At 36.8% G+C, this 71,172-nt stretch overlaps 3 protein-coding genes, 2 long non-coding RNA genes and 1 pseudogene across 23 annotated transcripts; 5 read left to right on the top strand and 1 right to left on the bottom strand.

The window, feature by feature from the left end:
* Positions 1–236: 236 nt before the first annotated feature.
* On the bottom strand, positions 237–665 carry LOC145953074 (uncharacterized). Its single transcript, XM_083066671.1, has one exon. The coding sequence runs from the start codon at positions 663–665 to the stop codon at positions 237–239; it is 429 nt and encodes a 142-aa protein (XP_082922797.1).
* A 6,986-nt stretch (positions 666–7,651) lies between these two features.
* On the top strand, positions 7,652–19,931 carry LOC109790240 (uncharacterized; annotated as a pseudogene). The gene is made up of 7 exons (XR_014430627.1): positions 7,652–7,670; positions 15,311–15,369; positions 15,511–15,603; positions 16,480–16,537; positions 16,728–16,862; positions 16,958–17,014; positions 19,698–19,931. The product of XR_014430627.1 is annotated as an uncharacterized LOC109790240 (transcript).
* A 2,584-nt stretch (positions 19,932–22,515) lies between these two features.
* LOC145953190 (uncharacterized) lies at positions 22,516–27,456 on the top strand. Its single transcript, XR_014430737.1, has 5 exons — positions 22,516–24,305; positions 24,391–24,936; positions 25,022–25,565; positions 25,651–26,684; positions 26,747–27,456. It is a non-coding gene; the product is annotated as an uncharacterized LOC145953190 (long non-coding RNA).
* An 84-nt stretch (positions 27,457–27,540) lies between these two features.
* On the top strand, positions 27,541–29,977 carry LOC109794795 (uncharacterized). The gene is made up of 4 exons (XR_014430779.1): positions 27,541–28,081; positions 28,167–28,712; positions 28,798–29,342; positions 29,428–29,977. It is a non-coding gene; the product is annotated as an uncharacterized LOC109794795 (long non-coding RNA).
* Positions 29,978–35,692: 5,715 nt separating this feature from the next.
* Positions 35,693–56,170, top strand: LOC145953165 (uncharacterized). 17 transcript variants are annotated; one of them, XM_083066923.1, is made up of 10 exons: positions 35,693–36,257; positions 36,343–36,887; positions 36,973–37,516; positions 37,602–38,140; positions 38,226–38,621; positions 38,695–38,771; positions 38,890–39,401; positions 39,487–40,031; positions 40,117–40,651; positions 40,747–56,170. In XM_083066923.1, exon 10 carries the CDS (start codon positions 54,223–54,225, stop codon positions 55,606–55,608), a length of 1,386 nt encoding a protein of 461 aa, XP_082923049.1. In that variant the 5' UTR covers positions 35,693–36,257; positions 36,343–36,887; positions 36,973–37,516; positions 37,602–38,140; positions 38,226–38,621; positions 38,695–38,771; positions 38,890–39,401; positions 39,487–40,031; positions 40,117–40,651; positions 40,747–54,222; the 3' UTR covers positions 55,609–56,170. The 17 variants fall into 17 exon arrangements, with proteins under 17 accessions (XP_082923049.1, XP_082923044.1, XP_082923040.1 ...); XM_083066918.1 differs by having other exon boundaries at positions 38,226–38,632; XM_083066914.1 differs by having other exon boundaries at positions 35,693–36,118; positions 36,181–36,257; positions 38,226–39,401.
* Positions 56,171–67,340: 11,170 nt separating this feature from the next.
* Positions 67,341–68,887, top strand: LOC145953179 (uncharacterized). 2 transcript variants are annotated; one of them, XM_083066962.1, is made up of 3 exons: positions 67,341–67,743; positions 67,806–67,872; positions 67,968–68,887. In XM_083066962.1, the coding sequence occupies exons 1-3, from the start codon at positions 67,615–67,617 to the stop codon at positions 68,120–68,122; spliced, it is 351 nt and encodes a 116-aa protein (XP_082923088.1). In that variant the 5' UTR covers positions 67,341–67,614; the 3' UTR covers positions 68,123–68,887. The 2 variants fall into 2 exon arrangements, 1 of the variants encoding a protein (XP_082923088.1); XR_014430732.1 differs by lacking the exon at positions 67,968–68,887 and having other exon boundaries at positions 67,341–67,732; positions 67,806–67,957.
* Positions 68,888–71,172: the final 2,285 nt, after the last annotated feature.

Here is a 71,172-nt window from a genome sequence, read left to right as displayed (position 1 = left end):
GAGGGAAACCTGTTCGGTGCGGGTGCACATTTGAGTGATCGGCTGAGCGTGGTGCTCGGCTCGGACGAGTATTATCTAAGGTCGGACCTGAACATTTATGACGTACACGCACATAATTAACTTTAAAACAAAATATTCAAAAATGTATTAATCGAGTGCCTCGTTAAAAACCTTGCCGACCCAAAACCCTCCTTAGGGAAAAAAGAGTCGGCCAAGGAAAAGAGTGCACTATTACATCAACTGTAATACATCTTTAGGTGGGAGGAGTTCCAAGTTCTCGGAATTGGTTCTCCTGACAGGTACTCCAGCTTGTAAGCACCGTTGTTCAAGTTGTGTCGGACTCGGAAGGGTCCGTCCCAGTTTGGGGCGAGCTTCCCTTGCCTTGTATCCTTCCTCGCCTCGCCCGTGGTTCTCCAAACCAAATCTCCTCCTCGGAACTCTCTAGGCTTCACCTTGCTGTCGAACCTTCTTTTGTATCGTTGTTTGGTGGCCTCAGCAACTACCAGCGCTCGGTCGCGAATTTCCCCTACGATGTCTAAATTTGCGCGGAGCTCGGCCTCATTGTTCGACTCGTCATAATGGGCTCGGCAGAAAGAGATTTCTCCGATTTCTACCAGTATCATCGCGTCGGACCCATAGACTAGGCGGAACGGAGTTTCTTGCATAGTTGACTGGGGCGTGCATCGGTAGGCCCATAGCACTTCGGGTAACTGCTCGGCCCATGCTCCTTTTGCTTCTCCGAGGCGTTTCTTCAGTTCAGCCAGGATGACTTTATTCGCTGACTCGGCCTGACCGTTGGTTTGCGGGTGCTCGACCGATGTGACCTTGTGTTGTACTCCCAAACCACGAAGGAACTCATTGAGCTTTCGGTCGGTGAATTGGAGGCCGTTGTCGGTCACCAAGGTATGCGGGATACCGAATCGGGTAATGATGTTTTTCCATAAAAACTTCTGGACTTGATGAGCCGAAATGCACACCAAGGGCTCGGCCTCGATCCACTTGGTGAATAGATCCACGGCAACGATGAGAAACTTGCATTATCCCTTGGTCACTGGAAAGGGTCCGAGTATGTCGGTTCCCCAGGTGGCAAAAGGCCATGCCGGCGAAATACAGTGGAGTTGCTCGGCCGGTTGATGAATTAAGTTGTCGTGTTCCTGGCACGGTCGGCACTTTTTCATGAACGCTGCACAATCGGTGTTCATGGTCGGCCAATAGTATCCCGCCCATAGTAACCTCGACACAGTCGTCCTTGCCCCCGAGTGCATTCCACAAATTCCCTCATGCACTTCCCTTATGACGTAATTGGCTTCGGCGGAGTCTAGGCACTTGATAAGAGGTGTGGAGAAACCACGCTTGTATAACTGCCCTGCAACGACAACGTACCTACTAGCTTGAACCCTCAACCGCTTAGCCTCGGCAGGGTCGGCGGGAACGGTACCCTTGTCAATAAATGCCTTGATTTGGTCTCGCCAATCTTGTGGGCCTTTCTGCCCGGCGGGGGCGGTCTCAACATTTGTTATCTCCATTTCAGCACTTGGGTGGTCTATCTCTTGCTGAATGATCGTTCTCAGTTGGCCCGGTTTTTTGGTCGCAGCCAACCTGGCTAATTGGTCGGCCAAGGTGTTGTCTTCACGCGGTATGTGCTCGACCGACACCTCCTGAAAGTTCGCCTTCAACTTTTGGTAGGCGTGATAATACCTCATCATCATGTGATCTTTGACCTGAAAGTTACCACCCACTTGCTCGGCTACAACCTTGGAATCGGTTAAACACTTTATCTTCGAGGCTCCCATGTCCTCGGCCAACCTCAATGCTGCTAGTAGTGCTTCGTATTCCGCTTGATTATTTGAGGCCTTGAAGCGGAAACGCAAAGATTGTTCCAGCGTTATACCCTTCGGTCCCTCCAAGATGACCCCTGCTCCGCTCCCTCTGCCATTGGATGAGCCGTCTACGTGGAGGGTCCACCATTGCTCCTCAAAGTGGCCATGCGGGTGCAGCTCGTTTACGAAATCCGCTAGACACTAAGCCTTGATCGGTCCCCTAGGCTTGTATACGATGTCAAATTGTGAGAGCTCGACTGACCAGGCCATCATTCTCCCGGCGAGCTCGGGCTTGCCTAAGACCTTTGAGATCGGGCAGTCGGTGTGCACCACAACCTGGTGACTTTGAAAGTAGTGTCGTAGGCGTCGCGAGGAATGCACCAATCCGAGGGCGACCTTTTCTATCAGTTGGTACCGGGTTTCAGAGTCTTGCAGGAGTCGACTGACAAAATATACGGGGAGTTGTGTGCCCTCCTTCTCTTGCACCAGCACCGAGCTTATTGCCTCGTCCGACACGGATAGGTATACCAGTATTGGGCGTACGGGGTCAGGCTTCGTGAGGATCGGCGGTGTTGCCAAGGTCGTCTTTAACGTGGCGAAGGCGGCTTCACATTGCTCGTCCCAAGAGAAGGCAGAAGCCTTCCGCAAGAGCCTTGTCATCGGGCTGATTTTGTCGCCTAACCGTGGGAGGAATCGGGATAAGGCGGCCAACCTTCCTGAGAGGCGCTGCAACTCCTTTAGGTTGCTCGGGCTTCGCATGTCTAACACGGCTTGGCACTTGTCTCGGTTCGCTTCTATGCCTCTCGCCGATAGCATAAATCCCAGGAATTTGCCTCCCTTGACTCCGAAGGTACACTTCTCGGGGTTGAGCCTCATGTTGTGTCTGCGAAGTTGGGCAAATATTTCGGTTAGGTCGGCTAGGTGTTCGGCCAGGGAGCTGGACTTTACCACCATATCATCCATATATATTTCGATGTTCCGGCCGACCTGACCCTGAAACACCTTGTCCATCAACCTCTGATAGGTTGCTCCGGCATTCTTCAGTCCAAACGGCATCACTTTATAGCAGAAATTGGCGCTCTCGGTTATGAACGCGTTCTTCTCTTCGTCGGCCGGTTACATTTTGATTTGGTTGTAACCGGAGTAGGCGTCCAAGAAACTGAACACCGCATGCCCCGACGCGCCGTCGACGAGTCGGTCGACGCAAGGGAGTGGGTAGGCATCCTTCGGGCAGGCTTTATTGAGGTCTGTGTAGTCGGTACACATTCTCCACTTGCCGTTCGACTTTTTTACTAACACAACGTTCGCTAGCCAGGTGGTGTATGTGATTTCTCGGATGAAGTTTGCTTGCAACAGTTTTTGGACCTCGGCATTCGCCGCTTTTCTCTTCTCTTCTCCCATCTTTCTCTTCTTTTGGGCAACCGGTCGAGCGTCTCGGCATACGGCCAGTCGGTGGCATAAGAACTTGGGGTCAATCCCGGGCATGTCCGACGCTGTCCAAGCAAAAAGGTCTTTATTGTCGCGAACTGCTCGTTTAACCCGGTTCGCATCGATCTCACTCAATTGGGATCCAAGGCGCGTGACCTGCTTAGGTAACCGGCCGAGCTGAAATGAGACGAGGTCTTTGGCCGCCTCGATCCGCTCTTCCTCTCCTAACCGAGGATCGAGGTCAATACCCTCGGCTAGCCCTTGTGCGACCATGTTCACGCCTATCTTTGTGGTCGAGGGCTCGACAATAGGCTGCACTCTCAAACTAGAGAGATAACACTCCCTTGCGGTTTTTTGGTCGGCATGCACGGTGATAACTTGTCCATCCCTCGACGGAAACTTCATGCACAGATGAGGCGTCGAGACGATGGCCCCTAACGCATTGATCGACGGTCTCCCTAGGAGAATGTTGTATGACGTATTTGCATGCACCACTATGTATCGGATTTTGATCTCTCGGAAAGATCTTTGATCGAAACCAAAGCGGGTGTACAGGTCAATACATCCCCTTATCATCACTCGCTCACCCGAGAAGCCGACCAGGGGCTCATGATATGGCTCTAAGCTCTCCTCCGGGATCCCTAGTTGCACGAAAGTGTTCCAATACAAGATGTCGGCGGAGCTTCCTTGGTCGACCAGGGTCTTCTTCACAATGCAATTATGCATTTCGATGGAGATTACCATGGGGTCATCCTGGACCGGGTCGATACCCTGAAAATCTTTGTCTGAAAAAGTTATCGGCGGCATTTTCGGTGTCTTCGGCTGATCAACGCTATTCACCGACTGTACCGCCCGGAGGTGTCTTTTCCGCGCAGAGGACGTAGAGCCTCCCCCGGCGAAGCCTTCGGCAATTGTGTTTATTATCTTCCTCGGGCGATCATTATCTTCTCGCGAGCTCCGGGGGTGGTCTTTCCTTTCAGCAGATCGAGATCGACGGCGTCGTTCCCCGGGTGACGACATTCTTCGAGGGTATTGGTCTCTCCCTCTTGGTCGGTGGTCTTGGGATGAGACGAAGCTCCTAAGGTGACCTTGCTTGATAAGGTCTTCAAGTTTGTCTCTTAATGCCGAGCACTCCTCTGTTAAATGGCCTCGATTTCGGTGGAATCGGCAAGTTTTAGCCTTGTCGGCCCTCGGAGGAGTGTTTGCCCTCTTCGGTATCACCAAAATTTCCGACGCAAGAGCCTGCTCCAGCACCTTGGCCCTGCTCGCATTAAGGGGAGTATAAGCCGTGTAACGCGGTCCTCTCGGCGGTCGAGTGTTCGAGGGCTCGGTATTCGCCCTTTTCATCGGCTCCCGACCTTGCTCTTTCCGGCTGTAACCCTCTTCGGCCCTGGCTTGGTTTCTTGTCTCCGCCAATTCCTCCATCTACATATACTTCTCGGCACGTCTACGGAGGTCGTTCATGTCAACGGGTGGCTTTTTGCATAAACTATTCATAAACGGTCCCGGCCTAAGTGCCGTGCTCAACCGGTCCAGGGCCACGGCAGGGTTAAGATCACCAATCTCCATCGCAATCTTGTTGAATCGGTCCATGAAACTCCTCAAGCTTTCCTTCTTCTCTTGACGGACCCCCGCTAAAGCTAACGAGGTGGTCCTGTACGGCTTACTCGTAGCGAATTGCAAAGTAAATTGGGATGACAACTCGGCAAACGAGTCGATGGAGGAAGTTGGCAGTCTGGTGAACCATCTTAGAGCCCTCCCTTTCAGTGACGTGGGGAATATTCGACACAATGCCGAGTCGTCTTGAGTGGAGAGAGTTGCCTGAGTCAAGAAAACATTCAAGTGCTCCTCGGGGTCGGTCGAACCATCGTACTTCTCGATTGGCATGCTCTTCCAATGGTCCAATAAAGTTGCTTCCATTATTCGTCTGGAGAAAGGGTGCCTTAGGGAATGGCCGGATGTATCGGCCTTGTTGGCTATCAAAGATGTCACCGGAGTCCGAGTGACCTGGTCGGTTGGGGCGTGATAAGCGGACTCTTCCACTAATGTGGGAGTAGACGGCACATTCGTTTGATTCAGGCTCCGGAGCTCGGCATTTTGCCGACGTAATTCGGCCATCTCTCGGGCATCGGCCTCTCTTTGCCTTCGGATATTTGCCATTTCCTCACGCAGTGCGCGCAAGTCATCATGAAAGTGGGGCGGAGGTTGGTTAATGTTCGGCTGGACCTGTTGTATCACGGGTTCCGGTTGGGTTTGAGGCATTCCGTACGGGTAGCGTTCTTGGTTGGTCATGGGGGGATTATCTTCAGCGTTAGTATTGGGAATCGGTTGAGTCGTCGTCGATTGTCCCTTGCGGGTAACTACCATGTCTCGGTCTCAGTTGGTAGAGTTGAAAAGGGGCAGAAAAGTCTCTTCGGCCCCACGGTGGGCGCCAAATGTTCCTGAGTTAGGACACACACACTTCAATTATCTTGGTCGTCTTGGGTCAGGTGTAGGGTTACAGTCTTCTCATTCTTGTCCGGGTGGTCCGATGTGAGGGGGGGTGTGCCTGCAAAGACACTCCAACGCTCAAGTAAGTGCTCGGCGTAATAAATGCGGTAGTTGAAAAATTAATTACATACCTCGTTGGGGCTCTATTTATAGACGCTGGTGTTGGGCCGTGATTAAGGATTGGGCCCCGGAAAATTAGGGGGCTAATCCAATGTATTACGCTAATTAAACTCTATAATCGATCTGGCAAAGGCACAGAGATTGACCGACCAACCCGACACGTTTCACTCGCTTATAAGTGGTCGGTGGGCTAGGGTGATCGGCGTAATTATTAAGGGGTCGGGTCCTCGGCCTAATCACTCGCGGGCTCGGGTATTCGGCCTACTCGTTCGCGGGCTCGGGTATTCGGCCTAGTCGGCCACCATACGGTATAATAATGTTTCTTTGGAGGATAAAAATTGTCCTAGCATTTCATTGCAATTTGTGATAGATAGGGAAAACTTTGTCTTCTATTCAATGTTGTCTTAACAAGTTTAATTATCTTTTATGTTTCTTTTTTACTTATTTATTGTTTAAGAGGTCTTTAGTAGCTTTTATGGTTCAACATATTTTTCTTTTGCTTTAATTATCAGGCGTGTGGGTTAAAATCGAGTATCAGGTGATTTATTGTGTCTTTCGATTCATCTTACTTATTATCGAGATTAATTTGGATAAACATGTTGGTAAGGAAAAAAGGGGGTTTGGACTTGTGTTAGAGAGACCTGTTCTTCACAACCCATGATTCGGAAGCCAGATGCATCGACTATTAGGAAGATTTTGAACACTTTGCACCTTCTTGCTGTGTGATGTAATGCTACCATCAATTTTGAATGTCATGCATTTGGGTTATTCACTTATTTTCCATCAATTTTGGTTGAGTTAAACATAGAGAGTCAGAATAATGTATCTAGCAGAAATATATCTTTTGGTTAAAGTTATAGCTTACTAAAAATTATGTTTGTTTTGATTTTATTTTCCTTGTTATATGTGTCATGGGTATCCTGAAAGAGAAAGAAAAAGAATTTTTTTATATAGTTATGAAAGTTGTTAATTTTTGTTGTTACTTTATTTTTATTTTTAAATGTGTACAAGAATCTGGAAAAGACTTTTAAGAGAGAATAAAAAATCATATCAAGACACTTTTTATATATTGTTTAGTTATATTTTCTTTTAAAACTTAAAGAGTTTTGTTGAGAGATTTGTGAACCCTTTTACTATGAATTTATGTTTAGTAATTTTTATTTTATTTTATTTATTTATCATATATATATATATACCTTTTATTTCTAAATTACATTTTAATCAAAATCCTTATTATTTTTCAGGGTAGAAGGGTGTGAGAGATGACTTGTATGGGCCACGGATGGTTGTCAATTAAGGTTGAGAATATACAAAAAAAATATTTTTAAATCCAAAATAAAATGTGAAAAAATTGAATGATACAAAAATCACTATTAAATTTGCTAATAGTTCTTGACTAATCACATTAATAATGATAAACCAATCACGCCTTATTTAAAATTCTTGCATATACTAACTGTTTTTTTTACATGATTTAAGTTTTTTTTTTCTGTATACATACTTCATTATTTATGAATACTTTCAAATTTATCACTGTAGATATATTTTAGTTAAATAATATATTATTTTATATTTTAATAATAAAATAATAAATAAATATTTAATTAAATTTAATTCCAGTATAGTAAAATAATTAATGCTTAAATTCATTTTTGATTCTTATAGTTTCAGGAATATACAATTTTGATTCTCTGAATATTTTTATTCCAAATTTTACTCTCATAGATTTCAAAATTAAACAATATTAATTTATTTATTAACATGTCATCCAAAATTAAATTAAAAATATTAACATGCCTGTGAATGTTACTGGTAGTTACCTAGTCACATAAAAAAATAATGGTATTAAAAATTAAAAAAATATTTTAAGAGATTATAAATTTTAATTGAAATCAAAAGGAAACATAACATATTTGAAATTAAAAGCAATATTTTCTTTGCATAAAAGCTAACATAATTAAGTAACCGTAAGATAGTCATTCACAAGTATGTTAATATTTTTTGTTTATCTTTTATGGTTTGTTATTGAATGCTTAATTTTGAAAACTAAAAGGATCAAGTTTGCTTTAAAAAAAATTATAAAGACTAAAATCACACATTTATAAAACTATAGAAACTAAAAGTAGATTTAATACAATAATTAACTACAAAACATTCTACAGTTTGATGGAACTACTTGGAGAAGATTGATGAATCTTCAAGTGCTCCATTCCAAGATCTTTAAACTCTTGAGGTTGACCACGAATTTGGATGAGGAACTCCTTTGAAGAAGCTTCAATGGAGAAGAATCACCAAGGAGGTTCGGTTACTCCATGAAAGAGTGAAGCTAAAAGGTTGGAAACCTTTGAGAGAAACTTAGAGAGAAAGTTTCTCCACGAAATTTAGGACTTTAAGAGGAGAGAATTTGAGTCAAATTCTGATTTCATATCTCAAAAAGTGAACTACAATGAACAATTTAGAAATATATAGGGAGAGGTAGCTTGTAGAGGAAGCTAACCTTAACCATGGTTCACTAGGAACCATGGTAAGGTGTAGCTAACCATCCATGATTTCTAAAACTTGTAGGAGAAGCTAACCTTGACCATGGTTCACTTAAGAACCATGGTAAGGTCAACCAAACCTACTAAGGTTTTAGAAGCTTGGAAGGAACGCTTCAAAGCTTGTAAGAGAAGCTAGAAATTTCGGCTAAGAATAAAAGGAATGAGCTAGGCGGGCAAGGCTCAAAAATGCTCCATGATTTATTTCAAAAAATATTTGATTTGATTTAGTTAGGTTCATCATATGATGATGAGACCTACCTAAATCAAATCTATGAAAAATTAGGAGCAAAATGAGTCTAATATGCAAAATTTTGCCTAGGCCCAGTTCTGGCCCAATTACTAGTCACACCATCAAGCATTGCTAAATGCCACCCCTTTTTCCCTACTGAAAATATAAAATGAATGTATCAACAAAGGAGGTTAAATGGAGTTAAACTCTCCAAGTAACCCACCCTAAAATCAATATACAATTACTAGTTAAAAGCAAATAAAATGTCTCACAAATACAAAGACAAAAATAAACCTATACAAAGAGACTACTATATGTACAAACATATGAAAGGTCTTTAATATCATCCCATTTCTCTGGATTCTTTTAAGATATCACCTCTTGGATTCCTTGGCCTTGACTATAGTCTATCACAGTTTTAGTTATCCTAACAAATGAAAAATTAACTTTAGATTAGAAATATAAAAACAACAAATGAAAAATTTAAAATAAATTTAAAATTGTGACAATAAAATTAAAAGTTAAAAATATTATTTTAGTTTTTATAAAATTTAGTATTATATAATAAATTAATATGTATAAGAAAGTAACCAACACTTATTGACACACAAACTTATTAAAAACTAGAAAAATATATCATTCTTGCCAGTCGTCATTTTTTATATTATAAATTATCACAATATTTAAATATTTATTATTATTTACTCTGTCTCTGTATATTTTATTTAAGAATTTTATGATAATTATTCTTTTAAACCAATACATTTTTAAAAAAATATTTTTATAATATGGAGAGTGGAAATTGAAGATTAAATAAAAATAAAAATTAAAAAAATATGTAATTTTAGGAGAGAAAAATAAAAATAAATGAACCTAATTTTATTTGTTTGCAAAATGAATTGAACGACGTTGTATGAGACTGCATAAATGCCTCACCTCACCTGACCCTCACCCAACGTTTAAGCTTTTTGATAGAACCATGGGCAATCCTTGGTTATGTTTTCTCAAACTAAATCAGCTACTTAAAGCCACGTTTTGACCATGACCCAATGTCGTCAAACTCACAACCCAAAAACTCCTTAACCCTGCTTTTCCTCACCAAATCACTCTCTAATCGCTTTCTCTCTCACTTCTACTTTCTAAACAAACTCACTTTTGCCAACTCTTTCTCATGGGTTTTCTATTATTCATTCTCAGCTTATTTTCTTTTATTAACACCTGTTCTGCTAATCCCGTCTGCAATCATGGTTTTCATTCCCACCCATTAAAATTGCCCAAGAATGACAAGAGTGTTGGGTAAGCGTTTCTCATTCTCAATTTCACTTTCCGCTTTCACATTTTCGATTTCATGTTCCACTTTTGCATTCTCACTACACGTTCTGTTCTTTTCTTCTGAAGGCAATCGAAATTTTCTCCTCCGTTCAGTGAGTTCTCAAACCCCAAATAAAGGTTGGGTATGCATGATCTATGTCCTGTAAGAGAAAGAAAAAGAATTTTTTATATAGTTTTGAATGTTGCTAATTTTGCTGTTACTTTATCTTTATTTCTTAATGTGTACAAGAATCTGAAGGAGACTCTCAAGAGAGTAAAAAGAATTATATCAAGACACTTCTTTCAATCAACCGACTACGGATCTCAATATCTAATCTGATTGCTACAGGTTCAAATCGTAATTGTTATTATCATGTTCCTTGGGCTTGCTTCTCTATGTTTTTGGTCTTGTTATCTAGACAAAGTTGTGAATTGGCCGTGATGAGCAAACTCTCTTAGCTTCTTTAGGCCAAGCTGAGTAAATTAGTTTAAATGACCAAGTCTTGTGAGGCCAGAGTGAATATTAATATGTGAATCTGGTCTGTTGCTGAAATTGGTATCAGTAATTTCTGGTGAAGATATTTCCCCTAATTCTCATACCACTCACACACATGAGCACAGGCTGGGATTAATATATTTTCTCGTAGCCATAAGGATCATTTATAGTTCAGTCTTATTTTTGAAAACAGCCATCACCGATCTAATTGTCTATTAACTTTTTTATAATTTGTTGCATGTAATTTTTTTTCCTTTCAAACAGTTACCATATTTTAGAACGTCATTACAGGGCTCAAAAATACAATTAAACACAAATATGACACGAAACCTTTATGACACAACATATAAAATTAACATAAAATGAAATTTAAAATTACAAGATTTAGAAAGGAGAATGAGTTATTATAAATATAATAAAAATTTAGAATGAGATTGAGTTCTTTTTCTAGCATTGCATCTAAGGTGGCAGTCAGAATCATGGACACTATTGTTTTTGTTAGGATATAGTACATATATTGTTTTTGTTACACTACAGTTTGTGTAGCTCTATTGTAGACTACATATATTGGGGATCAATTATCCGATATTTTAAGAAAAGAAGAAATAACACATACTATAAATGCAATCCATCTTTCCTTTCGATGGCTGGGAATCAGATAGGTATAACTATGTATCAAATTCAAAAAGAATCATGAAAGAAAAGTTTAAAGAAGAAAATTGCCACATTTCATTCACTCGAATTTGTTGATTCTTAATCAGCTATGACCAGAAACATAACAACATAGACCAAAATCGTAACTTTCCTTTTTGCTATTTTTCATTTTCATTGTAGCTGCAACTCTTAGTGGTGGGGGTTCTATGTCTCTAGCATTGTAGTAAGTATTGCACAATTCATGATTCGTATCGTAGAATATGATATGATTCCGAGGTTCAGCTACTCACCGCTATCCAGATTTCAAACATTGTTTTGTATTATGTGATCTCCTGTATAATTTTGACTAAACATGGTGAACGAGAACTAAATGAAGTTTATTCAACGGAGCCACTAGGATATAGAAGTATTGAAATTCCAGGAGGCTTTACTCAATTATACTGGATAGGTGTTGAGGCTTTGAGATGTACATTATTTTTTGACTTTGGCTAAATCCTTGATCTCACATACTTGAATCTTGAGCATCTTCACCTTAAATACATGATAAACAAACTAAGGTAGGCTTGTACAATTGGTTATGCTCTTGGGAAACATCGGGCTATTATATTAGAGGATTTTTTCTCATCCTATTATAGACATACATGACCTTTTATTTGTCTAATATAAATTGATATATTATTTACCTTCTATCTAGACTTTCTGTATAATGGCTACTCAAATATCTACTATACTGTTGTTGTTTTTAGTGTTGGCCACTCCATGTGTGACCTGGGATCAATAAATTTCACTCTATGCTCTTCATTGTGCTTATGTTTGTCTTGACTTCTTTTTATGTTATTCCTTTACTTAAAGCCAAGGATCTACAGCTGCTATCTTTTTAATCTTCAAGGGATGATCATTTTGATCCCTATTATTTTATTTCTTTATAAGAATATAGCTAATTTCTTTCTTGCCTCTGTTTCAGTTGTGGTTTCCTATGTACTCTATTCTTCAGCTATTGTGATATATCAATTATCCAATGGCATGTTAAAGATTAAATTTAGTTTGTTTGCATTCCCAGCTTTTTATTTTGTGACCTGGTTTTGTAGAGTTAATTTTATTTTTGCTTTTGTATTTTGCAGCCTTGAAGACTTCATTTACATGTCTAGTGTTGGTGAATTCAGAAAACGTCTTCAGCTTCTCTTTGCTTTCCTTTGTCAAAACCATATCTGTGCATGCTCTAAAATTATTTCCTCGCATAATTTGATTTTATTGCAGTGAAGTTTTCTTGAAAACAAAAAAAGGAAAAAGTCATGAAAGCCCATGGAAATTTTTACTTCAATGCCTCCTAATTCCCCCAAAAACAAAGTTATTTTTTTGTTCTTTTGACACATCATATTTTAATGTTAATATTTTGAGTTTCTGATGAGGATCGGTTACATACCTTTAGTGATTCGTTGATATTGGGTATCAATCTAATCAAAAGTAATAATCAATACATTTTCTTTGAAGAAAGGAATTTCAACCGGTCATTTCTTGTAATTTAATGTCTCAAATGTAATTTAATGGATTTCTTGCAACTACTCTGGCTCAATATAAATCTATGGAAGTAATGATCTTCATAATGATCATAATGCTCTTGACTTTCCTATCAGGCATCCCTTTAGCAAAATCAAGATAGTAATAAATGACAGATTAAACTTATATTATCTCCTTAAGCATCTTTATTCATTTTTGTTTTTTGTTGTTGGTCATGGTACTCTACCAAAAGCCACATTGAAATTTCCACCCTTTATGAGTGCATACATCATCACACAGCACTACTCAATCTTATTTCCATCTCAATATTCTTTTGTTCTATTTGTTTATTTTTTGAGAGATATTCTTTGTTGTATTTGTTTATATTTTTGAAAGGGAGAGGGTTCATCTCCAACAAAACAAAACAAATTTAGTTTTACTATCCAGATAGTAAATAGTAGTGAAGGATTGCACATGTTAAACAGAATTTTAGAAGACACGAAGTCTTGTTTTGAAGGGTTTATTGCTTCCTTCATTATCAGTTCTGTGTATCTTGTTGTGGTATTATTCTTTATAGTAGTGAAATAGGTTACTTAAGTTGCATGGTTTCATGTAAAATGCCATTATCAATTTTATTTATATGTTATTAAAATTATTTATATAATAATGATCCTATGTTATTGTATGTATATTGTTTAATGCTAGGTGATAGATCGATGCAGTTGATCTAAAGAGCAAGCACAAGTGAAAGCTTAAGATAGCGAATTTATTCAACCAGGGTGTTTTTATCGCCTAATATAATGTCCCTTTTTTTTTAATTGCATTTCCTATGCTCATTTTAATCTTTAGCTAGTGTCATGCATAGGATTTATGTTGTATTATAAAATAGTTAATACTTTTTTATAATACAACATAAATCCTTGATATTGTGCTCATGCAGTGTTAGAGATCTGTTGAGGTCTTTGAAGATAATTGTGAGTGTGAAGCTAAAAGTCACTGTAGCATTGCAAACACGGATGATATCTATGAGGTAGTTTCATTTTAAGCTTTTGATTGCAATAAATTTTCTGTTTTTATTTCCTCTATAGCTTTTAGAATTTTAATCTTTTCATATTATTATTAACTAAATAATAATTACTAAAATTATTTTTATTCAAATATTTTTTTTAATTTAAATGTTAATGGATATAGCAAATCAAATTACATCACTAAATAAAAACATCTATCTTCAAACAACATAAAGGGAAGTTATGTTTCTAATTATAAAGTGAGAGATAAATTCTCTGCCAAAAAGAGAGAAACAAAGAATAAGTTTATGATTTTTTTTTTAATATTATTGTGCTATTCCCCTTTTTTTTGTTTGCAATAAAGTATAACATGTAGATAGTGTACATGTAACGATATTGGATGAGCTAGTTAATTGTTTGCTTAAACTTGTTCAATAAGATATAGATTTAAATTTTAAATTTTGAATTAAATTGACATTTTAACCCAATATGATCTTTGTAACTATAATTAATTATTTTTTAAATTGAAACTTATAGAAAAGATCATGCCTTACTTTCCGTTTGAAAATAATTAAAAGTTGACAACATATGTGAAGTTCATTATATTCTTTTAGCATGTATAAGAAACTGACCCAAAATAAATTATTTTTCTTTACATATATTAATGGTCCATTTATTTAATGTAAAAACATTTTTTAATATAATAAATATTTTTTTAAATGTTTGTCTAAACCGAGTATTTTATAAGTAAGAAACTGTTTATTTTTTAATAATTAAATAATTATTTTATAATCATTTTTTTAAAATTTTAAACAAATTGTTCCAATATCAATTATAGCATTCAAATTTATAGAGAATAATTAAATAAGAGAACTTTTGAATTACTAGGATTTGTATTATGACATAGAATTAAAGTAAAATATTCAACATCTTAAATTTAAACTTTAGAATCGTTAATTGTAATTTTTACTGGTAAAAACAATTACAAAGCTTCTATGAAAACTAAGTGCGTTAAAAATAATAATTTAATTAATATTTATATAAATTCTTTAAAAATTTATCTAATCAAAATATTATATCGTGGGATATTCATATATCACTATTCTTTACTATTAACCATGTATGTAGTGTTGTTATCGTCATTCAGAATATTTTGGTTTATGTTCAACAACTTCTCAAAATACACATAATAGAAAATATAAATTCTAATACAACCCGATTTGTTTATGTTAAAATATTAAAAAGAAGGGAAAGAGATATAAAATCAAAACAAATTGATTGTCTAAAGTAAAATTACAAATATAAACATTAACTAAAATTAACAAGTAAAATTGAAATTTTAGTAAATTTATAATACATATACAATTATGCTTCACCCATCTAGTTTATCTTTCACTTTAGGAAAAAGTATTGATTATTCAATAAACAACTTTATATTGATAATAAAGTGATTTTACTGCTGCTGATCATCGCTTATCATATAGAATATATATCAGGCTATTTATTCATGAAATAAGAAAAGGGAATTGAACAGCAAAGAAACATTATATAATCTAAAGCATTTTAACAAGAAAACATTATTAAGATGTGAAATCTTGGTTCACTTGATGAGATATACTTTTGTAACTTCTGAAATACTGACCTACTTCATTTGTTCATTCATTTTGGTATAGATGTTCAGAAAATGCTTCTTAATTACCTTTTATTTGTTTTTACAGAGATACGTTTAGATGGGGAAGAGTGGAATCATGGTCTACTAGCTACAATAAGAGAGCGGGTATTGGTTTTTTTATTGTTACTTTATTTCACTCGGTGTTCTGCTATTTGACCTTGGTGGTCTTTGTAAATATCAATTTGTTTCAGTTTCACTGATGTTGTAGATAATAATGATTGATACATTAAATTTTTCCCCTGTCAGGTGCATATGGAGGCAGACAGAAAAGCAATGCATGGGGATGCTGATATATTAGCATGTCCTCAGGAAAAAATTACATATAAAATTGGAAACAAGGTAAGTTATATGATGAAGCCTGCCCAAAACACTTCTTGTTGCAAATGACTTATTATTTTTCAGTAAAAACTAAACACATTATACTTGTAAAACTTGAGCATAGATTTACAAAATTCTTGACAAAGCCTGAGAAGATAAGATAGGCACATCGGACAAGGTAAAAGATTATAAGTTGGTGGTCATGTATATTTCAGTTGTGTTAGAGTGGAGAACTGGAAAATTTAGGAAGTGTTTTAAGAGGAGTTAGGGGTATATTTTATAAGGATTTTGATTCTTAATATTAGATGCTGTGATACTAAAATTATAAAATACCTGCTCAAGGGTTTACAGATGTATATTACGGACTAGCAAACAAACTTTTGAAATTTGGGGGCATTGTATTGTATGGATTGATTGGATTGTAGGTTCTGTATTTGACATTGATGTACAAATATTATTGTTATTAGTGCTAGGAATTGTTGGTGAGTTAGAAACTATTAGTTCTGATTTCTGCAATTGTGGTGATAGTGGATGGAACAGAGCACTTTCACTTTTATGTGTGTCTCTTTTAACTTGTTATGTGATTGGATTATGGCTCCTCTTTGGTATTATGCTCATGGCTTTTTCAAGGAAGCTGCCCTTCTGTGCAGAGTGATTGGCGGCCTTGCTGCATGCTATATGTTTTCACGTTTCTTGTCATGACTTGCTTTTTATCTTTCCACTAATTTACTTCCTCATTTTGTGTTTTTAACATTTTATTAACCAACCCTCCAAAAAATATTAAAAGACTTTGGTATGCCTAGTTGTTCGTAACTTTTCTCAAGATCATTTGGCATTTTGTGTGAAAACTTCATGACCAGATAGTCTTTTTAAATTTGATTGTGTATTTGTAAGCAGGTAATTTGCTGTTTGGAAGGGGCAAGAATTGGTGTACAATATGAGACATCTTTTGCTGGTAATTTGGAACCAAATTTCTGAACTTAAGTTATTCACGAAAACTATCATGTTAATTTAACTCATAAGATGGCATTATAAATTATCTGATAGAGGGTGGGACTTTTTCTATTTGCCTTTTCCTGTTTGTCTTTTCCTTTTCCATCTGACCAGACGATGATAAATGATAAAGCCTGTTTGTTAATTTCCAGGTGAACCTTGTGAGTTTTACCATTGTGTGCTGGAGAGCAAGTCATTTCTTGAAAAGATGACTGTCCGTGAACACAGTTCCATTTTTCCTGCCTATACGTGAAATAGAAAATGACCTCCTTTCATCCAATGCAATGGTAAAGTCTTCTATATATATATATTGCCTTTACAAGATGTTCATTTCAACTTTCTTTTCTTTCTAATAAGCATTGTTTTATTGGTTTGCTTTCAGAAATTCATAGATCATGTTGGAGATCTATTGCAGGCTTTTGTGGATCGACGGGAACAGGTAAAATGCCCATGAGAAAGTTTGATGTGTTTATTTTTTTTGGAGTAACATCTTGTCTTCACAATCCACATGTATTTGCTGTTACTTATGGGGCAAAGTTTTACACTTATACAATCATGCAAAACAAGTACTTTCTGACTATTTTATATCCATATTCCAGAAACCTTATATTAGCATTTGGCTTATCTGTTCTCTATAGAGAGTTTATGCGAGTTTACCCAAGTTTATCTAGAAAAAGAATTTGATGGAATGGTACCAAAGAAAAGAAACATACTTAAATATGATTTATTGACTTGGAAAAGCTTATGATTGAGTGTCAATAGAAGTGTTGTGGAGTGCTTTGGAAAAGAAAAGTTTTGTGTGACTTACATTTAGGCTATACAAGATATGTATGATGGGATAAGTACTTGTTTGAGAATCCCAAAAGGTGAGACTAAGGATTTCTTATAGAACAAGGATTACAGCAAGTTTAATATAGTCATGGATGTGCTGACCAGGGAGATACAAAACACTATCCTTTATTGCATATTTTTTTTGCAGATGATATATGGTTTTGAATTTTGATTGAGGAATTAAGGGAAGCAGTTAACTCTACTGGAACTTTGGAGAGACTTTGAAAACAATTGATGTTCACTTAAGTAGAAGTAAGATAGTATATGCTGTGCAATTTTAGCAAGAGACAAGAAGAGAAAATGTCATACCTTATGTTTCAAAAGTTTAAATATTTGGGACCAAAACCCCAAAATGATGGGGAAATTAATGAGGAGTCACACATATGATACAAGCGGTATTGCTAAAATGGAGAAAGGTATTGGGGGCTATTTGTGATCACAAAGATCCTATCAAACTCAAGTAAGTTTTATTGTACTACTATATGTTCGGCTATACATATGTAGTGAATGTTAGACTTAAAGGTGGTAGTGATAGGATTGAGAATGTGAAGATGAATGTATGACTATACAAGAAAATATACTATATGAAGAAAGATTGGTACAACTCCAATTGAAGAAAACATATCAGAAAATTGATTAAGGTAGTTTGGACTGTTCAAATGGGAGGCACTAGTTGAAGAGAAGGACATTGGAGAAAGTTGTCAAGAGAGATCTCACGATAAATACCATATATCTAAAACTTGGTCATTAATTGAGTCAAATAATGACCTTGTAGTTGACTTCACCTAGTGGGATAAAACTTAGTTATTATTGACCAACGATATTGAATAATTCACTAACTGAATTTATAAAAAAAGAAATATTTTATAAAAAGGTTAGTAAGAGAATATAATTTGTTTTGGGCTAAACCATCCCTATATGAAATATAATCCGTGAGCTTTGCAGACCAACACGGGTGAGTGAAAATCCGTATGACAAAACAGTAGTATATTGAATTTTTTTTAACGTAAAAAGGTATGCACAAATTAAAATTAAAATAAGAATTGATCAAATAAAAAAGGATGAACACATTAATTTTTAGTTTTTAACTTTGAAATATTACATAAATTTTGTTCATGAATAAAAAAAAATTGATCAACAATAATTAATATAAATAATTTGACATTTGTAATTATAATTAAGAATTAGAATTCAGTTTTTAATTTGGATGTAAAAGTTTTGATTAAAGATACTATTTTAAATCTATATGAACTCAAATGAGAAAAAAAAGTAAAATTAGAATTATGTTATATGTTTAATTATAGTGGAAATATTAAACTATTGATTAATTAAAAATAATTAAAAATAATTTAAAAATAATAATAATAATAATAAAAATAGCAACTGTACTATACATATTTATTTCTTGACATATTGGGAATTTATATATATTTAAATTAAATTGGTGTGATTATTGTCCGTGGCCACAGAGGAACATGCAAAGAAAGAAAGCGATCCCTACATATTCCCTATTAGAGAAGAGACTATAATAATAAATACTTTTATTATTTTTGTATTGATATTGTATACTTTTCTGTTTTTCTGTTTTCTGTTTAGTATTGCCAACTCATCAAGTTGGTTAGGTTTGTTAGATCTATATCTGTAAGTGATATCCTACAGATATCACTATCTTATTCTCTGATCATAATACAGTCTATTGAAATTCTCTCAATCTCTTTGTCAATTCTTTCTCTCATATGGTATCATCGTGAGCACGGTGAGATCCGGGCTTCTCTTTTTTTTTTCGTGAGCACGGTGATACAGTCTATTGAAATTCTTTCTCTTTGTCAATTCACGGTGATCATAAACAAAGTTGTTATTGCACGAAATATCATGTAAGGGGTGTTTTTGTATTGATTTGCTCGATGTTAAATGATGTAATACCTTTGTTGAATAATATGTCATTGCTTCTGTTGGCAGGTATGTTGTGGGACACTATCCTCGATTATGAAGAGCTCATTGGAAGTTTCTACAAACTGTTGTGAATTAGTTGTTTAAGTTTATGCATGAGACTCATCCTGGAGTTCAATTTATGTTTTCTTCCTATGTTTTCTGTCCTTCCTTTTCTTATATCATAATCTTTGTTTATATGTGTGCGTGTGCCACTGTTTGTGTGCTCTGCGTGCTCATTTCTTTGTGCTTTGTGTCTGTACTCTGTGCTGTGTGTCTTTGTTTGCCTTTGAGTCCTTGTGTGCATGTTGTGTTTTGTATGTGTTTCTATGTGCGTGTATCTATCTTTTTTGTGTTCACAGGTGACAGCCCTTCAGTTTGGAAACACTACTAATATTCTTGAGGCATATTCATATGGTTCAAGTGACGAACAAGTAAGTCTTTGTATGATGACAAAACTGAATCCTAACATACTCACATCATGTTTATGTGGCAGGAAATTTGCGATTTATTAAATCGCTGTGAAATCAAAACGGGAAAAGATAACAAAGTTGTTATTGCACGTAATATCATGTAAGGGGTGTTTTTGTATTGATTTGCTCGATGTTAAATGATGTAATACCTCTGTTGAATAATGTCATTGCTTCTGTTGGCAGGTATGTTGTGGGACACTATCCTCGGTTTTGAAGAGCTCATTGGAAGTTTCTACAAACTGTTGTGAATTAGTTGTTTGAGTTTATGCATGAGACTCATCCTGGAGTTCAGGTTATGTTTTCTTCCTGTGTTTTCTGTCCTTCCTTTTCTTATAACATAATCTTTGTTTATGTGTGTGTGCGTGTGCCTCTGTTTGTGTGCTCTGCGTGCTCATTTCTTTGTGCTTTGTGTCTGTACTCTTTGCTGTGTGTCTTTGTTTGCCTTTGATTCCTTGTGTGCATGTTGTGTTTTGTATGTGTTTCTATGTGCGTGTATCTGTCTTTTTTGTGTTCACAGGTGGCAGCCCTTCAGTTTGGGAACACTACTAATATTCTTGAGGCATATTCATATGGTTCAGGTGAGGAACAAGTAAGTCTTTGTTAGATGGCAAAACTAAATCCTAACATACTCACATCATGTTTATGTGGCAGGAAATTTGCGATTTATTAAATCGCTGTGAAATCACAACGGGAAAAGATAACAAAGTTGTTATTGCACGTAATATCATGTAAGGGGTGTTTTTGTATTGATTTGCTCGATGTTAAATGATGTAATACCTCTGTTGAATAATATGCCATTGCTTCTGTTGGCAGGTATGTTGTGGGACACTATCCTCGGTTTTGAAGAGCTCATTGGAAGTTTCTACAAACTGTTGTGAATTAGTTGTTTGAGTTTATGGATGAGACTCATCCTGGAGTTCAGGTTATGTTTTCTTCCTATGTTTTCTGTACTTTCTTTTCCTATATCATAATCTTTGTCTATGTGTGTGTGCGTGTGCCTCTGTTTGTGTGCTCTGCGTGCTCATTTCTTTGTGCTTTGTGTCTGAACTTTGTGTTGTGTGTCTTTGTTTGCCTTTGAGTCCTTGTGTGCATGTTGTGTTTTGTATGTGTTTCTATCTGCGTGTATCTGTCTTTTTTTATGTTCACAGGTGGCAGCCCTTCAGTTTGGGAACCCTACTAATATTCTTGAGGCATATTCATATGGTTCAAGTGAGGAACAAGTAAGTCTTTGTATGATGGCAAAACTGAATCCTAACATATTCACATCATGTTTATGTGGCAGGAAATTTGTGATTTATTAAATCGCTGTGAAATCACTACGGAAAAAGATAATAAAGTTGTTATTGCACGTAATATCATGTAAGGGGTGTTTTTGTATTGATTTGCTCGATGTTAAATGATGTAATATCTCTGTTGAATAATATGCCATTGCTTCTGTTGGCAGGTATGTTGTGGGACACTATCCTCGATTTTGAAGAGCTCATTGGAAGTTTCTACAAACTGTTGTGAATTAGTTGTTTGACTTTATGCATGAGACTCATCCTGTTGTTCAGGTTATGTTTTCTTCCTATGTTTTCTGTCCTTCCTTTTCTTATATCATAATCTTTGTTTATGTGTGTGTGCGTGTGCCTCTGTTTGTGTGCTCTGCGTGCTCATTTCTTTGTGCCTTGTGTCTGTACTCTGTGTTGTGTGTCTTTGTTTGCCTTTGAGTCCTTGTGTGCATGTTGTGTTTTGTATGTGTTTCTATGTGCGTGTATCTGTCTTTTTTGTGTTCACAGGTGACAACCCTTCAGTTTGGAAACACTACTAATATTCTTGAGGCATATTCATATGGTTCAAGTGAGGAACAAGTAAGTCTTTGTATGATGGCAAAACTGAATCCTAACATACTCACATCATGTTTATGTGGCAGGAAATTTGCGATTTATTAAATCGTTGTGAAATCAAAATGGGAAAAGATAACAAAGTTGTTATTGCACGTAATATCATGTAAGGGGTGTTTTTGTATTGATTTGCTCGATGTTAAATGATGTAATACCTCTGTTGAATAATGTCATTGCTTCTGTTGGCAGGTATGTTGTGGGACACTATCCTCGGTTTTGAAGAGCTCATTGGAAGTTTCTACAAACTGTTGTGAATTAGTTGTTTGAGTTTATGCATGAGACTCATCCTGGAGTTCAGGTTATGTTTTCTTCCTATGTTTTCTGTCCTTCCTTTTCTTATAACATAATCTTTGTTTATGTGTGTGTGCGTGTGCCTCTGTTTGTGTGCTCTGCGTGCTCATTTCTTTGTGGTTTATGTCTGTACTCTGTGCTGTGTGTCTTTGTTTGCCTTTGATTCCTTGTGTGCATGTTGTGTATTGTATATGTTTCTATGTGCGTGTATCTGTCTTTTTTGTTTTCACAGGTGGCAGCCCTTCAGTTTGGGAACACTACTAATATTCTTGAGGCATATTCATATGGTTCAAGTGAGGAACAAGTAAGTCTTTGTATGATGGCAAAACTGAATCCTAACATACTCACATCATGTTTATGTGGCAGGAAACTTGCGATTTATTAAATCGCTGTGAAATCACAACGGGAAAAGATAACAAAGTTGTTATTGCACGTAATATCATGTAAGGGGTGTTTTTTATTGATTTGCTCGATGTTAAATGATGTAAAACCTCTGTTGAATAATGTCATTGCTTCTGTTGGCAGGTATGTTGTGGGACACTATCCTCGGTTTTGAAGAGCTCATTGGAAGTTTTTACAAACTGTTGTGAATTAGTTGTTTGATTTTATGCATGAGACTCATCCTGGAGTTCAGGTTATGTTTTCTTCCTATGTTTTCTGTCCTTCCTTTTCTTATATCATAATCTTTGTTTATGTGTGTGTGCGTGTGCCTCTGTTTGTGTGCTCTGCGTGCTCATTTCTCTGTGCTTTGTGTCTGTACTCTGTGCTGTGTGTCTTTGTTTGCCTTTGATTCCTTGTGTGCATGTTGTGTTTTGTATGTGTTTCTATGTGCGTGTATCTGTCTTTTTTGTTTTCACAGGTGGCAGCCCTTCAGTTTGGGAACACTACTAATATTCTTGAGGCATATTCATATGGTTCAAGTGAGGAACAAGTAAGTCTTTGTATGATGGCAAAACTGAATCCTAACATACTCACATCATGTTTATGTGGCAGGAAACTTGCGATTTATTAAATCGCTGTGAAATGACAACGGGAAAAGATAACAAAGTTGTTATTGCACGTAATATCATGTAAAGGGTGTTTTTTATTGATTTGCTCGATGTTAAATGATGTAATACCTCTGTTGAATAATATGTCATTGCTTCTGTTGGCAGGTATGTTGTGGGACACTATCCTCGGTTTTTAAGAGCCCATTGGAAGTTTTTACAAACTGTTGTGAATTAGTTGTTTGATTTTATGCATGAGACTCATCCTAGAGTTGAGGTTATGTTTTCTTCCTATGTTTTCTGTCCTTCCTTTTCTTATATCATAATCTTTGTTTATGAGTGTGTGCGTGTGCCACTGTTTGTGTGCTCTGCGTGCTCATTTCTTTGTGGTTTATGTCTGTACTCTGTGCTGTGTGTCTTTGTTTGCCTTTGAGTCCTTGTGTGCATGTTGTGTATTGTATATGTTTCTATGTGCGTGTATCTATCTTTTTTGTGTTCACAGGTGACAGCCCTTCAGTTTGGAAACACTACTAATATTCTTGAGGCATATTCATATGGTTCAAGTGAGGAACAAGTAAGTCTTTGTATGATGGCAAAACTGAATCCTAACATACTCACATCATGTTTATGTGGCAGGAAATTTGCGATTTATTAAATCGTTGTGAAATCAAAATGGGAAAAGATAACAAAGTTGTTATTGCACGTAATATCATGTAAGGGGTGTTTTTGTATTGATTTGCTCGATGTTAAATGATGTAATACCTCTGTTGAATAATGTCATTGCTTCTGTTGGCAGGTATGTTGTGGGACACTATCCTCGGTTTTGAAGAGCTCATTGGAAGTTTCTACAAACTGTTGTGAATTAGTTGTTTGAGTTTATGCATGAGACTCATCCTGGAGTTCAGGTTATGTTTTCTTCCTATGTTTTCTGTCCTTCCTTTTCTTATAACATAATCTTTGTTTATGTGTGTGTGCGTGTGCCTCTGTTTGTGTGCTCTGCGTGCTCATTTCTTTGTGGTTTATGTCTGTACTCTGTGCTGTGTGTCTTTGTTTGCCTTTGATTCCTTGTGTGCATGTTGTGTATTGTATATGTTTCTATGTGCGTGTATCTGTCTTTTTTGTGTTCACAGGTGGCAGCCCTTCAATTTGGGAACACTACTAATATTCTTGAGGCATATTCATATGGTTCAGGTGAGGAACAAGTCTTTGTATGATGGCAAAACTAAATCCTAACATACTCACATCATGTTTATGTGGCAGGAAATTTGCGATTTATTAAATCGCTGTGAAATCACAACGGGAAAAGATAACAAAGTTGTTATTGCACGTAATATCATGTAAGGGGTGTTTTTGTATTGATTTGCTCGATGTTAAATGATGTAATACCTCTGTTGAATAATATGCCATTGCTTCTGTTGGCAGGTATGTTGTGGGACACTATCCACGGTTTTGAAGAGCTCATTGGAAGTTTCTACAAACTGTTGTGAATTAGTTGTTTGAGTTTATGGATGAGACTCATCCTGGAGTTCAGGTTATGTTTTCTTCCTATGTTTTCTGTACTTTCTTTTCCTATATCATAATCTTTGTCTATGTGTGTGTGCGTGTGCCTCTGTTTGTGTGCTCTGCGTGCTCATTTGTTTGTGCTTTGTGTCTGAACTCTGTGTTGTGTGTCTTTGTTTGCCTTTGAGTCCTTGTGTGCATGTTGTGTTTTGTATATGTTTCTATCTGCGTGTATCTGTCTTTTTTTATGTTCACAGGTGGCAGCCCTTCAGTTTGGGAACCCTACTAATATTCTTGAGGCATATTCATATGGTTCAAGTGAGGAACAAGTAAGTCTTTGTATGATGGCAAAATTGAATCCTAACATATTCACATCATGTTTATGTGGCAGGAAATTTGTGATTTATTAAATCGCTGTGAAATCACTACGGAAAAAGATAACAAAGTTGTTATTGCACGTAATATCATGTAAGGGGTGTTTTTGTATTGATTTGCTCGATGTTAAATGATGTAATACCTCTGTTGAATAATATGCCATTGCTTCTGTTGGCAGGTATGTTGTGGGACACTATCCACGGTTTTGAAGAGCTCATTGGAAGTTTCTACAAACTTTTGTGAATTAGTTGTTTGAGTTTATGGATGAGACTCATCCTGGAGTTCAGGTTATGTTTTCTTCCTATGTTTTCTGTACTTTCTTTTCCTATATCATAATCTTTGTCTATGTGTGTGTGCGTGTGCCTCTGTTTGTGTGCTCTGCGTGCTCATTTCTTTGTGCTTTGTGTCTGAACTGTGTTGTGTGTCTTTGTTTGCCTTTGAGTCCTTGTGTGCATGTTGTGTTTTGTATGTGTTTCTATCTGCGTGTATCTGTCTTTTTTAATGTTCACAGGTGGCAGCCCTTCAGTTTGGGAACCCTACTAATATTCTTGAGGCATATTCATATGGTTCAAGTGAGGAACAAGTAAGTCTTTGTATGATGGCAAAACTGAATCCTAACATATTCACATCATGTTTATGTGGCAGGAAATTTGTGATTTATTAAATCGCTGTGAAATCACTACGGAAAAAGATAACAAAGTTGTTATTGCACGTAATATCATGTAAGGGGTGTTTTTGTACTGATTTGCTCGATGTTAAATGATGTAATATCACTGTTGAATAATATGCCATTGCTTCTGTTGGCAGGTATGTTGTGGGACACTATCCTCGATTTTGAAGAGCTCATTGCAAGTTTCTACAAACTGTTGTGAATTAGTTGTTTGACTTTATGCATGAGACTCATCCTGTTGTTCAGGTTATGTTTTCTTCCTATGTTTTCTGTCCTTCCTTTTCTTATATCATAATCTTTGTTTATGTGTGTGTGCGTGTGCCTCTGTTTGTGTGCTCTGCGTGTTCATTTCTTTGTGCCTTGTGTCTGTACTCTGTGCTGTGTGTCTTTGTTTGCCTTTGAGTCCTTGTGTGCATGTTGTGTTTTGTATGTGTTTCTATGTGCGTGTATCTGTCTTTTTTGTGTTCACAGGTGACAACCCTTCAGTTTGGAAACACTACTAATATTCTTGAGGCATATTCATATGGTTCAAGTGAGGAACAAGTAAGTCTTTGTATGATGGAAAAACTGAATCCTAACATACTCACATCATGTTTATGTGACAGGAAATTTGCGATTTATTAAATCGTTGTGAAATCAAAATGGGAAAAGATAAGAAAGTTGTTATTGCACGTAATATCATGTAAGGGGTGTTTTTGTATTGATTTGCTCGATGTTAAATGATGTAATACCTCTGTTGAATAATGTCATTGCTTCTGTTGGCAGGTATGTTGTGGGACACTATCCTCGGTTTTGAAGAGCTCATTGGAAGTTTCTACAAACTGTTGTGAATTAGTTGTTTGAGTTTATGCATGAGACTCATCCTGGAGTTCAGGTTATGTTTTCTTCCTATGTTTTCTGTCCTTCATTTTCTTATAACATAATCTTTGTTTATGTGTGTGTGTGTGTGCCTCTGTTTGTGTGCTCTGCGTGCTCATTTCTTTGTGGTTTATGTCTGTACTCCGTGCTGTGTGTCTTTGTTTGCCTTTGATTCCTTGTGTGCATGTTGTGTTTTGTATATGTTTCTATGTGCGTGTATCTGTCTTTTTTGTGTTCACAGGTGGCAGCCCTTCAGTTTGGGAACACTACTAATATTCTTGAGGCATATTCTTATGGTTCAAGTGAGGAACAAGTAAGTCTTTGTATGATGGCAAAACTGAATCCTAACATACTCACATCATGTTTATGTGGCAGGAAACTTGCGATTTATTAAATCGCTGTGAAATCACAACGGGAAAAGATAACAAAGTTGTTATTGCACGTAATATCATGTAAGGGGTGTTTTTTATTGATTTGCTCGATGTTAAATGATGTAATACCTCTGTTGAATAATATGTCATTGCTTCTGTTGGCAGGTATGTTGTGGGACACTATCCTCGGTTTTTAAGAGCCCATTGGAAGTTTTTACAAACTGTTGTGAATTAGTTGTTTGATTTTATGCATGAGACTCATCCTAGAGTTGAGGTTATGTTTTCTTCCTATGTTTTCTGTCCTTCCTTTTCTTATATCATAATCATTGTTTATGTGTGTGTGCGTGTGCCACTGTTTGTGTGCTCTGCGTGCTCATTTCTTTGTGCTTTGTGTCTGTACTCTGTGCTGTGTGTCTTTGTTTGCCTTTGAGTCCTTGTGTGCATGTTGTGTTTTGTATGTGTTTCTATGTGCGTGTATCTATCTTTTTTGTGTTCACAGGTGACAGCCCTTCAGTTTGGAAACACTACTAATATTCTTGAGGCATATTCATATGGTTCAAGTGAGGAACAAGTAAATCTTTGTATGATGACAAAACTGAATCCTAACATACTCACATCATGTTTATGTGGCAGGAAATTTGCGATTTATTAAATCGCTGTGAAATCAAAACGGGAAAAGATAACAAAGTTGTTATTGCACGTAATATCATGTAAGGGGTGTTTTTGTATTGATTTGCTCGATGTTAAATGATGTAATACCTCTGTTGAATAATATGCCATTGCTTCTGTTGGCAGGTATGTTGTGGGACACTATCCTCGGTTTTGAAGAGCTCATTGGAAGTTTCTACAAACTGTTGTGAATTAGTTGTTTGAGTTTATGCATGAGACTCATCCTGGAATTCAGGTTATGTTTTCTTCCTATGTTTTCTGTCCTTCCTTTTCTTATAACATAATCTTTGTTTATGTGTGTGTGCGTGTGCCTCTTTTTTGTGCTCCTCGTGCTCATTTCTTTGTGCTTTGTGTCTGTACTCTTTGCTGTGTGTCTTTGTTTGCCTTTGATTCCTTGTGTGCATGTTGTGTTTTGTATGTGTTTCTATGTGCGTGTATCTGTCTTTTTTGTGTTCACAGGTGGCAGCCCTTCAGTTTGGGAACACTACTAATATTCTTGAGGCATATTCATATGGTTCACGTGAGGAACAAGTAAGTCTTTGTATGATGGCAAAACTAAATCCTAACATACTCACATCATGTTTATGTGGCAGGAAATTTGCGATTTATTAAATCGCTGTGAAATCACAACGGGAAAAGATAACAAAGTTGTTATTGCACGTAATATCATGTAAGGGGTGTTTTTGTATTGATTTGCTCGATGTTAAATGATGTAATACCTCTGTTGAATAATATGCCATTGCTTCTGTTGGCAGGTATGTTGTGGGACACTATCCACGGTTTTGAAGAGCTCATTGGAAGTTTCTACAAACTGTTGTGAATTAGTTGTTTGAGTTTATGGATGAGACTCATCCTGGAGTTCAGGTTATGTTTTCTTCCTATGTTTTCTGTACTTTCTTTTCCTATATCATAATCTTTGTCTATGTGTGTGTGCGTGTGCCTCTGTTTGTGTGCTCTGCGTGCTCATTTGTTTGTGCTTTGTGTCTGAACTCTGTGTTGTGTGTCTTTGTTTGCCTTTGAGTCCTTGTGTGCATGTTGTGTTTTGTATGTGTTTCTATCTGCGTGTATCTGTCTTTTTTTATGTTCACAGGTGGCAGCCCTTCAGTTTGGGAACCCTACTAATATTCTTGAGGCATATTCATATGGTTCAAGTGAGGAACAAGTAAGTCTTTGTATGATGGCAAAATCGAATCCTAACATATTCACATCATGTTTAGGTGGCAGGAAATTTGTGATTTATTAAATCGTTGTGAAATCACTACGGAAAAAGATAACAAAGTTGTTATTGCACGTAATATCATGTAAGGGGTGTTTTTGTATTGATTTGCTCGATGTTAAATGATGTAATATCTCTGTTGAATAATATGCCATTGCTTCTGTTGGCAGGTATGTTGTGGGACACTATCCTCGATTTTGAAGAGCTCATTGGAAGTTTCTACAAACTTTTGTGAATTAGTTGTTTGACTTTATGCATGAGACTCATCCTGTTGTTCAGGTTATGTTTTCTTCCTATGTTTTCTGTCATTCCTTTTCTTATATCATAATCTTTGTTTATGTGTGTGTGCGTGTGCCTCTGTTTGTGTGCTCTGCGTGCTCATTTCTTTGTGCCTTGTGTTTGTACTCTGTGCTGTGTGTCTTTGTTTGACTTTGAGTCCTTGTGTGCATGTTGTGTTTTGTATGTGTTTCTATGTGCGTGTATCTGTCTTTTTTGTGTTCACAGGTGACAACCCTTCAGTTTGGAAACACTACTAATATTCTTGAGGCATATTCATATGGTTCAAGTGAGGAACAAGTAAGTCTTTGTATGATGGAAAAACTGAATCCTAACATACTCACATCATGTTTATGTGGCAGGAAATTTGCGATTTATTAAATCGCTGTGAAATCACAACGGGAAAAGATAACAAAGTTGTTATTGCACGTAATATCATGTAAGGGGTGTTTTTGTATTGATTTGCTCGATGTTAAATGATGTAATACCTCTGTTGAATAATATGCCATTGCTTCTGTTGGCAGGTATGTTGTGGGACACTATCCACGGTTTTGAAGAGCTCATTGGAAGTTTCTACAAACTGTTGTGAATTAGTTGTTTGAGTTTATGGATGAGACTCATCCTGGAGTTCAGGTTATGTTTTCTTCCTATGTTTTCTGTACTTTCTTTTCCTATATCATAATCTTTGTCTATGTGTGTGTGCGTGTGCCTCTGTTTGTGTGCTCTGCGTGCTCATTTCTTTGTGCTTTGTGTCTGAACTCTGTGTTGTGTGTCTTTGTTTGCCTTTGAGTCCTTGTGTGCATGTTGTGTTTTGTATGTGTTTCTATCTGCGTGTATCTGTCTTTTTTTATGTTCACAGGTGGCAGCCCTTCAGTTTGGGAACCCTACTAATATTCTTGAGGCATATTCATATGGTTCAAGTGAGGAACAAGTAAGTCTTTGTATGATGGCAAAATCGAATCCTAACATATTCACATCATGTTTAGGTGGCAGGAAATTTGTGATTTATTAAATCGTTGTGAAATCACTACGGAAAAAGATAACAAAGTTGTTATTGCACGTAATATCATGTAAGGGGTGTTTTTGTATTGATTTGCTCGATGTTAAATGATGTAATACCTCTGTTGAATAATGTCATTGCTTCTGTTGGCAGGTATGTTGTGGGACACTATCCTCGGTTTTGAAGAGCTCATTGGAAGTTTCTACAAACTGTTGTGAATTAGTTGTTTGAGTTTATGCATGAGACTCATCCTGGAGTTCAGGTTATGTTTTCTTCCTATGTTTTCTGTCCTTCCTTTTCTTATAACATAATCTTTGTTTATGTGTGTGTGCGTGTGCCTCTGTTTGTGTGCTCTGCGTGCTCATTTCTTTGTGGTTTATGTCTGTACTCTGTGCTGTGTGTCTTTGTTTGCCTTTGATTCCTTGTGTGCATGTTGTGTTTTGTATATGTTTCTATGTGCGTGTATCTATCTTTTTTGTGTTCACAGGTGGCAGCCCTTCAGTATGGGAACACTACTAATATTCTTGAGGCATATTCATATGGTTCAAGTGAGGAACAAGTAAGTCTTTGTATGATGGCAAAACTGAATCCTAACATACTCACATCATGTTTATGTCGCAGGAAATTTGCGATTTATTAAATCGCTGTGAAATTACAACGGGAAAAGATAACAAAGTTGTTATTGCACGTAATATCATGTAAGGGGTGTTTTTGTATTGATTTGCTCGATGTTAAATTATGTAATACCTCTGTTGAATAATATGCCATTGCTTCTGTTGGCAGGTATGTTGTGGGACACTATCCTCGGTTTTGAAGAGCTCATTGGAAGTTTCTACAAACTGTTGTGAATTAGTTGTTTGAGTTTATGGATGAGACTCATCCTGGAGTTCAGGTTATGTTTTCTTCCTATGTTTTCTGTACTTTCTTTTCCTATATCATAATCTTTGTCTATGTGTGTGTGCGTGTGCCTCTGTTTGTGTGCTCTGCGTGCTCATTTCTTTGTGCTTTGTGTCTGTACTCTGTGCTGTGTGTCTTTGTTTGCCTTTGAGTCCTTGTGTGCATGTTGTGTTTTGTATGTGTTTCTATGTGCGTGTATCTATCTTTTTTGTGTTCACAGGTGACAGCCCTTCAGTTTGGAAACACTACTAATATTCTTGAGGCATATTCATATGGTTCAAGTGACGAACAAGTAAGTCTTTGTATGATGACAAAACTGAATCCTAACATACTCACATCATGTTTATGTGGCAGGAAATTTGCGATTTATTAAATCGCTGTGAAATCAAAACGGGAAAAGATAACAAAGTTGTTATTGCACGTAATATCATGTAAGGGGTGTTTTTGTATTGATTTGCTCGATGTTAAATGATGTAATACCTCTGTTGAATAATGTCATTGCTTCTGTTGGCAGGTATGTTGTGGGACACTATCCTCGGTTTTGAAGAGCTCATTGGAAGTTTCTACAAACTGTTGTGAATTAGTTGTTTGAGTTTATGCATGAGACTCATCCTGGAGTTCAGGTTATGTTTTCTTCCTGTGTTTTCTGTCCTTCCTTTTCTTATAACATAATCTTTGTTTATGTGTGTGTGCGTGTGCCTCTGTTTGTGTGCTCTGCGTGCTCATTTCTTTGTGCTTTGTGTCTGTACTCTTTGCTGTGTGTCTTTGTTTGCCTTTGATTCCTTGTGTGCATGTTGTGTTTTGTATGTGTTTCTATGTGCGTGTATCTGTCTTTTTTGTGTTCACAGGTGGCAGCCCTTCAGTTTGGGAACACTACTAATATTCTTGAGGCATATTCATATGGTTCAGGTGAGGAACAAGTAAGTCTTTGTTAGATGGCAAAACTAAATCCTAACATACTCACATCATGTTTATGTGGCAGGAAATTTGCGATTTATTAAATCGCTGTGAAATCACAACGGGAAAAGATAACAAAGTTGTTATTGCACGTAATATCATGTAAGGGGTGTTTTTGTATTGATTTGCTCGATGTTAAATGATGTAATACCTCTATTGAATAATATGCCATTGCTTCTGTTGGCAGGTATGTTGTGGGACACTATCCTCGGTTTTGAAGAGCTCATTGGAAGTTTCTACAAACTGTTGTGAATTAGTTGTTTGAGTTTATGGATGAGACTCATCCTGGAGTTCAGGTTATGTTTTCTTCCTATGTTTTCTGTACTTTCTTTTCCTATATCATAATCTTTGTCTATGTGTGTGTGCGTGTGCCTCTGTTTGTGTGCTCTGCGTGCTCATTTCTTTGTGCTTTGTGTCTGAACTCTGTGTTGTGTGTCTTTGTTTGCCTTTGAGTCCTTGTGTGCATGTTGTGTTTTGTATGTGTTTCTATCTGCGTGTATCTGTCTTTTTTTATGTTCACAGGTGGCAGCCCTTCAGTTTGGGAACCCTACTAATATTCTTGAGGCATATTCATATGGTTCAAGTGAGGAACAAGTAAGTCTTTGTATGATGGCAAAACTGAATCCTAACATATTCACATCATGTTTATGTGGCAGGAAATTTGTGATTTATTAAATCGCTGTGAAATCACTACGGAAAAAGTTAATAAAGTTGTTATTGCACGTAATATCATGTAAGGGGTGTTTTTGTATTGATTTGCTCGATGTTAAATGATGTAATATCTCTGTTGAATAATATGCCATTGCTTCTGTTGGCAGGTATGTTGTGGGACACTATCCTCGATTTTGAAGAGCTCATTGGAAGTTTCTACAAACTGTTGTGAATTAGTTGTTTGAGTTTATGCATGAGACTCATCCTGTTGTTCAGGTTATGTTTTCTTCCTATGTTTTCTTTCCTTCCTTTTCTTATATCATAATCTTTGTTTATGTGTGTGTGCGTGTGCCTCTGTTTGTGTGCTCTGCGTGCTCATTTCTTTGTGCCTTGTGTCTGTACTCTGTGTTGTGTGTCTTTGTTTGCCTTTGAGTCCTTGTGTGCATGTTGTGTTTTGTATGTGTTTCTATGTGCGTGTATCTGTCTTTTTTGTGTTCACAGGTGACAACCCTTCAGTTTGGAAACACTACTAATATTCTTGAGGCATATTCATATGGTTCAAGTGAGGAACAAGTAAGTCTTTGTATGATGGCAAAACTGAATCCTAACATACTCACATCATGTTTATGTGGCAGGAAATTTGCGATTTATTAAATCGTTGTGAAATCAAAATGGGAAAAGATAACAAAGTTGTTATTGCACGTAATATCATGTAAGGGGTGTTTTTGTATTGATTTGCTCGATGTTAAATGATGTAATACCTCTGTTGAATAATGTCATTGCTTCTGTTGGCAGGTATGTTGTGGGACACTATCCTCGGTTTTGAAGAGCTCATTGGAAGTTTCTACAAACTGTTGTGAATTAGTTGTTTGAGTTTATGCATGAGACTCATCCTGGAGTTCAGGTTATGTTTTCTTCCTATGTTTTCTGTCCTTCCTTTTCTTATAACATAATCTTTGTTTATGTGTGTGTGCGTGTGCCTCTGTTTGTGTGCTCTGCGTGCTCATTTCTTTGTGGTTTATGTCTGTACTCTGTGCTGTGTGTCTTTGTTTGCCTTTGATTCCTTGTGTGCATGTTGTGTATTGTATATGTTTCTATGTGCGTGTATCTGTCTTTTTTGTTTTCACAGGTGGCAGCCCTTCAGTTTGGGAACACTACTAATATTCTTGAGGCATATTCATATGGTTCAAGTGACGAACAAGTTAGTCTTTGTATGATGGCAAAACTGAATCCTAACATACTCACATCATGTTTATGTGGCAGGAAACTTGCGATTTATTAAATCGCTGTGAAATCACAACGGGAAAAGATAACAAAGTTGTTATTGCACGTAATATCATGTAAGGGGTGTTTTTTATTGATTTGCTCGATGTTAAATGATGTAAAACCTCTGTTGAATAATGTCATTGCTTCTGTTAGCAGGTATGTTGTGGGACACTATCCTCGGTTTTGAAGAGCTCATTGGAAGTTTTTACAAACTGTTGTGAATTAGTTGTTTGATTTTATGCATGAGACTCATCCTGGAGTTCAGGTTATGTTTTCTTCCTATGTTTTCTGTCCTTCCTTTTCTTATATCATAATCTTTGTTTATGTGTGTGTGCGTGTGCCTCTGTTTGTGTGCTCTGCGTGCTCATTTCTCTATGCTTTGTGTCTGTACTCTGTGCTGTGTGTCTTTGTTTGCCTTTGATTCCTTGTGTGCATGTTGTGTTTTGTATGTGTTTCTATGTGCGTGTATCTGTCTTTTTTGTTTTCACAGGTGGCAGCCCTTCCGTTTGGGAACACTACTAATATTCTTGAGGCATATTCATATGGTTCAAGTGAGGAACAAGTAAGTCTTTGTATGATGGCAAAACTGAATCCTAACATACTCACATCAGGTTTATGTGGCAGGAAACTTGCGATTTATTAAATCGCTGTGAAATCACAACGGGAAAAGATAACAAAGTTGTTATTGCACGTAATATCATGTAAGGGGTGTTTTTTATTGATTTGCTCGATGTTAAATGATGTAATACCTCTGTTGAATAATATGTCATTGCTTCTGTTGGCAGGTATGTTGTGGGACACTATCCTCGGTTTTTAAGAGCCCATTGGAAGTTTTTACAAACTGTTGTGAATTAGTTGTTTGATTTTATGCATGAGACTCATCCTAGAGTTGAGGTTATGTTTTCTTCCTATGTTTTCTGTCCTTCCTTTTCTTATATCATAATCTTTGTTTATGAGTGTGTGCGTGTGCCACTGTTTGTGTGCTCTGCGTGCTCATTTCTTTGTGGTTTATGTCTGTACTCTGTGCTGTGTGTCTTTGTTTGCCTTTGAGTCCTTGTGTGCATGTTGTGTATTGTATATGTTTCTATGTGCGTGTATCTATCTTTTTTGTGTTCACAGGTGACAGCCCTTCAGTTTGGGAACATTACTAATATTCTTGAGGCATATTCATATGGTTCAAGTGAGGAACAAGTCTTTGTATGATGGCAAAAATGAATCCTAACATACTCATATCATGTTTATGTGGCAGGAAACTTGCGATTTATTAAATCGCTGTGAAATCACAACGGGAAAAGATAACAAAGTTGTTATTGCACGTAATATCATGTAAGGGGTGTTTTTTATTGATTTGCTCGATGTTAAATGATGTAATACCTCTGTTGAATAATATGTCATTGCTTCTGTTGGCAGGTATGTTGTGGGACACTATCCTCGATTTTTAAGAGCCCATTGGAAGTTTTTACAAACTGTTGTGAATTAGTTGTTTGATTTTATGCATGAGACTCATCCTAGAGTTGAGGATATGTTTTCTTCCTATGTTTTCTGTCCTTCCTTTTCTTATATCATAATCATTGTTTATGTGTGTGTGCGTGTGCCACTGTTTGTGTGCTCTGCGTGCTCATTTCTGTGTGCTTTGTGTCTGTACTCTGTGCTGTGTGTCTTTGTTTGCCTTTGAGTCCTTGTGTGCATGTTGTGTTTTGTATGTGTTTCTATGTGCGTGTATCTATCTTTTTTGTGTTCACAGGTGACAGCCCTTCAGTTTGGAAAGACTACTAATATTCTTGAGGCATATTCATATGGTTCAAGTGAGGAACAAGTAAATCTTTGTATGATGACAAAACTGAATCCTAACATACTCACATCATGTTTATGTGGCAGGAAATTTGCGATTTATTAAATCGCTGTGAAATCAAAATGGGAAAAGATAACAAAGTTGTTATTGCACGTAATATCATGTAAGGGGTGTTTTTGTATTGATTTGCTCGATGTTAAATGATGTAATACCTCTGTTGAATAATGTCATTGCTTCTGTTGGCAGGTATGTTGTGGGACACTATCCTCGGTTTTGAAGAGCTCATTGGAAGTTTCTACAAACTGTTGTGAATTAGTTGTTTGAGTTTATGCATGAGACTCATCCTGGAGTTCAGGTTATGTTTTCTTCCTATGTTTTCTGTCCTTCCTTTTGTTATAACATAATCATTGTTTATGTGTGTGTGCGTGTGCCTCTGTTTGTGTGCTCCTCGTGCTCATTTCTTTGTGCTTTGTGTCTGTACTCTTTGCTGTGTGTCTTTGTTTGCCTTTGATTCCTTGTGTGCATGTTGTGTTTTGTATGTGTTTCTATGTGCGTGTATCTGTCTTTTTTGTGTTCACAGGTGGCAGCCCTTCAGTTTGGGAACATTACTAATATTCTTGAGGCATATTCATATGGTTCAAGGGAGGAACAAGTAAGTCTTTGTATGATGGCAAAACTGAATCCTAACATACTCACATCATGTTTATGTGGCAGGAAATTTGCGATTTATTAAATCGCTGTGAAATCACTACGGAAAAAGATATCAAAGTTGTTATTGCACGTAATATCATGTAAGGGGTGTTTTTGTATTGATTTGCTCGATGTTAAATGATGTAATATCTCTGTTGAATAATATGCCATTGCTTCTGTTGGCAGGTATGTTGTGGGACACTATCCTCGATTTTGAAAAGCTCATTGGAAGTTTCTACAAACTGTTGTGAATTAGTTGTTTGAGTTTATGCATGAGACTCATCCTGGAGTTCAAGTTATGTTTTCTTCCTATGTTTTCTGTACTTTCTTTTCCTATATCATAATCTTTGTCTATGTGTGTGTGCGTGTGCCTCTGTTTGTGTGCTCTGTGTGCTCATTTCTTTGTGCTTTGTGTCTGAATTCTGTGTTGTGTGTCTTTGTTTGCCTTTGAGTCCTTGTGTGCATGTTGTGTTTTGTATGTATTTCTATCTGCGTGTATCTGTCTTTTTTGTGTTCACAGGTGGCAGCCCTTCAGTTTGGGAACACTACTAATATTCTTGAGGCATATTCATATGGTTCAAGTGAGGAACAAGTAAGTCTTTGTATGATGGCAAAATTGAATCCTAACATACTCACATCATGTTTACGTGGCAGGAAATTTGCGATTTATTAAATCGCTGTGAAATCACTTCGGAAAAAGATAACAAAGTTTTTATTGCACGTAATATCATGTAAGGGGTGTTTTTGTATTGATTTGCTCGATGTTAAATGATGTAATATCTCTGTTGAATAATATGCCATTGCTTCTGTTGGCAGGTATGTTGTGGGACACTATCCTCGATTTTGAAGAGCTCATTGGAAGTTTCTACAAACTGTTGTGAATTAGTTGTTTGAGTTTATGCATGAGACTCATCCTGGAGTTCAGGTTATGTTTTCTTCCTATGTTTTCTGACCTTCCTTTTCTTATATCATAATCTTTGTTTATGTGTGTGTGCGTGTGCCTCTGTTTGTGTGCTCTACGTGCTCATTTCTTTGTGCTTTGTGTCTGTACTCTGTACTGTGTGTCTTTGTTTGCCTTTGAGTCCTTGTGTGCATGTTGTGTTTTGTATGTGTTTCTATGTGCGTGTATCTGTCTTTTTTGTGTTCACAGGTGGCAGCCCTTCAGTTTGGGAACACTACTAATATTCTTGAGGCATATTCATATGGTTCAAGTGAGGAACAAGTAAGTCTTTGTATGATGGCAAAACTGAATCCTAACATACTCACATCATGTTTATGTGGCAGGAATTTTGCGAATTATCAAATTGCTGTGAAATCACAACGGAAAAGATAACAAAGTTGTTATTGCACGTAATATCATGTAAGGGGTGTTTTTGTATTGATTTGCTCGATGTTAAATGATCTAATACCTCTGTTGAATAATATGCCATTGCTTCTGTTGGCAGGTATGTTGTGGGACACTATCCTCGGTTTTGAAGTGCTCATTGGAAGTTTCTACAAACTATTGTGAATTAGTTGTTTGAGTTTATGCATGAGACTCATCTTGGAGTTCAGGTTATGTTTTCTTCCTATGTTTTCTGTACTTTCTTTTCCTATATCATAATCTTTGTCTATGTGTGTGGGCGTGTGCCTCTGTTTGTGTGCTCTGCGTGCTCATTTCTTTGTGCTTTGTGTCTGAACTCTGTGCTGTGTCTTTGCCTTTGAGTCCTTGTGTGCATGTTGTGTTTTGTATGTGTTTCTATGTGCGTGTATCTGTCTTTTTTGTGTTCACAGGTGGCAGCCCTTCAGTTTGGGAACAGTACTAATATTCTTGAGGCATATTCATATGGTTCAAGTGAGGAACAAGTAAGTCTTTGTATGATGGCAAAACTGAATCCTAACATACTCACATCATGTTTACGTGGCAGGAAATTTGCGATTTATTAAATCGCTGTGAAATCACTACGAAAAAAGATAACAAAGTTGTTATTGCACGTAACATCATGTAAGGGGTGTTTTTGTATTGATTTGCTCGATGTTAAATGATGTAATATCTCTGTTGAATAATATGCCATTGCTTCTGTTGGCAGGTATGTTGTGGGACACTATCCTCGGTTTTGAAGAGCTCATTGGAAGTTTCTACAAACTGTTGTGAATTAGTTGTTTGAGTTTATGCATGAGACTCATCCTAGAGTTCAGGTTATGTTTTCTTCCTATGTTTTCTGTACTTTCTTTTCCTATATCATAATCTTTGTCTATGTGTGTGTGCTTGTGCCTTTGTTTGTGTGCTCTGTGAGCTCATTTCTTTGTGCTTTGTGTCTGAACTCTGTGTTGTGTGTCTTTGTTTGCCTTTGAGTCCTTGTGTGCATGTTGTGTTTTGTATGTGTTTCTATCTGCGTGTATCTGTCTTTTTTTGTGTTCACAGGTGGCAGCCCTTCAGTTTGGGAACACTACTGATATTCTTGAGGCATATTCATATGGTTCAAGTGAGGAACAAGTAAGTCTTTGTATGATGGCAAAACTGAATCCTAACATACTCACATCATGTTTATGTGGCAGGAAATTTGTGATTTATTAAACCGCTGTGAAATCACTACGGAAAAAGATAACATAGTTGTTATTGCACGTAATATCATGTAAGGGGAGTTTTTGTATTCATTTGCTCGATGTTAAATGATGTAATATCTCTGTTGAATAATATGTCATTGCTTCTGTTGGCTGGTATGTTGTGGGACACTATCCTCGATTTTGAAGAGCTCATTGGAAGTTTCTACAAACTGTTGTGAATTAGTTGTTTGACTTTATGCAAGAGACTCATCTTGGAGTTCAGGTTATGTTTTCTTCCTATGTTTTTTGTCCTTCCTTTTCTTATATCATAATCTTTGTTTATGTGTGTGTGTGTGTGCCTCTGTTTGTGTGCTCTGCGTGCTCATTTCTTTGTGCCTTGTGTCTGTACTCTGTGTTGTGTGTCTTTGTTTGCCTTTGAGTCCTTGTGTGCATGTTGTGTTTTGTATGTGGTTCTATGTGTGTGTATCTGTCTTTTTTGTGTTCACAGGTGGCAGCCCTTCAGTTTGGGAACACTACTTATATTCTTGAGGCATATTCATATGGTTCAAGTGAGGAACAAGTAAGTCTTTGTATGATGGCAAAACTGAATCCTAACATACTCACATCATGTTTATGTGGCAGGAAATTTGCGATTTATTAAATCGCTGTGAAATCACAACGGGAAAAGATAACAAAGTTGTTATTGCACGTAATATCATGTAAGGGTTGTTTTTGTATTGATTTGCTCGATGTTAAATGATGTATTACCTCTGTTGAATAATATGTCATTGCTTCTGTTGGCAGGTATGTTGTGGGACACTATCCTCGATTTTGAAGAGCTCATTGGAAGTTTCTACAAACTGTTGTGAATTAGTTGTTTGAGTTTATGCAAGATACTCATCCTGGAGTTCAGGTTATGTTTTCTTTCTATGTTTTCTGTCCTTCCTTTTCTTATATCATAGTCTTTGTTTATGTGTGTGTGCGTGTGGCTCTGTTTGTGTGCTCTGCGTGCTTATTTCTTTGTGCTTTGTGTCTGTACTCTGTGTTGTGTGTCTTTGTTTGCCTTTGAGTCCTTGTGTGCATGTTGTGTTTTGTATGTGTTTCTATGTGCGTGTATCTGTCTTTTTTGTGTTCACAGGTGGCAGCCCTTCAGTTTGGGAACACTACTAATATTCTTGAGGCATATTCATATGGTTCAAGTGAGGAACAAGTAAGTCTTTGTATGATGGCAAAAATGAATCCTAACATACTCACATCATGTTTATGTGGCAGGAAACTTGCGATTTATTAAATCGCTGTGAAATCACAATGGGAAAAGATAACAAAGTTGTTATTGCACGTAATATCATGTAAGGGGTGTTTTTGTATTGATTTGCTCGATGTTAAATGATGTAATACCTCTGTTGAATAATATGCCACTGCTTTTGTTGGCAGCTATGTTGTGGGACACTATCCTCGGTTTTGAAGAGCTCATTGGAAGTTTCTACAAACTGTTGTGAATTAGTTGTTTGAGTTTATGCATTAGACTCATCCTGGAGTTCAGGTTATGTTTTCTTCCTATGTTTTCTGTCCTTCCTTTTCTTATATCATAGTCTTTGTTTATGTGTGTGTGCGTGTGGCTCTGTTTGTGTGCTCTGCGTGCTCATTTCTTTGTGCTTTGTGTCTGTACTCTGTGTTGTGTGTCTTTGTTTGCCTATGAGTCCTTGTGTGCATGTTGTGTTTTGTATGTGTTTCTATGTGCGTGTATCTGTCTTTTTTGTGTTCACAGGTGGCAACCCTTCAGTTTGGGAACACTACTAATATTCTTGAGGCATATTCATATGGTTCAAGTGAGGAACAAGTAAGTCTTTGTATGATGGCAAAACTGAATCCTAACATACTCACATCATGTTTATGTGGCAGGAAATTTGCGATGTATTAAATCGCTGTGAAATCACATCGGGAAAAGATAACAAAGTTGTTATTGCACGTAATATCATGTTAGCGGTGTTTTTGTATTGATTTGCTCGATGTTAAATGATGTAATACCTCTGTTGAATAATATGTCATTGCTTCTGTTGGCAGGTATGTTGTGGGACACTATCCTCGATGATAGACCATGGGCCAAGGGTCCAGTGACCAGAGCTATGGCTAGGAGGATACAGGAAGAGCTGTATCTTGAGAAGACTAGTGGGCTTGTCAGGCCCAAGATAATCTTCACTTGGAATGCTCTATCATGAAGAAAAGACCTTAGTTCTATTTGTTTATATTGTACAGTTTATGCATAGTTTTTTGTATAGGTTATTTTTGTCTTTGTATTGTGAGGCACTTTAGTTGCTTTTTCCTAGTGATTGTATATTGTTTTTAAGGTAGGTTACTTGGAGAGTTTAGCTCATTTAACCTCCCTAGTTGATATTTTCATTTTGTATTTTTGATGGAACTAGGTGAGGAGATTGATGATTCCTTCACTTGCTCCATGCTTAGGACCGTGAATGCTATTGAGGTTAAGACTCCAATGACTCTTTGAAGCTCCTTGAAGTGTTCTTCAATGGAGAAGAAGCCTTGAAATGGCTCGGTTACTCCTTAGTTTGAGGTAGAAGCTTAAGGAACCAAGGTAAGGTTGAAGCACCTTTGGAGAGAACTTTGGAGAGAAAGTTCTCTTCGGTTTTTGTGACTCTTGATTTAGAGAGAAAATTCAGATTTCATTTCTCAAATTGTTCAAAAGTGTTTTACAATCAAAGAATTACAAGTTTATAGGAGTAGGAAACTTAGAGAGCAAGCTAGTCTTGACCATGGTTCACTAGGAACCATGGTTGAGTCTAGATAAACCGTCCAAGGTCAAGAGGCTTGGAGAGCAAGCTTCTCACTTGGCTTGCTTGGTAAGCTAGCCAAGGAGAAGCTTGTGCTTCAAGCTTCCAAGCTTAAGAAACTCCATGAATTTCGTCCAAGTGTGAACACAAGTGTTCACACAAGTGTTCACACAAGTGTGAACACACTTCTAAGGTGGGTGGCTTCTTGGAATTAATTTACTTCTTTTGATTTGAAAATGGTTAATTTGGTTTAGTTAGGTTCATTCAATGGGAATTGAACCTAGCTAAATCAAATCTATGAAAAATTAGGAGTAAAATGAGTCCAATATGAAAAATTTAGCCTAGGACCACCTTTGGCTAAATTGCTAGGAGCACTCTCTAGCTTACTAAGGACACTCTCTAAATTTCTAATGCCACTCCTACTAGAAAGCTAAGAAAAGAATGTATTTCTAGGTTAGGTTAAATGGAATCAAAGTGTCCAAGTAACCTACCCTAGAATCAATATACAATAGCTACTAAAAAGGGAAATACAGTGCCTTACAAATACAAAGGCAAAAATAACCTATAAAAGAAACTATGTACAAAACATATGAAAAGGTCTTGAAGATCATCCCATTCCTCTTGGTTCTTTTATGATATCACCTCTTGGATTCCTTGGTCTTGGCCATAGTCTATCATCCCCTCCCTCTTGAAAAGGATTTGACCTCAAATCTCGAGGGTCCTCATGATTATTGGCCATACCTACAAATATATAATGAAATTCATCAGAAGTGATATTTTCAACAAATAAATGTGAAAGGAATATCCTAGAAGGAATCCTTTCATGAAACCTAAAGAAATCTATGATACTAGACCTACTAATATAATGAATAGGATCTTCTCCTAAACATAGACTAGGTATATTTCTAAATCCTAAAAATGTGCTAAAGCTAAAACTATAGCACACTAAAGACTTAATCCTAAAAACTAAAATATCTTGCCTAAAGTACCCTATGTGGTAAGCTAGGCTTTTCCTAAAAAATAAGGAAAATACTACTAAGAAACTCCCTAAACAATTTTGGATTATATTATTTGTTGGATAGTTATGAAAAGAATTTGTCACAAGGAACCTTGAAGGTTCAGATGTTATATCCAACAAATAATATATTCCATAAATTGGGTGCATTATTGACACAACTAAGGTAGGAAGACTATCTACCTTGGGCACCACCAAGGAAGTAGCATGAGAAGTAGAACTAAAAGAAGTCCACTTCTCCTTCACAAAATCTTGAAGTTGAGATTCTTTTTCTTTAAAAATAATGGATTTGTGAATCTCTTCTTCAAGACTAGTGGCAGCGTGAGGGTAAGAGTTAAGGTCTTTATGAATAAAGAGAATAGTTTTCATAGGTTCTTTATTGACAAAGTAATTCTCTTTAGACATAACTCCCTTAGAGGATATTTCTTCCTCTTTACTCTTCCCTACTTTCTCACTTTTTCTTTTTATTTTCATTTGTGTTTGATCCTCAGCCACTTGTTGAGGTGAGAGAGGATAAAACACAAATTTCTTTTCCTTATGAGTGAAGGTAATTTCATTAGTAAGATCATCATGTACTGTTTTCTTTTCAAATTGCCATGGTCTTCCTAACAAAATATGACAAGCTTCCATTGGTACTATATCACATAAAACTTGGTCCTCATACTTCCCAATGGAAAACTTGACCTTCACTTGTTGGTTAACTACTATGTCACCATCCTTATTAAGCCATTGCAAATGATAAGGTTGAGGATGTGGCATAGTAATTAGACTCAACTTTTTAACCAACCTAGTGCTACAACAGTTGCACCATGAACCACTATCAACAATGAGAGAACAAGCATTATTTAAAACATTACATCTTGTATGAAAGATGTTCTCTCGTTGTGATAGGGTACCACTAGGTTGGTTATGAAGGATTCTCCTAAGCATTAGGAGCTCTCCTTCATAAGGATAAATTGGCTCCACTTTGGACCTCTGAAGCTTTGTTTCAACCTCACTCTCACTAGAAGAGGAGGTAGTAGTCTCTTCTTGACTACTATAAGTGTCATGCCTCCTTAAGATCATAACTTTCTTTGTAGGACATTGAGAAGCAATGTGACCTCTCCCTAGACACTTGAAACATTTAATATCACTAGTCTTTGTGCTAGTGTGTGGAGTGATGAGATCTCTATCCTTATCTTTATTTTTCTCTTTCCTTTTAGCCAATTCTTTGGAGGGTTCTGAAATAATTTTCTTTTCAAAAGGTTTTTCTTCCTCCAAGTAGTCTTTCCTAAAAGATCTAGAGTGGGAGCTTTCTCTTTTAGAAGATTTTCTCAACATTTGTTGTTCTACCCTTACACAAAGTTGGACCAAGTCATTTAGGTCCCTGTAGGGTAGTAGCTCCACTTGGTCTCTAATCTCTAAGTTAAGACCACTTAAGAATCTGGCTACTGTAGTGGCTTCCTCTTCTCTTATGCATGCCCTCATCATTAAAAGCTCCATTTGTTGTCTATAAAGTTCTACAGACATATCTCTTTGTTGAAGCCTTTGAAACTTATTCATAAGCTCCCTACCATAGTAAGAGGGAATGTGTCTCCTCCGCAATGCACTCCTAAGATCATTCCAATATTGGATAGGTGGATCATTGTGGAGACGTCTTTCTCTTTCCAAAGAGGTCCACCAATACATTGCATGCCCTTGAAAGCTAAGGGTTGCAAGAGGGACTTTTCTTTCTTCACTTACCCTATGGCAAGCAAAGAGTTGTTCTACCTTCATCTCCCAATCAAGGTAGGCCTCCACATCATCCTTCCCAAAAAATTGAGGGAGATCCACCTTGGATTCCCTAGTTTTAATAGTTCTTCTTGGGGAAGGTTGATAATGGTTACCTACATTAAGGCTTTCATTAGGAGATGTGTATTGTGAATGTGAACTCCTACTCTTTTTCCTATGTTTTCTCATATCTTCTTTCAATTTTTCTTCCTCTTGCTTTAAAATTCTCAACTCTTCCTCAAGATAAGCAAGATGTCCTTCTCTTTCAATTCTTTCCTTCTCTCTTTCAATGGATTCTTGCTTTTTCCATAGTTTAAGTGATTTGAGCTCTTTAGTGATATAAGAAAGACTTTTTGGAGAGCCATCACTTTCACTATTGGAGGAATTTTGAGACATTTTAATTCAAGAGATATTTTTCACACAAAAATAGTTTTTATGAAAATAAGGTTTTGGAGTGCTTTAGACTTGGCACTTAGAGGTCTAAGAGTACAAATTGAACTTTGGAGGGAGGTGAGCTACTAAAGAGCCACTTAATAACCAAGCCTCTTCAAGTAAAAATCTCTAAACCCCCTTGTACTTTTGTCTTGCACAAAACAATTTTCACAAAGAACTTTTCTTAAAGGAAAAATAACAAGCAAGTGCCTATGTGTACAATTTATAAGATGCTTGAAAACATAAAGAGCAAGAAAACTTAAATTGCTTGAAAACTTAAATGACTGAAAACATAAATTGCTTAAAACATAAATTGCTTGAAAACTTAAACTAGACGTTGAAAGCAATTAAACCTAAGTGAGAGCTTGAAAGGCACCAAAGACCTTCAAGGACCACTCTCACAAGTACTACACGAAAATTACTATGAAAATTCTTAAGGAGAGATGGAGATACACCAAAGGCACTCCAAGACACTCCTTAATAAAGGCCTTGTACAAAAATTTAGAAAACAAAAATTACAAGGTAAATGAAATTCAAATTTGCTTCAAATGAAATGTAAATTTACACTCCAAATGAAATGTAAATTCACTCTCAAATGAATTTAGTGGCTGCACCTAATTTCAAGGAAAACAAATTAGCCACTAATTTAGAACAAATTTAGAGGCGGATTTTGTAATGAAAAACTAGGTTTTAGAAACCAAAATTTCCGTCACTAAATTTAGTTCTAAATTTTCACAAAAATTTTCACAATTGGTTTAGTTTCTTGTTGCTCCAAATCAGCCACCAACTGCAGCCTCACAAGGTGTTTCACTCCTCTCTTTAGAAGCAACTTGGATGTTAGTCACTTCTAGGTGTTTCCAAGAGCCTAGCCGCCAAGAGAGAACAAACTCCCTAAGCAACCACCAAAGCCTTCAAGTGGATGTCCTTTGCCTTGGCCTCCTACACCTTTCAAGAAGCACTCAACCACCTTCAAGACTGAATATTAGTGCTAAAACTGAAAATGAACAATTTAGAATGGCTACACCAAGTGGTAGAAGAAAATGAGACAAAACTAGAAAGAATTCCACAAATTGACAAGCAAAAATTAAGGCAAATTTGGAAGCTAGTACACAGAAGAGTAACCTAGGAAAGGCACTAGAATGGATTACAAAATTAAAAGCTAAGATTATGAACAAAAACAAGACACAATATGTGGCTGGACCAACACAAAAATGTCACACAAAATAGATCAAAACCGAGAGCAATATTTTCTCAAATTTTCACTCCTTTGGCTTTTCTTTTGCTATTTTCTTTCTTTTTCTTTTGCAAATTATTTTTCACTTATTTTTCTTTGTATGTTCAGGAGTTTCAATGCCTTTTAAGCACTTATATGTCTCGGTTTCAATATAGAAAAACTGCAGCAAAATTATGACACAAAACAAGAGGTGTTCACAAGTATGTTTTCACTAGTGCTTCACTATTTTGTAGTATTTTTTTTTAGGTCAAATTTTTAAGCACTTTGTTTCTTTGTTTTTCTCAAGCAATTAGGACACTCACACCTCTGTTTTGGTTTTGTTTTAAGGTCCAAAAAATTTCAATAAGTTTCAGCCACAACACAAGACACAAGGAAACCTAATAGGAGAGTGTTTATGAACTTTTCTTGACAAAACTTTTAATATGACATAAAGGAAACCTAACTCTAGGAAATTTGCTAGAACTAATAGCAAATTAGGAACTCAAACATGTAAATCAAAAGCTCATATAGTAAGGTACAGATTTATCAAGAAAATATTCAATAATTTTCGGACACAAAAACACAAAGCAAAAAAATTAGGTCAAACAAGCTAGTCTAGGAATCAATGACATTCAAAGGACTACACATGACTCTAGACAAAACATATGATTCAAAAACAAAATATACACTAAACATTATCAATGTCCAATCACGGACTCATGTTATAGGAATGGAGAAGACTCAAGCAAAAATTAAAAGCACAAGCACATGAACCTAAAGCACAAACCGAATTGATTCAAGGAATTAGGAACAAGCAAAAATCATGAATCAATCATTTCATATGTGACATAAGGATCCATCAAACATTTTAGAAAACCTAGATCCATACAGAAAACATAACAAGACATGTAATATGAGGAAGATACAACACGGATTCTATTAGAAAAAATTAGAGACAAAAACCTCAAGAGCACTAGGCTCTAGATACCAAAAATGATGGAACTAGGTGAGGAGATTGATGATTCCTTCACTTGCTCCATGCTTAGGACCGTGAATGCTATTGAGGTTAAGACTCCAATGACTCTTTGAAGCTCCTTGAAGTGTTCTTCAATGGAGAAGAAGCCTTGAAATGGCTCGGTTACTCCTTAGCTTGAGGTAGAAGCTTAAGGAACCAATGTAAGGTTGAAGCACCTTTGGAGAGAACTTTGGAGAGAAAGTTCTCTTCGGTTTTTGTGACTCTTGATTTAGAGAGAAAATTCAGATTTCATTTCTCAAATTGTTCAAAAGTGTTTTACAATCAAAGAATTACAAGTTTATAGGAGTAGGAAACTTAGAGAGCAAGCTAGTCTTGACCATGGTTCACTAGGAACCATGGTTGAGTCTAGATAAACCGTCCAAGGTCAAGAGGCTTGGAGAGCAAGCTTCTCACTTGGCTTGCTTGGTAAGCTAGCCAAGGAGAAGCTTGTGCTTCAAGCTTCCAAGCTTAAGAAACTCCATGAATTTCGTCCAAGTGTGAACACAAGTGTTCACACAAGTGTTCACACAAGTGTGAACACACTTCTAAGGTGGGTGGCTTCTTGGAATTAATTTACTCCTTTTGATTTGAAAATGGTTAATTTGGTTTAGTTAGGTTCATTCAATGGGAATGGAACCTAGCTAAATCAAATCTATGAAAAATTAGGAGTAAAATGAGTCCAATATGAAAAATTTAGCCTAGGACCACCTTTGGCTAAATTGCTAGGAGCACTCTCTAGCTTACTAAGGACACTCTCTAATTTTCTAATGCCACTCCTACTAGAAAACTAAGAAAAGAATGTATTTCTAGGTTAGGTTAAATGGAATCAAAGTGTCCAAGTAACCTACCCTAGAATCAATATACAATAGCTACTAAAAAGGGAAATACAGTGCCTTACAAATACAAAGGCAAAAATAACCTATAAAAGAAACTATGTACAAAACATATGAAAAGGTCTTGAAGATCATCCCATTCCTCTTGGTTCTTTTATGATATCACCTCTTGGATTCCTTGGCCTTGGCCATAGCCTATCAATTTTTTAAGTAGGGCAAAGGGGGTGACATTTAGCAATGCTTGAGGGTGTGCTTAGAAATTGGGCCTGAGTTGGGCCTAGGCAAAATTTTGCATATTGGACTCATTTTGCTCCTAATTTTTCATAGATTTGATTTAGCTAGGTCTCATCATCATATGATGAACCTAACTAAACCAAATTAAAGATTTTCAAATTAATTCATGGAGCATTTTTTGTTCAAGGCCGCCTAGCTCATCTTTTCCTCTTTGGCCGAATTTCTTAAGTGTTCCTTCTTGAGTTTTGAAGCTTGTCTTGCAAGCTTCTAAACTCAAGTAAGGTTAGCTCACCTTACCATGGTTCTTAAGTGAACCATGGTCAAGGTTAGCTTCTCCTACAAGCTAGCTAAATCGTAGGAGTTAAGTGAACCTTACCATGGTTCCTATTGAACCATGGTTAAGGTTAGCTTCTCTTACAAGCAACCTCCACCCTATATATTTGTTTTCCCTTCATTTGTAATCACTTTTGACATTTTGAGAAATAAAATTCTGATTTCTCTCTCAAGATTCTCTCCTAAAAACCGTAGAGAACTTCTACTCTAAGGTTTTCACCAAGGGTTTTCAAACCTTAACCTAGGTTCCTCAAGCTTCTACGCTAACTAGAAGTGACCGAACCACTTCTTAACGGCTTCTCCTCCATGGAAGCTTCTTTCATGGAGATTCAAGCTTCATCAAAGGATTAACCTCAAGAACATTCGGTCTTAGCATGGAGCTATTGAAGATTAACAATTATCTTCAACCTAGTTCCATCATTTTTGGTATCAAAGCCTAGTGCTCTTGAGGTTTTGTTTCCAAACTTTTCTACTTGAATCTGTGTTGTATCTTCCTTCTATTACATGTCTTCTTATGTTTGCTGAATGGATCTAGATTTTATTCACACTTTGATGGATCCAAAATGTCACATAATAATTGTTTGATTCATATTTGCTTGTTCTCCTAATTCTTGAATCAAACCGGTTTTGTTGTGCTTTAGGTTCCTATGCTTGTGCTTTTGATTTTTGCTTGAGTCTCCCCATTCTATAACATGTGTCCGTGATTGGACAACATTCATATTGCATAGATTTTGTTTTTGAATCACTTGTTTTGTCCTAGAAAGTCATGTGTAGTCCTTTGTATGTTAAAACTTCCTAGACTAGCTTGTTTGACCTAATTTTGTTTTGTGTCTTTGTATCCGAAAATTTGTGTGTCTTTTCTTATTAAATTTGTACCTTACTATATGTGCTTTTGTTTTACATAATTGAGTTCCTAATTTGCTATTAGTTCTAGCAAATTTCCTAGAGTTAGGTTTCTATTATGTCTTAATAAAAGTTTTGTCAAGAAAAGTTCATAAACACTTTCCTATTAGGTTTTCTTGAGTCTTGTGTTGTGGCTGAAACCTTGTGAAAATTTTTAAGCCTTAAAATAGAGACAAAACAGAGTTTTGAGTGTCTTAAATGCATGAGAAAAACAAAAGAATGAGTGCTTAAAAGTTTGACCTAAAAACAATACAAAATAGTGAAGCACTAGTTAAAAAAATGCATGAAAACACCTCTTGTTTTGTGTAAAATTTTTGCTGCAGTATTTTTACATTAAATCCGAGACTTCTAAGTGTTTAAAAGGCATTGAAACTCCTGAACATCAAAATAAAAATAAGAAAAAAATATTTTGCAAAAGAAAAAAGAAAGAAATAGCAAAAGAAAAAGCCAAAAAGGAGTGAAAATTTGTGATGTATAGCTCTCGGATTTAGTAATATTTTGGCATCTATATTTTGTGACCAGCCACATCAATTGTGTCTTATTTTTGTTGTTAATCTTAGCTTTTGTTTTGTAATCCATTCTAGTGCCTTTCCTAGGTTATTCTTTGTGTGCTAGCTTTCAAAATTTGCCTTAATTTTTGCTTGTCAAATTTGTGGAATTCTTTCTAGTCTTGTCTCATTTTCTTCTACCATTTGGTGTAGCCATTCTAAATTGTTCATTTTCAGTTTTAGCACTAATATTCCAGTCTTGAAGGTGGTTGAGTGCTTCTTAAAAGGTGTAGGAGGCCAAGGCAAAGGACATCCACTTGAAGGCTTTGGTGGTTGCTTAGGGAGTTTGTTCTCTCTTGGTGGCTAGGCTCTTGAAAACACCTAGAAGTGACTAACATCAAGGTTGCTTCTAAAAATAGGAGTGAAACACCTTGTGAGGCTGCAACTTGGTGGCTGAATTGGAGCAAGAAGGAAGAAAGCTAGTTGTGAAAATTTTTTGTGAAAATTAGTGACAAATTTTAGTGACGAAATTTTTGGTTTCTAAAACTTGTTTTCCTTACAAAATTCGTCTCTAAATTTGTTTCTAAATTAGTGGCTAATTTGTTTTTCTTGAAATTAAGTGCAGCCACTAATTTCATTTGAAAGTGAATTTTCATTTCATTTGGAGTGTGAATTTGCATTTCATTTGAAGCAAATTTGAATTTCATTTTCCTTGTAATTTTTGTTTTCTAAATTTTTGTACAAGGTCTTTATTAAGGAGTATCTTGGAGTGCCTTTGGTGTATCCCCATCTCTCCTTAAGAACTTTCATAGTAAATTTCGTGTAGTACTTGTGAGAGTGGTCCTTGAAGGTCTTTGGTGCCTTTCAAGCTCTCACCTAGGTTTAAATTGCTTACCACGCCTAGTTTATGTTTTCTTGTCTTTAAGTTTTCAAGCACTTTATGTTTTAAGCAATTTATGTTTTCAGTCATTTAAGTTTTCAAGCAATTTTTGTTTTCTTGCTCTTTATGATTTCAAGCATCATATAATTGTACACATAGGCACTTGTTTGTTATTTTTCTTTAAGAAAAGTTCTTTGTGAAAATTGTTTTGTGCAAGACAAAAGTACAAGGGGGTTTAGAGATTTTTACTTGAAGAGGCTTGGTTATTAAGTGGCTCTTTAGTAGCTCACCTCCCTCCAAAGTTCAATTTGTACTCTTAGACCTCCAAGTGTCAAGTCTAAGCACTTCAAAAATATTAATTTCATAAAAACTATTTTTGTTTGAAAAAAAATCTCTTGAATTAAAATGTCTCAAAATTCCTCCAATAGTAAAAGTGATGGCTCTCCAAAAAGTCTTTCTTACATCACTAAAGAGCTTAAATCACTTAAACTATGGAAAAAGCAAGAGTCCATTCAAAGAGAGTAGGAAAGAATTGAAAGAGAAGGACAACTTGCTTATCTTGAGAAAGAATTGAGAATTTTAAGGCAAGAGGAAGAAAAATTGAAAGAAGATATGAAGAAACATAGAAAAAAGAGTAGGAGCTCACATTCCCAATACACATCCCCTAATGAAAGCATGAATCAAGGGGATCACTACCAACATACTCCTAGGAGGACCACAAGGCCAAGGGAAGTCAAAGTTGACCTTCCCCAATTTTATGGCAAAGATGATGTGGAGTTATACCTAGATTGGGAAATGAAGGTTGAGCAACTCTTTGCTTGCCATAGGGTGAGTGAAGAGAGAAAAGTCCCTCTAGCTACCCTTAGCTTCCAAGGGCATGCCATGTGATGAAATAACACTAAAGCCGAGAAGACCAAGAGGTGACATACTAAAGGAGGCAAGAGGAATGGGATAGTGAGGCCATTTTTGGACCTTAGCTCCTATGTTTTTTTTAACATTTATTTTATTTCCTATTTTACCCTTGTATTTTGGGATATTTTAGTCATAGGATTTATTTTCTTTGTATTTCCTATTTTACCCTTGTATTATGGGGTGTTTTAGATGATTAGGTTTTTAATTTGGGCTAGGGTATTACACTAGAAGGGTGACATATTTTTGGTGAGTTTTGGATCTATTTTTGGTGATAGAAAGGCTTAGGCCCAAGTGGAGGGCAAAGGTTGCATGATCATATCATACACCTTGATGTAGCCAATCTAGACCCATAGATTCCAAACTTGGTCACCAAGTAGCATCTAGGGTTCATTTGGCATGTCATTTGGAGTGCATTTGCCTTGTGAATTTCGGCCATGCACACTCCAAATGCAACCCTAGATGCCTCCCCTCCTATAAATACCCAACACCCCACCACTTGTAAATACTTTGGAATATATAGATTTTGAGTGAGCATTTTATGCCTCAACATCTCTTCCTTAGTCACTAGGTTGGATTCGTCTAACCCCCTCCTATCTCCACCCTTGGAGAGTAGGAAACCCAGAGTGGCCTCCACCTTCACTTGGAGTGAGCCAACCTTGTGAGCACCAAACACCTTTCACCATATGCTTCCGCCCAACACCTCCTTTCACGCCCCTATCCCTTTTATCCCACAAAAACCTTCCTTTGTCTACCCCTTGGTGAACATAGATCAAGGGCAAGGAGTCTCCTTTCAACCACTATCATCATCCATGGAAGGAACTACTCCATCAAGTGGTATCTAGAGCCAAGGATCATCAAGGGTAAACGTTGTCTTCCTTGTCTTTGTGTCTTCTTTTCATTCGGTCTTTGTCTCCCCTTTTGCCTTTCTTTGAATGGCTGAATGCTTTGGGTTCATATTCTTGTCCTTGTGAACCTTTCTTGAACATTTTAGGTTTCCATTGTTAGGTGTTATCCATGCTTTCCTATTTTTTAGGTTGAGTCTCATATTAACATGATGAACATGCTTTTTGATTTTTGAATCTTTTGAAGTTTTGTCAAGTCTTGTTTCCTATATTTTGTCTACAAAATTCCATGTATGTGCCAAACACCTTTGCATGAATACATGAACAAAAAAATACCATAGTGCATGATATATATAGTGGGCGTGACATATAGCTACCATCTAGGAGTCATTCATGCATGCTACTTAGTCCTAGCATGTTCTTTGTATTTTTGAGTTTCCATGTGTGAAATGCTTCCTTGCACATGCATAAAAATTTCTGCCCACTTTTCCCTTGCATTCCACTTGTTATGGTCTTTATTTGATGCTTAATAACCCTAAAAGAATCTAAGAGGTGTGCTGAAAATTTTGTGCAAAACAACTTGTACTAGATAGTACAAATCAATTTCCACTCAAAAGATTCCCTAAGCACCACTAAGAAACCGCCACTTGTCCTCCTCTCCTTCTCCTTAAATTTGACCTAATTTCTCTCCACCCACAAGTGCAAAACCTGAGAAACAATTGGGCTGAACATTAAAAAAAAAAAATTTGGACCCAAAGTATAAAAGAAAGTGACGTGAAAAGAAAGGAAAAGAAAGAATAAAAAAAAAATTGACCAAAAAGGACTTGTTGCTAGACTTGTGGACTTGGACCAATACCTATGCTTTTTGGAGTTGGACTTAAGACCATTATTGACCTATTTTGAGACCTTAAAGGTGGCTGGAACGAATCAATTAAAGGACTTAAGCAAGTGGACTAAACACTAATCCATTCTAGTGTCATTCTAGGATTACTCTTTTGTGTGCTTCCTATTTTTGATTGAGTCTTAATTTTAGTTTGTCTTTTCTTTGGCCTCTTTTGTTTTGTCTCAACTAATTCTCTCTGAGTTTAGCCTTCCCTAATTGTGCTTTTCAGTTTTATTTCTTGGACTCTTGCTCTTTGGGTTGGTTTCATTTTGTTTGTAGGTGAAGAACCTATCTAGCAAACTAGCACACCTTTGGTGGATTTGAGTGGAGGAGTGAACCGAATCCAAACCTAGCCTTTGGAGGGATTTCCACCATACAAAAGGAGTGTTAAACACTTGGAGAGGACTAACAAGTTTGCTCTTTGTGAAGGAACCCCAAGTGGAGGAGTTTGAAGACCAAGACTTTTGTTTTTCATAATTTTTGCTTGAATTGTTCTTTTCGGCCTTTTGTGTTCTTTGGCCTTGTTTTCATTCTTTTGGTTTGTAATTGGCCATTCTTAAACCTCTTCATTTTGGTTTAGCTTCGTGTAGTTTGAAGGTGATTTGAAAACCTTCACCTAGGACCTCGACTAGACTATGTTTTAAGTGCTTTTCTTTTGCATGCTTTATAGCTTTTGGTAGTATAATTGTTTAGGCTTTTATCTTTGTCTTCAAATCCGTTTAGAAGGCTTGCTATTTGCCTACTAGGGGTAACGTGCACACACACACTTTATTGTTGTGCCAAATTGTTTTGTAAGAAAAGTAGAAAAGGCTTAGTGATTTTTACTTGATAGGGCTTGGTTTTTAAGTGATTCTTTGTAGTCCACCTCCCCTTGAAAGTTCACTTTGTACACTTAGGCCTTTTCCTACCTATCTTGCACTTTGAAAACCTTTTGTGAAAACCATTTTATCACTCACTCTTTGTGAAAACTTTTCTAACCCCTATGAAAACAATTTGTGAAAACCTTTTCTTGATCAAAGATGAGTGATCATTCTAGTGTCCATGGTCATAATTCTCGTAGTACTAGGTCTAGTGTTAGGGATGAACTTAGGGAATTGAAAGAGTACCTAAGAAAAAAAGAAAAGGAAAATATAAAAAGAGAGGAAGAGTTGAGAAGAAAAGAAAAAGAGTTTGAAAAGAATAACAAGGAAATAAGAAATTTACTTGCAAAGTTGGTAGAAACTCGTGGATCCCACCCTAGGATTGTTCCATCTAGATCTCAAAAGGAGAAAGAAGCTAGAATTCCTAGGAGTATGCATGAGGAAGAAAATACAAAAAGAGAGGAAGAACTTAAAAGAAAAGAAAAAGAAAAGAAAAGAGAAAAGAAAGAAAAAATAAAGAAAAGTATAGAGAAAGTTCAAGAGTGGTTAGAAAATGAGACACAACCAACACTCTTGGAGAAGAGTAAGGAGGATAATGTTTCCATCAAAGGGCTTATGCTTAAAGAGAGTCACTTTCCCATTGAAAATGATTTAAAAGAAACTCTCTTTATTCATCAAGACCTTAATTCTTTCTCTCACATTGCCACTAGTCATGAAGTGGAGATTCAAAAGCAAATCCTTTTTAAAGAAAAAGAATCTCAACTTCAAGATTTAGTGAAGAAGAAGTGGACTTCACCTAGTACCACTTCTTGTGCTACTTCCTTGGTGGTGCCCAAGGAAGATAAGCCTTCTTTCTTTAAGACTCTTTCTACTTTAGTTCCCTTCATAAAGCACCCAACTTTAGATTGGTATGATTTGTTGGATACATCTCATGGTGTCCTATTTTCTATTTTTGATCTTGAGGGAAGTTCAAACTTATTTGAACTTAACTTGGACACTTCCCTACAAGACAAACTTAGATTATATGAGTTTTCTAAACTCCCCTTAACACCTTTTTCTCATATGTATCTAACAAATTATGCAATACAAAGTTGTTTAGGTAAACTTTTAGTTAAGTTTTCTTTATTTTCCAATACTTACCTAGGTCATTACATTGGGCACTTCCAACAAGATATTTTAGTTTTTAGGACTAGTGCTTTAGTGTGCTATAGTTTTAGTCTTTTTAACTTTTTAGGTTTTAGTTATACACCTAGACTTCACTATGAGGAGGATCCTATCTTTCGCATTAGAGAGTCTAGTCCTTTTAGTTTAGACAATCTTTTTAGCATTTTTAGTGGAACTCCTCTTTGGATACACTTTCCATTTCTATCATATACTGTCACCTTTAATGCTTATTTTTATGTTTTTATTGGTCATGAGGCCCACCATGAAGAACCTCTTGATTTGAGGTCAAATCCTTTTCAAGAGGGAGGGAATGATGAAATAACACTAAGGCCGAGAAGACCAAGAGGTGATATACTAAAGGAGGCAAGAGGAATGGGATAGTGAGGCCATTTTTGGACCTTAGCTCCTATGTTTTTTTTAACATTTATTTTATTTCCTATTTTACCCTTGTATTTTGGGGTATTTTAGTCATAGGATTTATTTTCTTTGTATTTCCTATTTTACCCTTGTATTATGGGGTGCTTTAGATGATTAGGTTTTTAATTTGGGCTAGGGTATTACACTAGAAGGGTGACATATTTTTGGTGAGTTTTGGATCTATTTTTGGTGATAGAAAGGCTTAGGCCCAAGTGGAGGGCAAAGGTTGCATGATCATATCATACACCTTGATGTAGCCAATCTAGACCCATAGATTCCAAACTTGGTCACCAAGTAGCATCTAGGGTTCATTTGGCATGTCATTTGGAGTGCATTTGCCTTGTGAATTTCGGCCATGCACACTCCAAATGCAACCCTAGATGCCTCCCCTCCTATAAATACCCAACACCCCACCACTTGTAAATACTTTGGAATATATAGATTTTGAGTGAGCATTTTATGCCTCAACATCTCTTCCTTAGTCACTAGGTTGGATTCGTCTAACCCCCTCCTATCTCCACCCTTGGAGAGTAGGAAACCTAGAGTGGCCTCCACCTTCACTTGGAGTGAGCCAACCTTGTGAGCACCAAACACCTTTCACCATATGCTTCCGCCCAACACCTCCTTTCACGCCCCTATCCCTTTTATCCCACAAAAACCTTCCTTTGTCTACCCCTTGGTGAACATAGATCAAGGGCAAGGAGTCTCCTTTCAACCACTATCATCATCCATGGAAGGAACTACTCCATCACCATGTATTGGTGGACAGCCCTAGAAAGAGAGAGACGCCTCCACAATGATCCTCCAATTCAATATTGGAATGATCTTAAAAGTGCAATGAGAAGGAGGCACATTCCCACCTATTATGGAAGGGAGCTTATGAATAAGCTCCAAAGGCTCCAACAAAGGGATTTGTCTGTAGAACAGTACATGCAACAAATGGAGCTTTTAATGATGAGGGCATGCATTAGGGAAGAGGAAGCTACAACTGTAACTAGATTCTTAAGTGGTCTTAATTTAGAAATAAGAGACTAAGTGGAGCTACTACCCTACAGGGACCTAAATGACTTGGTCCAACTTTGCGTACGGGTAGAACAACAAAGAATGAGAAAATCTTACAAAAAAGATAGCTCCCACTCTTCATTTCTAAAGAAAGATTCCAAGAAGGAGGGAAAACCTTTTGAAAAGAAGAAAACTTTTGAACCCTCCAAGAATCAAGCTACAGAAAAAGACAAGGGAAAGGGAAAGGACACTACACACACTAGTTCTAGGACTAGTGATATCAAGTGCTTTAAATGTTTAGGGAGGGGTCATATTGCCTCCCAATGCCCCACAAAGAAGGTCATGATCATGAAGGGGCATGACATTTATAGTAGCCAAGATGAGGCTACTACTTCCTCTAGTAATAGTGAGGAAGAAGCAAGTGAGCAAGAGGAGGGTGTAGAGTCTACTTTTCCTTATGAAGGGGAGCTCTTAATGATTAGGAGACTCCTCAACAATCAACCTAGTGATACTCTATCACAAAGGGAGAACATCTTTCACACTAGATGCAGAGTTTCAAACAATGCATGTTCTCTCATTGTTGATAGTGGTTCATGGTGCAACTGTTGTAGCACTAGGCTGATTGAAAAGTTGGGATTAACTACTATTCCCCATCCTAAACCTTATCAACTCCATTGGATTAATGAGGATGGTGACCTAGCAGTTAACCAACAAGTAAAGGTCAAGCTTTCTATTGGGAACTATGAAGATGAGGTGCTATGTGATGTAGTACCAATGGAAGCTTGTCATATCTTATTAGGAAGGCCATGACAATTTGATAAGAAAACCATGCATAATGGCCTTACTAACGAGATTACCTTTACACATAAAGAAAAGAAATTTGTGCTTCATCCTCTTACTCCTCAACAGGTGGTTGAGGATCAAGCACAAATGAAACTCAAAAGAGATAGAGAAAAAAGATTTAAAAAAAAGAGGAAAAAAGAGAAAAAAAAAGTCCGTGAAAACTAAGGATAGAGAGGAATCTAGGGAGAAAGGAGTTCCCTCCCTAGAGGTTGTTACTCAAGAGAATGCAATTTCCAAACAAACCCTCTTGATTCAACAACCCTCTTATATCCTTCTCTGTAAAGGAACTTTTTCTTGCACTGCCACATCTAGTGGACATGAGACTTTACCTAAGGGGGTCAAAATTCTTTTAAAGGAATTTGATGATCTATTTCCTCCCGAGGGTCCAATGGGCCTTCCTTCTTCTAGAGGAATAGAACATCAAATTGATTTGGTGCCTGGGGCTAGCCTACCTAATAGGCCTGCATATAGGACCAACCCCCAAGAAACAAAAGAAATAGAGTCTCAAGTCCAAGAGTTGTTGGAGAAGGGCTGGGTTCGAAAGAGCTTAAGTCCTTGTGTTGTTCCAGTGTTGTTGGTTCCAAAGAAGGATGGCAAGTGGAGAATGTGTTGTGATAGTAGAGCCATCAACATCACTGTGAAGTATAGACATCCCATCCCTAGGCTTGATGACATGTTAGATGAGCTTCATGGAGCCATCAAATTTTCTAAAGTTGATCTTAAGAGCGGATACAATCAAATTAGAATAAAAGAAGGAGATGAATGGAAAACCGCTTTCAAGACCAAGTTTGGACTATATGAGTGGTTAGTGATGCCCTTTGGGCTCACCAATGCTCCTAGGACATTCATGCGTCTCATGAATCATGTCCTTAGGGATTGTATAGGTAGATTTGTAGTAGTTTATTTTGATGATATTCTCATATATAGTAGGAGCTTAAGTGATCACATAGGACACTTAAGGCAAGTTTTTGATATTCTTAGGAAAAATCAACTTTTTGGAAATTTAGAAAAATGTACCTTTTGTGTAGATAGTGTTGTTTTCCTAGGGTTTATAATTAGCAAAAAAGGGGTTCATGTGGACCCCGAGAAAATCAAGGCCATCCAAGAATGGCCCACTCCTAAAAGTGTTGGAGATATTAGGAGCTTCCATGGTTTGGCAAGCTTCTATAGGAGGTTTGTTCCTAATTTCTCCACACTAGCCTCCCCATTAAATGACCTAGTCAAGAAAAATGTGGAATTTATATGGGGAGAGAAACAAGAAAATGCCTTCACAACTTTGAAGCATAAGCTTACCCATGCACCACTTCTAGCTCTACCAGATTTTTCAAAAAAATTTGAGTTAGAATGTGATGCCTCTGGAGTTGGCATAGGGGCGGTTTTGTTACAGGGTGGGCACCCTATTGCATATTTCAGTGAAAAACTCAAAGGTGCCTCCCTTAACTATCCTACCTATGACAAAGAGTTCTATGCTTTGGTTAGGGCCCTTCAAACTTGGGAACACTACCTTATTCTGATGGAACTAGGTGAGGAAGATTGGTGTTCCTCAACTCTTCCATGCTTAGGACCGTTTGCACTTGAGGTAGACACTTGAAGAATCTCTGAATCCTCCTTTGAAGAAGCTCCAATGGAGGTGAAGCCAAGAATGAGGTTCGGTTACTTCAAGCTTGAGGTAGAAGCTTGATGAACCAAGGCAAGGTTTGAAGGAACCTTGAAGGAAACCTAAGAGAGGAAATCTCCACGGTTTTTATGACTCTTGAGTTGAGAGGAAAATCTGATTTCATTCTCAAAATATGTTCAAAAGTGTTTTACAATCAAAGAATTACAAGTTTATAGGAGTAGGAAACTTAGAGAGCAAGCTAGTCTTGACCATGGTTCACTAGGAACCATGGTTGAGTCTAGATAAACCGTCCAAGGTCAAGAGGCTTGGAGAGCAAGCTTCTCACTTGGCTTGCTTGGTAAGCTAGCCAAGGAGAAGCTTGTGCTTCAAGCTTCCAAGCTTAAGAAACTCCATGAATTTTGTCCAAGTGTGAACACAAGTGTTCACACAAGTGTGAACACACTTCTAAGGTGGGTGGCTTCTTGGAATTAATTTACTCCTTTTGATTTGAAAATGGTTAATTTGGTTTAGTTAGGTTCATTCAATGGGAATGGAACCTAGCTAAATCAAATCTATGAAAAATTAGGAGTAAAATGAGTCCAATATGAAAAATTTAGCCTAGGACCACCTTTGGCTAAATTGCTAGGAGCACTCTCTAGCTTACTAAGGACACTCTCTAATTTGCTAATGCCACTCCTACTAGAAAACTAAGAAAAGAATGTATTTCTAGGTTAGGTTAAATGGAGTCAAAGTGTCCAAGTAACCTACCCTAGAATCAATATACAATAGCTACTAAAAAGGGAAATAAAGTGCCTTACAAATACAAAGGCAAAAATAACCTATACAAAAGAAACTATGTACAAGATATTTACAACATATGAAAAAGGTCTTCAAAATCATCCCATTCCTCTTGGTTCTTTTAATGTATCTCCTCTTGGATTCCTTGGCCTTGGCCATAGTCTATCATCCCCTCCCTCTTGAAAAGGATTTGACCTCAAATCTCGAGGGTCTTCATGATAATCATCCACACCTACAAATATATAATACCATTCATTAGAGGTGATATTGTCAATCAATAAATGTGAAAGGTATATCCTAAGAGGAATCCTTTCATAGAACCTAAAGAAATTGATGATACTAGACCTTCTAAAATAATGAATAGGATTCTCTCCTAAACATAGTCTAGGTATATTACTAAACCCTAAGAAAGTGCTAAAACTAAGACTATAACACACTAAAGACTTAATCCTAAAAACTAGAACATCTTGCCTAAAGTACCCTATGTGGTAACCTAGGCATTTCCTAGAAAATAAGGAAAATACTACTAAGAAATTTCCTAAACAATTTTGGATTATATTATTTGTTGGATAGTTATGAAAAGAATTTGTCACAAGGAACCTTGAAGGTTCAGATGTTATATCCAACAAATAATATATTCCATAAATTGGGTGCATTACTGACACAACTAAAGTAGGAAAAGTCCTACACAAACGAAGGCTATCTACCTTGGGCACCACCAAGGAAGTAGCATGAGAAGTGGAACTAAGTGAAGTCCACTTCTCCTTCACCAAATCTTGAAGTTGAGACTCTTTTTCTTTAAAAATAATGGATTTATGAATCTCCTCCTCAAGACTAGTGGCAGAATGAGGGCAAGAGTTAAGATCTTTATGAATAAAGAGAATTTTTTTCATAGGATTTTTAGTACTAAAACAATTCTCTTTAATCACAAATCCTTTAGAGGATATTTCTTCCTCTTTACTCTTCCCTGCACAAAGCTCTTTCTTTTTTTCTATTTCTTCTTTTGTTTTGATTTTCATTTTTCTTCTTCTTTTGTGTTTTCTCATGTCTTCTTTCAATTTTTCTTCTTCTTGTTTAAGAATTCTCAACTTCTCATCTAGGATAGCAAGTTTAGCCTCTCTTTCAATTTTCTCCTTCTCTTTTTGAAAGGCCTCTTGCTTCTTCCATAGTTTAAGTGATTTTAGCTCTTTTGTTAAGTAAGAAATGCTTTTAGGAGAGCTATCACTTCCACTATAGTTGGATTGTTGAGACATTTTAAACAACAAGATTTTTTTTTCTCTTCACACAAAAATAGATTTTAAGAAAATAATATTTTTGAAGTGCTTAGACTTGGCACTTAGAGGTCTAAGAGTACAAATTGAACTATGGAGGGAGGTGAGCTACTATCGAGCCACTTAATAACCAAGCCTCTTCAAGTAAAAATCTCTAAACCCCTTTGTACTTTGCCTTGCACAAAATGTTTTCACAAAGTTCTTTTCAAAAGAAAAATAACAAGCAAGTGCCTAATGTGTACAATTAAGCAATGCAATCAAGACTTTGGAAACATAAATTTCTTGAAAACATAAATTGCTTAAAACATAAATGGCAGAAAACATAAATTGCTTGAAAACTTAAATGACTGAAAACATAAACTAGACGTTGAAAGCAAGTAAACCTAAGTGAGAGCTTGAAAGGTACCAAAGACCTTCAAGGACCACTCTCACAAGTACTACACGTGATTAGCTATAAGAGTTCTTAAGGAGAGATGGAGATACACCAAAGGCACTCCAAGACACTCCTTAACAAAGGCCTTGTACAAAAATTTAGAAAGCAAAATTACAAAGAAAATGAAATTCACTTTTTTCTTCAAATGAAATGCAAATTCACACTCTAAATGAAATGTAAATTCAAACTCAAATGAAATTAGTGGCTGCACCTAATTTTAAGAAAAACAAATTAGCCACTAATTAGAAGCAAATGTTAGTCACGGATTTTGTAAGGAGAAGTAGGTTTTAGAATCAAAAATTTCCGTCACTAAAATTTGTTCTAAATTTTCACAAAAAAATTTCACAATTAGCTTTGTTCTTTCTTGCTCCAATTCAGCCACCAACTGCAGCCTCACAAAGGTGTTTCACTCCTTTTTTTAGAAGTAACCTTGAGGTTAGTCACTTCTAGGTGTATTCAAGAACCTTGCCACCAAGAGAGAACAAACTCCCTAAGCAACCACCAAAGCCTTCAAGTAGATATCCCTTGCCTTGGCCTCCTACACCTTTTAAGAAGCACTCAAACACCTTCAAGACTAGAATATTAGTGCTAAAACTGAAAATGAACAATTTAGAATGGCTACACCAAGTGGTAGAAGAAAATGAGACAAGACTAGAAAGAGTTCCACAAATTGACAAGCAAAAATTAAGGCAAATTTGGAAGCTAGCACACACAAGAGTATCCTAGGAAAGGCACTAGAATGGATTACAAAATTAAAAGCTAAGATTATGAACAAAAACAAGACACAAATAGGTGGCTGGACCAACTAAAAATGTAAGCAAAAATTCATCAAAACCGAGAGCAATTTTAAGCAAAATTTTCACTCCTTTTGGCTTTTTCTTTTGCTTTTTCTTTCTTTTCTTTTTAGTAAAATATTTTTCTCTTATTTTTCTTTCAATGTTCAGGAGTTTTAAATGCCTTTTGATCACTTAGGAGTCTCGGTTTTAAGGTAGAAAAACTGCAGCAAAATTGGACACAAAACAAGAGGTGTTCACATGCAATTTTCAACTAGTGCTACACAATTTTGTACTATTTTTTTGTCAAATTTTTAAGCACTCTTTCTCTTGTTTTTCTAATGCATTTAAGACACTCACACCTCTGTTTTGGTTCTGTTTTAATGTTCAAAAATTTCAATAAGTTTCAGCCACTCAACAAGACACAAGAAACCTAATAGGAGTAGTGTTTAACAATTTTTTTTTTGACAAACTTTTAACAAGACATAATAGAAACCTAACTCTAAGAAATTTGCTAGGACTAATAGCAAATTAAGAACTCAATCATGTAAAACAAAAGCACATATGGTGAGGTACAGATTCAATAAGAAAAAATACACAAAAATTTCGGACTCAATCAACACAACACAAAAACTAGGTCAAAACAAGCTAGTCTAGGAATCAATGACATTCAAAGGACTACACATGACTCTAGACAAAACATATGATTCAAAAACAAAATCTAACTCAAAGTATGTTGTCCAATCACGGACACATGTGAATGAATGGAGAAGACTCAAACAAATACAAAAATGCACAAGTTCAAGAGTACCTAAAAGCACAAAACCCAAAATGATTCATAAGAATAGGAACAAGCAAACATGAATCATTTACTTCATACTTGACATATAGGATCCATCAAAAATTGTATTAGAACTAGATCCATGCAGCAACACAAAGAGACATGTAAAAGGAGGAAGATACAACATGGATTCAAGAACAAAAAGTTAGAAACAAAAACCTCAAGAGCACTAGGCTCTAGATACCAAAAATGATGGAACTAGGTGAGGAAGATTGGTGTTCCTCAACTCTTCCATGCTTAGGACCGTTTGCACTTGAGGTAGACACTTGAAGAATCTCTGAATCCTCCTTTGAAGAAGCTCCAATGGAGGTGAAGCCAAGAATGAGGTTCGGTTACTTCAAGCTTGAGGTAGAAGCTTGATGAACCAAGGCAAGGTTTGAAGGAACCTTGAAGGAAACCTAAGAGAGGAAATCTCCACGGTTTTTATGACTCTTGAGTTGAGAGGAAAATCTGATTTCATTCTCAAAATATGTTCAAAAGTGTTTTACAATCAAAGAATTACAAGTTTATAGGAGTAGGAAACTTAGAGAGCAAGCTAGTCTTGACCATGGTTCACTAGGAACCATGGTTGAGTCTAGATAAACCGTCCAAGGTCAAGAGGCTTGGAGAGCAAGCTTCTCACTTGGCTTGCTTGGTAAGCTAGCCAAGGAGAAGCTTGTGCTTCAAGCTTCCAAGCTTAAGAAACTCCATGAATTTTGTCCAAGTGTGAACACAAGTGTGAACACACTTCTAAGGTGGGTGGCTTCTTGGAATTAATTTACTCCTTTTGATTTGAAAATGGTTAATTTGGTTTAGTTAGGTTCATTCAATGGGAATGGAACCTAGCTAAATCAAATCTATGAAAAATTAGGAGTAAAATGAGTCCAATATGAAAAATTTAGCCTAGGACCACCTTTGGCTAAATTGCTAGGAGCACTCTCTAGCTTACTAAGGACACTCTCTAATTTGCTAATGCCACTCCTACTAGAAAACTAAGAAAAGAATGTATTTCTAGGTTAGGTTAAATGGAGTCAAAGTGTCCAAGTAACCTACCCTAGAATCAATATACAATAGCTACTAAAAAGGGAAATAAAGTGCCTTACAAATACAAAGGCAAAAATAACCTATACAAAAGAAACTATGTACAAGATATTTACAACATATGAAAAAGGTCTTCAAAATCATCCCATTCCTCTTGGTTCTTTTAATGTATCTCCTCTTGGATTCCTTGGCCTTGGCCATAGTCTATCATATTCCCAAAGAGTTTGTTATTCATAGTGACCATGAGTCACTTAAATATTTGAGGGGCCAAGGCAAACTAAATAAAAGGCATGCTAAGTGGGTAGAGTTCTTAGAACAATTCCCATATGTGATTAAATACAAGAAAGGGAAAAATAATGTTGTGGCTGATGCCCTTTCTAGGAGACACACTTTGTTAGTCTCCCTTGGATCTCAAATCTTGGGATTTAATCACATTAAGGAGTTGTATACTAATGATCTCGAGTTTAAAGAAAATTATACCCAATGTTTAGCAAAGCCTCAAGGAGGTTTCTATATTTCTGAGGGGTACTTATATAAAGAAGGAAGAATTTGTATACCCCAAGGATCTATAAGAAAACTCCTTGTTAAAGAAAGTCATGAGGGTGGTCTCATGGGGCACTTTGGAGTTGAAAAGACTCTAAGCTTTTTAAAAGAAAAATTCTTTTGGCCCCACATGAGAAGGGATGTTGAGAGGTTTTGCTCTAGATGTATAGCTTGTTTACAAGCAAAGTCTAAAGTAATGCCTCATGGCATCTATACACCCTTACCTGTTGCTAACTCTCCATGGGTTGATATCAGTATGGACTTTATTTTGGGCTTGCCCAAGACCTAGAGAGGCATGGATTCGATTTTTGTGGTAGTGGAATTATTTAGTAAAATGGCCCACTTTATACCCTGCCACAAAATAGATGATGCAAGCAACATAGCAAGACTCTTCTTCAAGGAAGTGGTTAGACTTCATGGTCTACCCAAAACCATTGTTTCAGATAGGGATACTAAGTTCCTTAGCCATTTCCGGAAAACTCTTTGGAGTAGGCTAGGAACTAAATTACTTTTCTCTACTACTTGTCACCCACAAACTGATGGGCAAACAGAAGTAGTCAATAGATCCCTATCTACAATGTTAAGGGCAGTCCTTAAGGGTAACCATAAGTCTTGGGATGAGTACTTGCCCCACATTGAATTTGCTTACAACAGGGTAGTCCATAAGACTACCAAAATCTCACCTTTTGAGGTTATATATGGTTTTAACCCTCTTACTCCTTTGGACCTAGTACCCCTACCAGACTCTTCTCATTATTTTCATAAAGAAGGGGTATCTAGGGCTGAATTTGTTAAGAAATTACATGAGAAGGTTAAATCTCATATACAACAACAAAATGAGTGAACTGCTTTAGATAGAAGCAAGGGAAAGAAAATCCTCATTTTTGAGGAAGGGGATTGGGTTTGGCTTCACTTGAGAAAGGAAAGGTTTCCTTCTCAAAGGAAGTCTAAACTCAACCCAAGAGGAGATGGTCCCTTCCAAGTCCTCCAAAGAATTAATGATAATGCTTACAGGTTATATCTTCCCAGTGATTATGGAGTGAGTAATACTTTTAATGTGAGTGATCTTATTCCCTTTGCAGGTTATGATGAGGAAGATGAGCCTACAGATTTGAGGACAAATCCTTCTCAAGAAGGAGGGGATGATAGACCATGGGCTAAGGGTCCAGTGACCAGAGCTATGGCTAGGAGGATACAGGAAGAGCTGGATCTTGAGAAGACTAGTGGGCTTGTCAGGCCCAAGATAATCTTCACTTTGAATGCTCTATCATGAAGAAAAGGCCTTAGTTCTATTTGTTTATATTGTACAGTTTATGCATAGTTTTTTGTATAGGTTATTTTTGCCTTTGTATTGTGAGGCACTTTAGTTGCTTTTTCCTAGTGATTGTATATTGTTTTTAAGGTAGGTTACTTGGAGAGTTTAGCTCCATTTGACCTCCCTAGTTGATACTTTCATTTTGTATTTTTTCAGTAGGGAAAAGGGGGGTGACATTTAGCAATGCTTGAGGGTGTGCTTAGAAATTGGGCGTGAGTTGGGCCTAGGCAAAATTCAGCATATTGGACTCATTTTGCTCCTAATTTTTCATAGATTTGATTTAGCTAGGTCTCATCATCATATGATGAACCTAACTAAACTAAATCAAAGATTTTCAAATTAATTCATGGAGCATTTTTTGTTCAAGGTCGCCTAGCTCATCCTTTCCTCTTTGGCCGAATTTCTTAAGTGTTCCTTCTTGAGTTTTGAAGCTTGTCTTGCAAGCTTCTAAACTCAAGTAAGGTTAGCTCACCTTACCATGGTTCTTAAGTGAACCATGGTCAAGGTTAGCTTCTCCTACAAGCTAGCTAAACCGTAGGAGTTAAGTGAACCTTACCATGGTTCCTATTGAACCATGGTTAAGGTTAGCTTCTCTTACAAGCAACCTCCACCCTATATATTTGTTTTCCCTTCATTTGTAATCACTTTTGACATTTTGAGAGCTCATTGGAAGTTTCTACAAACTATTGTGAATTAGTTGTTTGAGTTTATGCAAGAGACTCATCCTGGAGTTCAGGTTATGTTTTCTTCCTATGTTTTTTGTCCTTCCTTTTCTTATATCATAATCTTTGTTTATGTGTGTGTGCGTGTGCCTCTGTTTGTGTGCTCTGCGTGCTCATTTCTTTGTGCTTTGTGTCTGTACTCTGTGCTGTGTGTCTTTGTTTGCCTTTGAGTCCTTGTGTGCATGTTGTGTTTTGTATGTGTTTCTATGTGCGTGTATCTATCTTTTTTGTGTTCACAGGTGGCAGCCCTTCAGTTTGGGAACATTACTAATATTCTTTAGGCATATTCATATGGTTCAAGTGAGGAACAAGTAAGTCTTTGTATGATGGCAAAAATGAATCCTAACATACTCATATCATGTTTATGTGGCAGGAAACTTGCGATTTATTAAATCGCTGTGAAATCACAACGGGAAAAGATAACAAAGTTGTTATTGCACGTAATATCATGTAAGGGGTGTTTTTGTATTGATTTGCTCGATGTTAAATGATGTAATACCTCTGTTGAATAATATGCCACTGCTTCTGTTGCCAGCTATGTTGTGGGACACTATCCTCGGTTTTGAAGAGCTCATTGGAAGTTTCTACAAACTGTTGTGAATTAGTTGTTTGAGTTTATGCATTAGACTCAACCTGGAAATTAGGTTATGTTTTCTTCCTATGTTTTCTGTCCTTCCTTTTCTTATATCATAATCTTTGTTTATGTGTGTGAGCGTGTGCCTCTGTTTGTGTGCTCTGCGTGCTCATTTCTTTGTGCTTTGTGTCTGTACTCTGTGTTGTGTGTCTTTGTTTGCCTTTGAGTCCTTGTGTGCATGTTGTGTTTTGTATGTGTTTCTATGTGCGTGTATCTGTCTTTTTTGTGTTCACAGGTGGCAGCCCTTCAGTTTGGGAACACTACTAATATTCTTGAGGCATATTCATATGGTTCAAGTGAGGAACAAGTAAGTCTTTGTATGATGGCAAAACTGAATCCTAACATACTCACATCATGTTTATGTGGTAGGAAATTTGCGATGTATTAAATCGCTGTGAAATCACATCGGGAAAAGATAACAAAGTTGTTATTGCACGTAATATCATGTAAGGGGTGTTTTTGTATTGATTTGCTCGATGTTAAATGATGTAATACCTCGGTTGAATAATATGTCATTGCTTCTGTTGGCAGGTATGTTGTGGGACACTATCCTCGATGATAGACCATGGGCCAAGGGTCCAGTGACCAGAGCTATGGCTAGGAGGATACAGGAAGAGCTGGATCTTGAGAAGACTAGTGGGCTTGTCAGGCCCAAGATAATCTTCACTTGGAATGCTCTATCATGAAGAAAAGGCCTTAGTTCTATTTGTTTATATTGTACAGTTTATGCATAGTTTTTTGTATAGGTTATTTTTGCCTTTGTATTGTGAGGCACTTTAGTTGCTTTTTCCTAGTGATTGTATATTGTTTTTAAGGTAGGTTACTTGGAGAGTTTAGCTCCATTTAACCTCCCTAGTTGATACTTTCATTTTGTATTTTTTCAGTAGGGCAAAGGGGGTGACATTTAGCAATGCTTGAGGGTGTGCTTAGAAATTGGGCCTGAGTTGGGCCTAGGCAAAATTTTGCATATTGGACTCATTTTGCTCCTAATTTTTCGTAGATTTGATTTAGCTAGGTCTCATCATCATATGATGAACCTAACTAAACCAAATCAAAGATTTTCAAATTAATTCATGGAGCATTTTTTGTTCAAGGCCGCCTAGCTCATCCTTTCCTCTTTGGCCGAATTTCTTAAGTGTTCCTTCTTGAGTTTTGAAGCTTGTCTTGCAAGCTTCTAAACTCAAGTAAGGTTAGCTCACCTTACCATGGTTCTTAAGTGAACCATGGTCAAGGTTAGCTTCTCCTACAAGCTAGCTAAACCGTAGGAGTTAAGTGAACCTTACCATGGTTCCTATTGTGAATTAGTTGTTTGAGTTTATGCAAGAGACTCATCCTGGAGTTCAGGTTATGTTTTCTTCCTATGTTTTTTGTCCTTCCTTTTCTTATATCATAATCTTTGTTTATGTGTGTGTGCGTGTGCCTCTGTTTGTGTGCTCTGCGTACTCATTTCTTTGTGCTTTGTGTTTGTACTCTGTGCTGTGTGTCTTTGTTTGCCTTTGAGTCCTTGTGTGCATGTTGTGTTTTGTATGTGTTTCTATGTGCGTGTATCTGTCTTTTTTGTGTTCACAGGTGGCAGCCCTTCAGTTTGGGAACATTACTAATATTCTTGAGGCATATTCATATGGTTCAAGTGAGGAACAAGTAAGTCTTTGTATGATGGCAAAAATGAATCCTAACATACTCATATCATGTTTATGTGGCAGGAAACTTGCGATTTATTAAATCGCTGTGAAATCACAACGGGAAAAGATAACAAAGTTGTTATTGCACGTAATATCATGTAAGGGGTGTTTTTGTATTGATTTGCTCGATGTTAAATGATGTAATACCTCTGTTGAATAATATGCCACTGCTTCTGTTGGCAGTTATGTTGTGGGACACTATCCTCGATTTTGAAGAGCTCATTGGAAGTTTCTACAAACTGTTGTGAATTAGTTGTTTGAGTTTATGCATTAGACTCAACCTGGAGTTTAGGTTATGTTTTCTTCCTATGTTTTCTGTCCTTCCTTTTCTTATATCATAATCTTTGTTTATGCGTGTGTGCGTGTGCCTCTGTTTGTGTGCTCTGCGTGCTCATTTCTTTGTGCTTTGTGTCTGTACTCTGTGTTGTGTGTCTTTGTTTGCCTTTGAGTCCTTGTGTGCATGTTGTGTTTTGTATGTGTTTCTATGTGCGTCTATCTATCTTTTTTGTGTTCACAGGTGGCAGCCCTTTAGTTTGGGAACACTACTAATATTCTTGAGGCATATTCATATGGTTCAAGTGAGGAACAAGTAAGTCTTTGTATGATGGCAAAACTGAATCCTAACATACTCACATCATGTTTATGTGGCAGGAAACTTGCGATTTATTAAGTCGTTGTGAAATCAGAACAGGAAAAGATAACAAAGTTGTTATTGCACGTAATATCATGTAAGGGTTGTTTTTGTATTGATTTGCTCGATGTTAAATGATGTAATACCTCTGTCGAATAATATGACATTTCTTCTGTTGGCAGGTATGTTGTGGGACACTATCCTCGGTTTTTAAGAGCTCATTGTAAGTTTCTACAAACTGTTGTGAATTAGTTGTTTGAGTTTATGCATGAGACTCATCCTAGAGTTCAGGTTATGTTTTCTTCCTATGTTTTTTGTCCTTCCTTTTCTTATATCATAATCTTTGTTTATGTGTGATGGAACTAGTTGAAGTAGATTGATGTTTCTTCAAGAGTTCCATGCTAAGGACCGAAATGCCTTGAGGTTTACTCCTTAAGATCTCTGAAATCTCCTTTGAAGAAACTTCAATGGAGGTGAAGTCTATGAAGAAGGTTCGGCCACTCCTTAAGCTTGTGAAGGAAGCTTTAGGAACCAAGCCAAAAGTAGAAGCACTTTGAGAGAATCCTTAGAGTGAGGGTTCTCTTCGGTTTTTGTGACTCTTGAGTGGGAGAGAAATTTAGATTATATTTCTCAAATTTGTCAAAATTGAGTACATAGGAAGTATTTACAAATATATAGAGAAAAGGTAGCTTCTAGGAGAAGCTAACCTTAACCATGGTTCACTAGGAACCATGGTAAGGTTTACTTAACTCCCTACGGTTTAGCAAGCTTACAAGGGAAGCTAACCTTGACCATGGTTCACTTAAGAACCATGGTAAGGTAAGCTTACCTTACTTGAGTTTAGAAGCTTGCAAGGCAAGCTTCAAAACTCAAGAAGAACAACTAGGAAATTCGGCCAAGGAGACTTAAGAGAGCTAGGCGGCCTTGAACACATTTTGCTCCTTGAATTAATTTGAAAAATCTTGATTTGGTTTAGTTAGGTTCATCATATGATGATGAGACCTAGCTAAATCAAATCTATGAAAAATTAGGAGCAAAATGAGTCCAATATGCAAAATTTAGCCTAGGCCCAACTCAGGCCCAATTTCTAGTCACACCTCAAGCTTTGCTAAATGTTACCCCCTTTTCCCTACTGAAAAAATATAAAATGAATGTATCATCTAGGGAGGTTAAATGGAGTTAAACTCTCCAAGTAACCTACCTTAAAATCAATATACAATCACTAGGAAAAAGCAAATAAAGTGCCTCACAATACAAAGGCAAAAATAACCTATACAAAATACTATACATGAACTGTACAATATAAACAAGTAGAACTAAGGCCTTCTCTTCATGATAGAGCATTCCAAGTGAAGATTACCTTGGGCCTAACAAGCCCATTAGTCTTCTCAAGATCCAGCTCTTCCTGTATCCTCCTAGCCAT

Source organism: Cajanus cajan, chromosome 11 (assembly GCF_000230855.2).
Source record: "Cajanus cajan strain Asha chromosome 11, NIPB_CcT2T_4, whole genome shotgun sequence".
Classification (NCBI taxonomy): Eukaryota; Viridiplantae; Streptophyta; class Magnoliopsida; order Fabales; family Fabaceae; genus Cajanus; species Cajanus cajan.
This window is presented reverse-complemented; position numbering and strand designations above follow the sequence as displayed.

Coding starts and splice junctions, on each gene's coding strand:
- LOC145953074 (XM_083066671.1), bottom strand. CDS start 665: ATGCAAGAAACTCCGTTCCGCCTAGTCTATGGGTCCGACGCGATGATA.
- LOC145953165 (XM_083066914.1), top strand. CDS start 54,223: ATGAGTGATCATTCTAGTGTCCATGGTCATAATTCTCGTAGTACTAGG.
- LOC145953179 (XM_083066962.1), top strand. CDS start 67,615: ATGTTGTGTTTTGTATGTGTTTCTATGTGCGTGTATCTGTCTTTTTTG. Junction 67,744..67,805: donor ATGGTTCAAGTGAGGAACAA/GTAAGTCTTTGT, acceptor TTTATGTGGTAG/GAAATTTGCGATGTATTAAA. Junction 67,873..67,967: donor TAACAAAGTTGTTATTGCAC/GTAATATCATGT, acceptor TTCTGTTGGCAG/GTATGTTGTGGGACACTATC.